This window comes from Balearica regulorum, chromosome W (assembly GCF_011004875.1).
Source record: "Balearica regulorum gibbericeps isolate bBalReg1 chromosome W, bBalReg1.pri, whole genome shotgun sequence".
NCBI lineage: Eukaryota > Metazoa > Chordata > Aves > Gruiformes > Gruidae > Balearica > Balearica regulorum.
This window is the reverse complement of record NC_046219.1, coordinates 4940921-5009783: the sequence shown is the minus strand read 5'-3', so window position 1 is coordinate 5009783 and position 68863 is coordinate 4940921. Positions and strand designations below refer to the sequence as shown.

Genomic DNA, 68863 nt, shown 5'->3' with positions numbered 1-68863 from the left:
AGTGGTTGACTCGTAGTCGGATTTTCTGCTGTGTTCATGCAGTTTTGGCCGCTTATCAGCCCAGTCTCCAGCCAAACCGGCTTGTTGGTTTTGGTGCTGGGTTCTCGGTGATAGCCTCGCACAATCGGATTAACTTTGGTTAGGCCTACTTGTCGAGCATCTGCCTGGACCAAAGTTCAGTTAGTTCAAAGAGGAGGAGTGCATCCGTCACACCAGGTTTCCCCTAGCAATGACCCCAGAGCTCTGAGGGTGGTAGTCAAGGGCATGGGGCCCCAGGTGGTGTTCTCCTCAGTCCTGCCAGTGAGGGGAAAGGGTGGGAGGAGGAGGGCACTGATAATGCAGGTCAATAAGTGGTTATGGAGCTGGTGCTGGCGACAGGGTTTTGGGTTCTATGACCATGGGACCCTGTTTGTGGATCAGCGTCTGCTTGGGAGAGAGGGGATCCACCTCACTAAGCGGGGCAAAGGTATTTTTGCCAGTAGGATAGCCGATCTCATTAGGAGGGCTTTAAACTAAGAATGGGGGGGGGGAGGGAGAGAGTAACCAGCAGCCCTGTGAGGGAGTGGCGGACAGGGTCACTGAGCAAAGGGCAGGGGGCGATGTGACAGGAAGGGATCACAAAATCAACAAAATGGGGCTTAAGCAGGGTCACCTCCAGCATTTGCATGTAAGCAAGGAAGTGCCTACAAGGCACTGTTGCGGGGAAATCCCCAAAACCCTTTCTAGGGAGTCAACATGCTGGGGTGCCTCTCTGAAGTGCCTGTACACAAACGCACGCAGTATGGGGAATAAGCATGAGGAGTGAGAGATGCGTGTGCAGTCGCAGGGCTACGATCTTGTTGGGATCATGGAGACGTGGTGGGATGGCTCCCGTGACTGGAGTGTTGCAATGGAGGGATAGGGGCTGTTTAGGAAGGACAGGCCGGGAAGATGATGAGGAGGAGTGGCCCTTTTAAGTGAGAGAACAGCTGGAATGCATGGAGCCCTGCCTGGCACAATCAGATTAACTTTGGTTAGGCCTACTTGTCAAGCATCTGCCACTACAGGATCCAGTTGAATTGAAAAATAAGCCACAGGGCAGCGATGCGGACCTAGCTTTTGAATAAGGATTCCCCTGGTTACTCATGCACAATATGCAACAACTCATTCATGTTCTAATGCGCACTAATGCTTGTAGTGGCAGGGGAAAATTCCTGTGTTAAAGTGACAGCAGCAACAGCGATTGTCATAAAAAGGAGCGGACCATTAGTTCTGGGCCACCCAACAACTGTGTATGTCTTGCATGAAGTAGAACTGATTTTTAAACAACATGCTACACAAGCATTGTCCCCACAAAGAGTACATCATTGTGAATTAATGATTTTAAATGTGGATAATATTATTTTAAAAAGACATAATGTTTTGAATCCAGCAACTTTACTGCCTATTCCCTCCAGTGGTGAGCTGCATCATGATTGTGCTAAGGTAGTGTTTCACTCTAGCTGCCTACAGGAAGATCTGCAAGATCAGCCTCTAGAGAACTCTGATCTAACCTTTTTCACCGATGGATCTTCGTACTACATGAATGGAAAATGACACACAGGCTATACAGTGGTGAGAAATTTAGACATACTTGAAACAGAACCTCTACGACTCTCAGTGAGTGCCCAAGGGGCTGAATTAACTGCATTAACAAGAACAGCCTGGTGGGGATATAATCACCAGGTAACTATACTGATTCTAAATACACTTTTGGAGTGTGTCATGCAACGGCTATGCTATGGAAAGAATGAGAGTTCCTTACCTCGGCAGAAAATAATATTTTTAATGGAACTGAAATCCAAATGCTGTTGGAAGCTATTAAGCTTCCAAGGGAAATCACTGTAATACACTGTCCAGCTCATACCAAAGGCTCCAACAAAATTGAAAGAAATAATAAAATTACTTGAACTGGTAGTCAGAGAGGTTTAAAATGGCCTGAAGTTTTAGGAATAGTACTATGGGATATTGAAATACCCTTCACCAACTTCTAGGGTTCTCATCAACCGAAATAGTGTTTGGCAGACACTTAACTATACCTGGGACCTTTGTCCCTGCTGGGACCAGCCTCTTAGATGGACATGAACAATTAACTCAATATGTTTTATATATGCAGAAAGAATTTGAAAATCAGCGAAAATATGCTCAGTGGTATCAGCCCACACCACCTGAGATACAGGTACATGATATACAGCCTGGAGATAAAGTTTTAATTAAGGTGTTTTCATGGAAATCTAAATTAGAACCTAAGTGAAAAGGACCATATACTGTCTTACCATGTTCATATTTTGCTGACAAAGTTTTAGGAAAAGAAAGTTGGATACACCATTCTCATGTCAAGCAAGTGATGAATGACCAAGGAGACAACTGAAGATGGAATGCATTATACTGATAGTCCTGACAACCGCCACGAAGAAGCTAAAACTAACAATGGATTTTAGCCCAGACTGGAGTGTGACTAGCCATAGGAAGACAGTAACTCTAGATTATACAGGATCAAATGGGACCTTTGAGGATCATATTTTTTGTTGCGAATCTGGAAAAAATCTTACCCTGACAGAAAGATTTAGTGAGAACCACAATAGTTGTTCTGGGAGGAATCAATGCTGTTTAATGTTAAATGCCAGTTGCTGTGTGAACAATAATGGCAATAGAACAGTAATCGACAATTTTCAAACAATCTAACCCCATGATAACCTCAATTCTTCCCACAACAAGTCCAGTCACGACAATACCACTTTTGATAAAGGAGGGACTGTCCCCACAAATTTCAAAGATTGGGCCATATGTAATCAAGAATAAGGGGCAGCAACGGGTGTTGCAGAACCTGTTGTGATCCCTTAAAATAGTGGAATTGGCAATGCAAACTAATATCACTGTAACCAAACCAACCTGTTCACCATTTCTGGGCACATCATATGCCAGATGGCTAGCATGGTTACATAGAACTCTAGCATCTCCAAGGCGAACTAGAAGAGATACAACAGGCATCATAGGTACAGGATTAGGGGTGTTAAATAGTATAGATGTGGAAGTACTTGTAAATAGGCTAAGCACAGCCACTAGTGATTTGAATAAACTAGAACACCTATTGAGAACATCCCTGTTAACGTTGGGTACTAACCAATGGCTTGTATCCGATATATTACCTCAATAGGAAAGAATTAATGAAAAGAATCATCAATTGATTGTAGATGCACTAGGTGTAGCCCAAAATAACGTTTCTCTAACTCTTAGTTGTATCCAAGCACAACTGTGGATGCAGTCTATAGTGTCAGCAATCATAAGGTGAAGGAGGTACCTTACCCCCTCAGGTTTGAAAAGTAATTTCAGGTAATGTAACTGAATTTGAAAGGGAATTCCAGTTGTGGTGGTATTTAGTCAATGTCAGCTATGACCCCATTAAGGACAAAGCCACAGCTTTTGTCTTAACAATATACAATGCTTGAGTGTACAACAGACCCAATTATTGTGCTAGCACTGAATCACAGTGGGACTATACCTTATCCAGTAAAGCATAGAGTATGGGCCCAACAAAATGGAAACAAATGGCAAACTGTTGATGTTAATGCATGTGTTGTATGGGAACAGCAAGGATTTATTTGTGACAGTAATACTATCAAAGCCCAAGACATTTGTCTCAATACTGAACAAAATGTTTGTCATTTTGAAGCACATCCCAATGAAACCCCAGAGACTGTACAAGAGAGACATGGAGCTGTTGGAGCGAGTCCAGAGGAGGGCCACGAATTTGATCAGAGGGCTGGAGCACCTCTCCTATGAGGACAGGCTGAGAGAATTGGGATTGTTCAGCCTGGAGAAGAGAAGGCTCCGGGGAGACCTAATTGCAGCCTTCCAGTACCTGAAGGGGGCCTACAGGAAAGATGGTGAGGAAGTGTTTATCAGGGAGTGTATTGACAGGACAAGGGGTAATGGGTTTAAGCTGAAGGAGGGTTGATTTAGATGAGATGTTAGGAAGAAATTCTTTACTGTGAGGGTGGTGAGGCACTGGAACAGGTTGCCCAGAGAGGTTGTGGATGCCCCATCCCTGGAAGTGTTTAAAGCCAGGCTGGATGGGGCTTTGGGCAACCTGGTCTAGTGGAGGGTGTCCCTGCCCATGGCAAGGGAGTGGGAACTAGATGACCTTTAAGGTCCCTTCCAACCCAAACCATTCCATGATTCTATGATTCTATTTCCTGAGGGAACTTTTTCATCCTATTTTCTCCCCCTGTATTGTTGAGGAGGGGCAGTGAGAGAGCAGCTGGCTGGGCCCCTGGCAGCCGGCCAAGGTCAACCCATCACAAAGCCTAAAAGGCAGATTCCTCCATGTAGAGGTTGAAGGGGGTTGGTGGTTTAAAGAATGATAGGGACAGGGGTAGGAACAGGACGTTTTGGAGATGGGAAAGTCAGGGAATGTCTGGGGATCCAGTCACTTTGAGGGGGGAGGAATTTCAAGAGAAAAAGCCTTCTTTCTGAGCAATAAGAGGTTCTTGTGAGAAAAAGGATCTAGACTCCATTTTTTTCCTCGCTTGGCAATAAAAGCGACAAAGAACTGGAACTCCTGCATGCAAAGGGATGAAAATGTACGGAGCCTGTTGGATGCTCTGTGTGTGTGTTGGAAAGCCAGTAACAGCTATAAAGAGGTTATGGAGTAGACGTGAGCTTGGTTAACTTGGTCTTGCTAAACTTGATTAAAACAGAGCCTTAGAGAAGGCAATGCCTTGAGGATGTGAAGGGTAAAAGGACAATAAGTAAGGCTGGAGATGTAGTTCCTGACCCTTTTGTCGGGAAGGATTAGGACTGAATGTTGATTTGACTGAAGTGCAGGTACCAGTCCGTCTTCTGTAACTGAAATTTCAGTAGCAAAGGAGACCCAAAGCTGAGAATTGGGCACCAATGATGCTTTTGATACCGTCCAGGTGTCGCAGGAGAAGAGTCAGAGATCGCTCAGACCGATCTGATCTAGTAGTGAGTTTATTGAGTTCTAATCAGTACATTTAGGTATGCAAAATATCTAATAAGTACAGATGGATTGGCGGTCAATACTCTGCTATTTACTACGCTTAAAGTTAGTATGGGATACAAAGGTTATCGCGCAAGCTTACGATACGTATCTTAAATGTTGCATGCATGCAAAAAAATGTCACTTGCCAACCCACCGATGCCTGGTGTCAGGTAAGGGATCTCGCAGCCTCAAGGGGTAACCTTGAGAGGCGTCCCTACTCAAGGGGAGATCGCCACCGCGCAGCCAGCTGCTATGGAGGGAGAGCTCAACGGACCCTGATGGCTGCAGATATTGCTAGTGTAAAGTGGTTGACTCGTAGTCGGATTTTCTGCTGTGTTCATGCAGTTTTGGCCGCTTATCAGCCCAGTCTCCAGCCAAACCGGCTTGTTGGTTTTGGTGCTGGGTTCTCGGTGATAGCCTCGCACAATCGGATTAACTTTGGTTAGGCCTACTTGTCGAGCATCTGCCTGGACCAAAGTTCAGTTAGTTCAAAGAGGAGGAGTGCATCCGTCACACCAGGTTTCCCCTAGCAATGACCCCAGAGCTCTGAGGGTGGTAGTCAAGGGCATGGGGCCCCAGGTGGTGTTCTCCTCAGTCCTGCCAGTGAGGGGAAAGGGTGGGAGGAGGAGGGCACTGATAATGCAGGTCAATAAGTGGTTATGGAGCTGGTGCTGGCGACAGGGTTTTGGGTTCTATGACCATGGGACCCTGTTTGTGGATCAGCGTCTGCTTGGGAGAGAGGGGATCCACCTCACTAAGCGGGGCAAAGGTATTTTTGCCAGTAGGATAGCCGATCTCATTAGGAGGGCTTTTAAACTAAGAATGGGGGGGGGGAGGGAGAGAGTAACCAGCAGCCCTGTGAGGGAGTGGCGGACAGGGTCACTGAGCAAAGGGCAGGGGGCGATGTGACAGGAAGGGATCACAAAATCAACAAAATGGGGCTTAAGCAGGGTCACCTCCAGCATTTGCATGTAAGCAAGGAAGTGCCTACAAGGCACTGTTGCGGGGAAATCCCCAAAACCCTTTCTAGGGAGTCAACATGCTGGGGTGCCTCTCTGAAGTGCCTGTACACAAACGCACGCAGTATGGGGAATAAGCATGAGGAGTGAGAGATGCGTGTGCAGTCGCAGGGCTACGATCTTGTTGGGATCATGGAGACGTGGTGGGATGGCTCCCGTGACTGGAGTGTTGCAATGGAGGGATAGGGGCTGTTTAGGAAGGACAGGCCGGGAAGATGATGAGGAGGAGTGGCCCTTTTAAGTGAGAGAACAGCTGGAATGCATGGAGCCCTGCCTGGCACAATCAGATTAACTTTGGTTAGGCCTACTTGTCAAGCATCTGCCACTACAGGATCCAGTTGAATTGAAAAATAAGCCACAGGGCAGCGATGCGGACCTAGCTTTTGAATAAGGATTCCCCTGGTTACTCATGCACAATATGCAACAACTCATTCATGTTCTAATGCGCACTAATGCTTGTAGTGGCAGGGGAAAATTCCTGTGTTAAAGTGACAGCAGCAACAGCGATTGTCATAAAAAGGAGCGGACCATTAGTTCTGGGCCACCCAACAACTGTGTATGTCTTGCATGAAGTAGAACTGATTTTTAAACAACATGCTACACAAGCATTGTCCCCACAAAGAGTACATCATTGTGAATTAATGATTTTAAATGTGGATAATATTATTTTAAAAAGACATAATGTTTTGAATCCAGCAACTTTACTGCCTATTCCCTCCAGTGGTGAGCTGCATCATGATTGTGCTAAGGTAGTGTTTCACTCTAGCTGCCTACAGGAAGATCTGCAAGATCAGCCTCTAGAGAACTCTGATCTAACCTTTTTCACCGATGGATCTTCGTACTACATGAATGGAAAATGACACACAGGCTATACAGTGGTGAGAAATTTAGACATACTTGAAACAGAACCTCTACGACTCTCAGTGAGTGCCCAAGGGGCTGAATTAACTGCATTAACAAGAACAGCCTGGTGGGGATATAATCACCAGGTAACTATACTGATTCTAAATACACTTTTGGAGTGTGTCATGCAATGGCTATGCTATGGAAAGAATGAGAGTTCCTTACCTCGGCAGAAAATAATATTTTTAATGGAACTGAAATCCAAATGCTGTTGGAAGCTATTAAGCTTCCAAGGGAAATCACTGTAATACACTGTCCAGCTCATACCAAAGGCTCCAACAAAATTGAAAGAAATAATAAAATTACTTGAACTGGTAGTCAGAGAGGTTTAAAATGGCCTGAAGTTTTAGGAATAGTACTATGGGATATTGAAATACCCTTCACCAACTTCTAGGGTTCTCATCAACCGAAATAGTGTTTGGCAGACACTTAACTATACCTGGGACCTTTGTCCCTGCTGGGACCAGCCTCTTAGATGGACATGAACAATTAACTCAATATGTTTTATATATGCAGAAAGAATTTGAAAATCAGCGAAAATATGCTCAGTGGTATCAGCCCACACCACCTGAGATACAGGTACATGATATACAGCCTGGAGATAAAGTTTTAATTAAGGTGTTTTCATGGAAATCTAAATTAGAACCTAAGTGAAAAGGACCATATACTGTCTTACCATGTTCATATTTTGCTGACAAAGTTTTAGGAAAAGAAAGTTGGATACACCATTCTCATGTCAAGCAAGTGATGAATGACCAAGGAGACAACTGAAGATGGAATGCATTATACTGATAGTCCTGACAACCGCCACGAAGAAGCTAAAACTAACAATGGATTTTAGCCCAGACTGGAGTGTGACTAGCCATAGGAAGACAGTAACTCTAGATTATACAGGATCAAATGGGACCTTTGAGGATCATATTTTTTGTTGCGAATCTGGAAAAAATCTTACCCTGACAGAAAGATTTAGTGAGAACCACAATAGTTGTTCTGGGAGGAATCAATGCTGTTTAATGTTAAATGCCAGTTGCTGTGTGAACAATAATGGCAATAGAACAGTAATCGACAATTTTCAAACAATCTAACCCCATGATAACCTCAATTCTTCCCACAACAAGTCCAGTCACGACAATACCACTTTTGATAAAGGAGGGACTGTCCCCACAAATTTCAAAGATTGGGCCATATGTAATCAAGAATAAGGGGCAGCAACGGGTGTTGCAGAACCTGTTGTGATCCCTTAAAATAGTGGAATTGGCAATGCAAACTAATATCACTGTAACCAAACCAACCTGTTCACCATTTCTGGGCACATCATATGCCAGATGGCTAGCATGGTTACATAGAACTCTAGCATCTCCAAGGCGAACTAGAAGAGATACAACAGGCATCATAGGTACAGGATTAGGGGTGTTAAATAGTATAGATGTGGAAGTACTTGTAAATAGGCTAAGCACAGCCACTAGTGATTTGAATAAACTAGAACACCTATTGAGAACATCCCTGTTAACGTTGGGTACTAACCAATGGCTTGTATCCGATATATTACCTCAATAGGAAAGAATTAATGAAAAGAATCATCAATTGATTGTAGATGCACTAGGTGTAGCCCAAAATAACGTTTCTCTAACTCTTAGTTGTATCCAAGCACAACTGTGGATGCAGTCTATAGTGTCAGCAATCATAAGGTGAAGGAGGTACCTTACCCCCTCAGGTTTGAAAAGTAATTTCAGGTAATGTAACTGAATTTGAAAGGGAATTCCAGTTGTGGTGGTATTTAGTCAATGTCAGCTATGACCCCATTAAGGACAAAGCCACAGCTTTTGTCTTAACAATATACAATGCTTGAGTGTACAACAGACCCAATTATTGTGCTAGCACTGAATCACAGTGGGACTATACCTTATCCAGTAAAGCATAGAGTATGGGCCCAACAAAATGGAAACAAATGGCAAACTGTTGATGTTAATGCATGTGTTGTATGGGAACAGCAAGGATTTATTTGTGACAGTAATACTATCAAAGCCCAAGACATTTGTCTCAATACTGAACAAAATGTTTGTCATTTTGAAGCACATCCCAATGAAACCCCAGAGACTGTACAAGAGAGACATGGAGCTGTTGGAGCGAGTCCAGAGGAGGGCCACGAATTTGATCAGAGGGCTGGAGCACCTCTCCTATGAGGACAGGCTGAGAGAATTGGGATTGTTCAGCCTGGAGAAGAGAAGGCTCCGGGGAGACCTAATTGCAGCCTTCCAGTACCTGAAGGGGGCCTACAGGAAAGATGGTGAGGAAGTGTTTATCAGGGAGTGTATTGACAGGACAAGGGGTAATGGGTTTAAGCTGAAGGAGGGTTGATTTAGATGAGATGTTAGGAAGAAATTCTTTACTGTGAGGGTGGTGAGGCACTGGAACAGGTTGCCCAGAGAGGTTGTGGATGCCCCATCCCTGGAAGTGTTTAAAGCCAGGCTGGATGGGGCTTTGGGCAACCTGGTCTAGTGGAGGGTGTCCCTGCCCATGGCAAGGGAGTGGGAACTAGATGACCTTTAAGGTCCCTTCCAACCCAAACCATTCCATGATTCTATGATTCTATTTCCTGAGGGAACTTTTTCATCCTATTTTCTCCCCCTGTATTGTTGAGGAGGGGCAGTGAGAGAGCAGCTGGCTGGGCCCCTGGCAGCCGGCCAAGGTCAACCCATCACAAAGCCTAAAAGGCAGATTCCTCCATGTAGAGGTTGAAGGGGGTTGGTGGTTTAAAGAATGATAGGGACAGGGGTAGGAACAGGACGTTTTGGAGATGGGAAAGTCAGGGAATGTCTGGGGATCCAGTCACTTTGAGGGGGGAGGAATTTCAAGAGAAAAAGCCTTCTTTCTGAGCAATAAGAGGTTCTTGTGAGAAAAAGGATCTAGACTCCATTTTTTTCCTCGCTTGGCAATAAAAGCGACAAAGAACTGGAACTCCTGCATGCAAAGGGATGAAAATGTACGGAGCCTGTTGGATGCTCTGTGTGTGTGTTGGAAAGCCAGTAACAGCTATAAAGAGGTTATGGAGTAGACGTGAGCTTGGTTAACTTGGTCTTGCTAAACTTGATTAAAACAGAGCCTTAGAGAAGGCAATGCCTTGAGGATGTGAAGGGTAAAAGGACAATAAGTAAGGCTGGAGATGTAGTTCCTGACCCTTTTGTCGGGAAGGATTAGGACTGAATGTTGATTTGACTGAAGTGCAGGTACCAGTCCGTCTTCTGTAACTGAAATTTCAGTAGCAAAGGAGACCCAAAGCTGAGAATTGGGCACCAATGATGCTTTTGATACCGTCCAGGTGTCGCAGGAGAAGAGTCAGAGATCGCTCAGACCGATCTGATCTAGTAGTGAGTTTATTGAGTTCTAATCAGTACATTTAGGTATGCAAAATATCTAATAAGTACAGATGGATTGGCGGTCAATACTCTGCTATTTACTACGCTTAAAGTTAGTATGGGATACAAAGGTTATCGCGCAAGCTTACGATACGTATCTTAAATGTTGCATGCATGCAAAAAAATGTCACTTGCCAACCCACCGATGCCTGGTGTCAGGTAAGGGATCTCGCAGCCTCAAGGGGTAACCTTGAGAGGCGTCCCTACTCAAGGGGAGATCGCCACCGCGCAGCCAGCTGCTATGGAGGGAGAACTCAACGGACCCTGATGGCTGCAGATATTGCTAGTGTAAAGTGGTTGACTCGTAGTCGGATTTTCTGCTGTGTTCATGCAGTTTTGGCCGCTTATCAGCCCAGTCTCCAGCCAAACCGGCTTGTTGGTTTTGGTGCTGGGTTCTCGGTGATAGCCTCGCACAATCGGATTAACTTTGGTTAGGCCTACTTGTCGAGCATCTGCCTGGACCAAAGTTCAGTTAGTTCAAAGAGGAGGAGTGCATCCGTCACACCAGGTTTCCCCTAGCAATGACCCCAGAGCTCTGAGGGTGGTAGTCAAGGGCATGGGGCCCCAGGTGGTGTTCTCCTCAGTCCTGCCAGTGAGGGGAAAGGGTGGGAGGAGGAGGGCACTGATAATGCAGGTCAATAAGTGGTTATGGAGCTGGTGCTGGCGACAGGGTTTTGGGTTCTATGACCATGGGACCCTGTTTGTGGATCAGCGTCTGCTTGGGAGAGAGGGGATCCACCTCACTAAGCGGGGCAAAGGTATTTTTGCCAGTAGGATAGCCGATCTCATTAGGAGGGCTTTAAACTAAGAATGGGGGGGGGGGGGGAGAGAGTAACCAGCAGCCCTGTGAGGGAGTGGCGGACAGGGTCACTGAGCAAAGGGCAGGGGGCGATGTGACAGGAAGGGATCACAAAATCAACAAAATGGGGCTTAAGCAGGGTCACCTCCAGCATTTGCATGTAAGCAAGGAAGTGCCTACAAGGCACTGTTGCGGGGAAATCCCCAAAACCCTTTCTAGGGAGTCAACATGCTGGGGTGCCTCTCTGAAGTGCCTGTACACAAACGCACGCAGTATGGGGAATAAGCATGAGGAGTGAGAGATGCGTGTGCAGTCGCAGGGCTACGATCTTGTTGGGATCATGGAGACGTGGTGGGATGGCTCCCGTGACTGGAGTGTTGCAATGGAGGGATAGGGGCTGTTTAGGAAGGACAGGCCGGGAAGATGATGAGGAGGAGTGGCCCTTTTAAGTGAGAGAACAGCTGGAATGCATGGAGCCCTGCCTGGCACAATCAGATTAACTTTGGTTAGGCCTACTTGTCAAGCATCTGCCACTACAGGATCCAGTTGAATTGAAAAATAAGCCACAGGGCAGCGATGCGGACCTAGCTTTTGAATAAGGATTCCCCTGGTTACTCATGCACAATATGCAACAACTCATTCATGTTCTAATGCGCACTAATGCTTGTAGTGGCAGGGGAAAATTCCTGTGTTAAAGTGACAGCAGCAACAGCGATTGTCATAAAAAGGAGCGGACCATTAGTTCTGGGCCACCCAACAACTGTGTATGTCTTGCATGAAGTAGAACTGATTTTTAAACAACATGCTACACAAGCATTGTCCCCACAAAGAGTACATCATTGTGAATTAATGATTTTAAATGTGGATAATATTATTTTAAAAAGACATAATGTTTTGAATCCAGCAACTTTACTGCCTATTCCCTCCAGTGGTGAGCTGCATCATGATTGTGCTAAGGTAGTGTTTCACTCTAGCTGCCTACAGGAAGATCTGCAAGATCAGCCTCTAGAGAACTCTGATCTAACCTTTTTCACCGATGGATCTTCGTACTACATGAATGGAAAATGACACACAGGCTATACAGTGGTGAGAAATTTAGACATACTTGAAACAGAACCTCTACGACTCTCAGTGAGTGCCCAAGGGGCTGAATTAACTGCATTAACAAGAACAGCCTGGTGGGGATATAATCACCAGGTAACTATACTGATTCTAAATACACTTTTGGAGTGTGTCATGCAACGGCTATGCTATGGAAAGAATGAGAGTTCCTTACCTCGGCAGAAAATAATATTTTTAATGGAACTGAAATCCAAATGCTGTTGGAAGCTATTAAGCTTCCAAGGGAAATCACTGTAATACACTGTCCAGCTCATACCAAAGGCTCCAACAAAATTGAAAGAAATAATAAAATTACTTGAACTGGTAGTCAGAGAGGTTTAAAATGGCCTGAAGTTTTAGGAATAGTACTATGGGATATTGAAATACCCTTCACCAACTTCTAGGGTTCTCATCAACCGAAATAGTGTTTGGCAGACACTTAACTATACCTGGGACCTTTGTCCCTGCTGGGACCAGCCTCTTAGATGGACATGAACAATTAACTCAATATGTTTTATATATGCAGAAAGAATTTGAAAATCAGCGAAAATATGCTCAGTGGTATCAGCCCACACCACCTGAGATACAGGTACATGATATACAGCCTGGAGATAAAGTTTTAATTAAGGTGTTTTCATGGAAATCTAAATTAGAACCTAAGTGAAAAGGACCATATACTGTCTTACCATGTTCATATTTTGCTGACAAAGTTTTAGGAAAAGAAAGTTGGATACACCATTCTCATGTCAAGCAAGTGATGAATGACCAAGGAGACAACTGAAGATGGAATGCATTATACTGATAGTCCTGACAACCGCCACGAAGAAGCTAAAACTAACAATGGATTTTAGCCCAGACTGGAGTGTGACTAGCCATAGGAAGACAGTAACTCTAGATTATACAGGATCAAATGGGACCTTTGAGGATCATATTTTTTGTTGCGAATCTGGAAAAAATCTTACCCTGACAGAAAGATTTAGTGAGAACCACAATAGTTGTTCTGGGAGGAATCAATGCTGTTTAATGTTAAATGCCAGTTGCTGTGTGAACAATAATGGCAATAGAACAGTAATCGACAATTTTCAAACAATCTAACCCCATGATAACCTCAATTCTTCCCACAACAAGTCCAGTCACGACAATACCACTTTTGATAAAGGAGGGACTGTCCCCACAAATTTCAAAGATTGGGCCATATGTAATCAAGAATAAGGGGCAGCAACGGGTGTTGCAGAACCTGTTGTGATCCCTTAAAATAGTGGAATTGGCAATGCAAACTAATATCACTGTAACCAAACCAACCTGTTCACCATTTCTGGGCACATCATATGCCAGATGGCTAGCATGGTTACATAGAACTCTAGCATCTCCAAGGCGAACTAGAAGAGATACAACAGGCATCATAGGTACAGGATTAGGGGTGTTAAATAGTATAGATGTGGAAGTACTTGTAAATAGGCTAAGCACAGCCACTAGTGATTTGAATAAACTAGAACACCTATTGAGAACATCCCTGTTAACGTTGGGTACTAACCAATGGCTTGTATCCGATATATTACCTCAATAGGAAAGAATTAATGAAAAGAATCATCAATTGATTGTAGATGCACTAGGTGTAGCCCAAAATAACGTTTCTCTAACTCTTAGTTGTATCCAAGCACAACTGTGGATGCAGTCTATAGTGTCAGCAATCATAAGGTGAAGGAGGTACCTTACCCCCTCAGGTTTGAAAAGTAATTTCAGGTAATGTAACTGAATTTGAAAGGGAATTCCAGTTGTGGTGGTATTTAGTCAATGTCAGCTATGACCCCATTAAGGACAAAGCCACAGCTTTTGTCTTAACAATATACAATGCTTGAGTGTACAACAGACCCAATTATTGTGCTAGCACTGAATCACAGTGGGACTATACCTTATCCAGTAAAGCATAGAGTATGGGCCCAACAAAATGGAAACAAATGGCAAACTGTTGATGTTAATGCATGTGTTGTATGGGAACAGCAAGGATTTATTTGTGACAGTAATACTATCAAAGCCCAAGACATTTGTCTCAATACTGAACAAAATGTTTGTCATTTTGAAGCACATCCCAATGAAACCCCAGAGACTGTACTGGTCTATATCGTAAAGGGATGTGCTTAGATGAGAACCCTTTGTAGATAATATTACTGTAAACCCAAGCAATCACTCAAATACTGGTGTTTGTAACTTTGCTAACATTATGGGATGTGACTTTTAATTATTCAGCTCCCGCTGTATCCCACCAATTATTACAATTTAACCATACACTATATCAGGATCTCTTGCCCACTCCTATAGAAATGAACGTTATATTAGTAAGGAAATTATTGTAGCATGACAATTTATATTGAATATTGAGATGTGCAAAATAATGGAGAAAAACAAAGGAAAAACAAACCTCACCATGATATGGAAAAGATATATCATGTCCTTGAAAAGGTAAAAAGGGATGGAGAACATGAATGGTGGGAGTCCCTCCTGGGATGGTCACCAGTAGCAACCAGAGTATATAATACTTCACCTGATTATAGTCTTGTTAACGCTAACTGTGCTTTGCTTACTGCTCATCATCATTTTATATGTAAGAATATGGAGATTAATTATACATCTTGAAAGGCTTCATGAACTTTCCCTAATGTATTAGCAGGAATGCTAAGTAAAAACAAAGGGAGGACTGTTGGGAAATATTAGTTGTCAAGCTTAGCATAAGTGTTGGCATAACTAACTTAGCATAAGTGGCTAAATTTGCCAAAACCATAGGCCACAAGCAACAAACTTTCACCTAGATATAGTGAATTTTTGCTGAACCCTTTCCTAGTTAAGTATAAGAAGGGAAGGCCTCAGAGCTGGTTTAAGCTGGAAGATAAGGAGGCTACAACCAGGAGCAGAGGCAGCAACCCTAGAGATAAGCAGCAGCCCACCTAGAGAGAAAGGACGGACCCAATGAAGAACGTGAAGACCCCAGACCCTGATATTACTATTGGCCCAAACTGCCACGTGAGGGGAACATAGATTGTAAGGGTATACTTGCCCAGGAATTTCTTTGTTCAGGGTCCCTCTGCAGAAGTACCCAGCTTGAGCTGTTACAACTGTACTACCCAAATAAGTTATCTCAGGGGATTTAGAGCCTGAAACTCTGCTGTGGGAAACCTAGAGCAAAGAAACTTCCTAAACCATAGGCACTTCCTTCCTTACATGCAAAGTGACCCTGCTTAAGCCCCATTTTCTTGATTTTGTGATCCCTCCCTGTCACATCGCCCCCTGCCCTTTGCTCAGTGACCCTGTCCGCCACTCCCTCACAGGGCTGCTGGTTACTCTCTCCCTCCCCCCCCCCATTCTTAGTTTAAAGCCCTCCTAATGAGATCGGCTATCCTACTGGCAAAAATACCTTTGCCCCGCTTAGTGGAGGTGGATCCCCTCTCTCCAAAGCAGACGCTGATCCACAAACAGGGTCCCATGGTCATAGAACCCAAAACCCTGTCGCCAGCACCAGCTCCGTAACCACTTATTGACCTGCATTATCAGTGCCCTCCTCCTCCCACCCTTTCCCCTCACTGGCAGGACTGAGGAGAGCACCACCCGTGCCCACATGCCCTTGACTACCACCCTCAGAGCTCTGGGGTCATTGCTAGGGGAAACCTGGCAAGAGGTCGGGAGGGGACAGAGCCAGGACAGCTGACCCAAATTTAACAAAAGAGATATTCCACTATGCTATGGAACCACCACAGCTGCCATTCAGACCCACTGTTTTCTCCTACCACATCCCTCCTCACCAGAAAAGGGACATCAACGGGGCCTTACCACACAGCCATTGATAAAGCGCTCCAACAGGAGTCGGATGCTTCCAACACATTGCAGGGTTCTGCCAAAACCACCCTTGTATGGCATGCCTGTCGCGTCACGTACAGTATTTTCTAAAGTTTTAGCAGCAGCCTACGCTGGCTTTACGTACACTTGCGTACCACTTCCAAAAAGCTAAGAGTTTGCTTCCTACAAGACGCAGGAGACCGCTAAGCGGTTCCAGCGTCACGCTGCAAATGACCGGGCAAATCACTATCTATCTATAGAACACCGTTAACAGACTGAAACGTTCCACATACATCCCACTCTGGGGAGACACCATTTTATCTTGCAGAACTATTTCCCTCAGTGAGACACACAAGACAGAGGTGATATCCCCATGCTAAATCTTTATTGTGCAACTGCTGCTCAAAGCTTTCATTACCTTCCACAGACACGTGTCACAAAATATTAGACATCAACAGCGGCTAGATTGACGGGCAACAGATGAAATCCATTCAGTGGCGATTTGTACACGTGCAGCAACTCTTGTGGTGCCAAAATCTTAGTCAGGCGGCCAGCCCAACCGACGGCCACCCAGAATACGTAGATGTACGTGATAAGACAGACTGCCCACCCTCGGGCCCTTCATCCACAACCATCCGGAATCCATTGGTCAGGCCCCCCAGGTGAGCAGCACGCTTCTTGCCAACAATCATTAAATGCCCAAGAAGCTGGAGAAGGAAGTACAAAACCATAAATAAATAAAATTAAAAGCCACACACAAAGAGGGGAGAGGGCGGGAAGGGAAGGGATGAGAGCAGAGAACCACCCAGAGAAACCAGTTAGCCAATTCCTAGCAATTCAACCGTTGCGCTTCAAATTACTGGCTGTCCGCCTGCCACTGACATTTTCCAAGCAAAGCTACAGAGACCGATTATGCATGCTATAAGGGGGGGGGAGGGGGAAAGCACGCTATGCAATTTTTTCCAAGCCAGACAGTAACGGACTACAAAACAGCCACGGAAGCTAAGTCTGTCTCTGGGTCAAAGCCCCCATTTATATCTTCAGGCAACATAAGCAATTCTGGTGGGAAATAAACTTTAGGCTGCATTTTGCGTGGGTTTACAAAGTCTTTGAACTTGACTTTTACAGCTAAAAGCGAAGCATCCAGCACCTCTCAACCAGCTTTGCCCTTCCTCACCCCTGACCTGCCAAAAACCCCAAGCCCTCTTCTCCGTATTAGAAGAAGTACTACTACTCTCACTCTAAAGCACGACAATTGGCATCAGGCTGCGCTCCAAAGCGACACCGCATTTTGCACCAGAAGTACGTACCCAGGGACGAGCATTGCTTTATATCGCTACTTTTAGTCAGAGAGCTCAATTCCATTACAAGCTAGAGGCAAAAGATTATAGCGCCAGAAAACCCAAACTAGCCTACAGTGCCCTGTCAAGAGGAAAAGAGGGGATGGGAAAGAGCCTAGTAAACTAGGAACTAATTACAGGTACAGTTTAGCGTACAGAAAGCTTCCACAGTACTTACAGATTCACCAGAATCTTCTGCTTCAGATAACCTGATAATTGGCTCCTTAGGCACGACTAGGAAAAGCATCGGAGCTTGGGGTGAAAGATCACGGAACGCAAGGCACTGGAGGAAGAGCAAACAGTTAAAACTTCAGAGAAAGGGAAGAGCTTAAGTAAATCAACATGCCCCACTGAACTCGTACAGAAGCAGATTACCAGACACCCCAAACACAAGCCGAAACGTTGATTTTTCTTCCGTGCTATTAATACTTTCTATACAGAAACGACAACATATTTACAGAGCCCCTTCCAGAAGCGGGATTCAGCACGCAAGACGATGGGGGCAAGGAGACGGGCCAGTACTTCAGATTAGCGACCTGCGGTACGTTTTAATTTGGGTTCATCATTTCCTAAGCAGTTTTTCCTATTTGATGCGGTCCACACAGAGGCAGGAGGCAAACGGCCTAACTGAATCAGCAAAGAATTTAGTGAAGTGGAAGATCAGTGGCCATTCATCTTCCATGGTACAGGGAACTCAAGTATTGAGCAAAAGCATAATCACAGGAAGCCTGCAAGTGCATAGTACGAGCCTGTCTTCTATATTGCACATAAACCTTACCTTCAAAAGCAGAAGACTTCCCTAACTGCTAGTCTTCAGCATTTTAATAAAAAAAAAAAAAAATAAATTATACGGGATACTAACTTAAAGTTAACATCCTGTAGGCAACGGCTGCATTTTTTCCCCCCACAGTCTAAGCTGCTCGCTCTAGTTCCTAGCACTTTGTGGTGCACCAGCATCCGTGAACCTTGCAAGCATGCTGTTATCACAGTCCCGCTTCACCACAGAAACAAGGTCTGGGAAGCTTTTACAGCCTGCAGGATGACCGGTTCCTAGATTTCGTTGCAAGAAAAATAAGAAAAGCTGTAACTCTTTGCTTTAATAATCCAAGTTTGGGGGCTCAGAAGCAAAGCCTAGCCCAGCAGAGCTGTGAAATCTCTATAAAGCTACCACGAGGCACATCAAGACCTGCGCGTCTCCTATGCGGAACTCACTCATTACGGTCACTACTCAGACGCTCGCCGTTTACACACACACACAGAGAGCCCAGAATCCCCGAGGAGACTGACTGCATGTGCTTAATCTAAGGCTTCAAGACTAGCATCCTACACGAGGTAGGACCACTCCCACCCCTCGGCAGCAAACTGTGCGCGACTTGCAGTGCCAAAGGGATATCGCGCGGCAAACGTCTGCGGTTGCCACCAAGCGCGTTACCGTCACAGGCCCTCCTCTACGCACGCACGCGCACGACACGGTGGGGCTGCGAACCGAGGCGAGCCGGAAAGCGCCAGCAACCCAGTATGCGCCGCGGCAGCCGGGGGGGAGGGGGGGGGAAGGGGGGAGGGAAGGAAGGAGGAAGCACTGAAGAAGCGCGATGCTTTAGGGATGGTGCAGTAGAGAGCGCCACAACCCAGAGAGGCCCCGTCCGTCCCCCATCCCTCCACCGACCCGCAGCAACGCCGCCACTCGCCCTGCCGCGCTCCCGGGCACCGCGCGACGGGTCCTCGGCTCAGGGTGCCTGCGAGCGCGGGAGGAGGGGGGGAAGGGAAGAGGAACCGCGCACAGAGCAAAGCCGCGGCTACCTCCTCGTCCTCGTAGATGACGTGGGCGGCGAAGCACCTTGCCGGTGACCTCTCCGAAGACAGCAGTGGCGCCACCGGCCGGGCAGCCCGCGCCCCAATAATCTCGTCAGCCACGACAACGCCCGTTGTCGCCCCCGCGCTTCCTCCACTCGGCCAGGCCCTCCGCGGCGCCCATTGGGCCGCCAGATCGCCGCCGGCCGATCCCGCGTCTCGATTGGCTGTCTCGTCTGTCGTTTTCGCTTGTCCCCGCCCCCTCGGCGGGTCCGCCCTCGTCGACCTGGTGCTTACCGGGGCTCAGGGAGTTTGCGTGGCCTCGGGGCGCGGAGGGATCCGACCTGGGGGTGGAGGGAGAAGACGTTGGGCGAGTCCGCGGAGGGATCTGCTCCGCGTAGTGCTGCGACCCTGTGGGCGGGCAACGAGGTCTCAAAAGAGGCTGTTGTAGCTACAAGTACTACTTATTGTTATTTAGCACCGAGTCAAGTCCACCCCAAACGTGCTTGTGGCTTTTTGGTGCTGCTCCCTCCAGTCAAATGACTGCTTTTGCCGGGGCAGGGCAGGCCAGAAGTTGCTCTAAACTGTTCCCTGAAAGCCCCGCTTCAGTTGCAGACGTTTCTAAGCTGCACGCCTCCGGGGAGAACATAAAACACAAAGCATGTGTTCAGCACTGGTGGCTTGAGGGCTGGAGGGCAGATCAAGATAGGATTTGCGCTAAGCTGGGTGGGAGGCTTTTAGAAAAATAGGTAGTGCCCCCAAAGCTGCCCAAGGGTGGTCTGTGGTGCCCCCTGCACCCCCGGGGATAGTGAGCAATTTGATTGGTCTACACAACTGTATTGTAGCATATATAAACCCTGCTTTCCTCTATATCGGGCTAAGGATATCCTTAGCCTTCTTTGCGGCAAGGGCACGTTGTCGGCTCGTGTTCAACTTGGGGTCCACCAGGAGCCCCCCACGTCCTTTTCTGCAAAGCTGCTTTCCAGCCGGTCGGCCTCCGGCATATACTGGTGCATGGGGTTGTTCCTCCCCAGGTGCAGGACTTTGCACTTCCCCTTGTTGAACCGCACCAGGCTCCTGCCTGCCCATTTCTCCAGCCTGTCAAGGTCCCTCTGGATGGCAGCACAACCCTCTGGTGTATCAGCCACTCCTCCCAGTTTTGTATCATCAGCAAACTCGCTGAGGGTACAGCCTGTCTACCCGTCATCCAGATCACGGGTGTGGGAACAGCGATTGCCAGTGAAAACGGAGGAAAAAAAATCGTTGAGTACCTCAGCCTTCTTCATGTCGGTTGTCACTAGATCTCCTCTCTTATTTATCGGAGGGGGGTGGGGGCGGTGTACGTTTTCTTTAGTCTACACACCTGTAGAAGCCCTTCTGATGATTCTTCACATCCCTTCCCAAATTCGGCTCCAGCCGTGCCTTAGCTTTCCTGATCCCATCCCTACACACCCGGGCAGCATCCCTATATTCTTCCCAGGAGGCATGTCCCTGCTTCCACTGCCTATGCGTTTCCTTCCTGCGCTTCAGCTCGACCAGAAGGTCCTTCCTTACTCAGCCATGCTGGTCTCCTGCCTTCCTTGCCTGGATTTCTTACGCATGGGAATCGAGAGCTCTTGTGCTCTAAGAAAAACGTCCTTAAAGAGCTGCCAGCTCCCTTCTGCTCCTTCTGCACAGTGGCTTCCAACTCTTCCTGTTTGTTACCCGTGCTGCGTGCATTGGTATAGAGGCACTTCAGTTGGGCTGTCGACCATGTCACCTTTTTGGAGGATCAAGGCCCAAAGCCTTTGCAGCATTTCTCAGGTGTTGGTTCCTGATGCATCAGCAGCCCCTGGCTCTTCTCTGTTGCTCAAAACTCCATCCCCTTCCCCCGCTGAGTCTAGTTTAAAGCCCTCCTTGTAAATCTGGCCAGCTAGTTGGCGAAGACCCTCTTGCCCCGCTTGGTCAGGTGAATCCCATCAGCTCCCAACAGACCCGGCTTCTCAAAGGTAGATCCATGATCATAGAAGCCAAAACCTTGCGTATGGCACCAGCTACGCCACCAGGCGTTCACCTGTTCAATTCGTCTCCTCCTTCCTGGACCCCTTCCTCTGACCGGGAGGATAGAGGAGACCACCACCTGTGCTCCTGATCCTTTTAACATTGCTCCGAGGGACATATAGCCTCTTTGGAGGGTTCTAAATTGCCTCGTCAGACCCTACACGGAATAGTAGGAGCATACGATGATAATCTGTAGGGTTCACCAGGCTCGGCAGCCTCTCGGTGACGCCACGAATGCAAGTTCCTGGTAGGCAGCAGGCTTCCCTAGAGCAACCGTCTGGATGGCAAATGTGTGCTTCGGTGCCTCTCAGTAGGGAATCTCCAATTGCTAATACCTGTCGGGGTTTAGCCCCAGCTGGCAACTAAGCACCACGCAGCCGCTCGCTCACTCCCCCCACACCCCCGGGATGGGGGAGAGAATCGGAAGAGTGAAAGTGAGAGAACTCCTGGGTTGAGATAAAAACAGTGTAATAGGACAAACACAAGAAGGAAAATAATAATAATAATACAAACAAAACAAGTGATGAACAGCACAATTTCTTACTACCTGAGGTCAATGCTACACAAGACCCCCAGCTGCCCAGCCTCCCAGCCCACATGCGCAAGCAAAACAAGACAAGGAATTCATTCACCACTTCCCATCGGCAGGCAGGTATTCAGCCGTCTCCAGGAAAACAGGGCTCCATCACACGTAACAGTTAATCGGGAAGATAAACGCCATCACTCCGAAGTCGATGCTGCACAAGACCCCCGGCTGCCGCGCCAGGCCCCCAGCGGACACGCCTCTCAGCCCACCCCCCAGTTATAAACGGAACATGACGTTGTATGGTATGGAATATCTCTTTGGTCAGTTTGGGTCAGCTGTCCTGGCTGTGTCCCCTCCCAGCTTCTTGGGTGCCCCCCGCCTTCTCGTTAGCAGGGCAGGATGAGAAGCTGAAAAGTCCTTGACTACTCGGCCACAACTAAAAACATTAGTGTGTTATCAACATTATTCTCATCCTAAATCCCAAACACAGCCCTAATCCAGCTGTCAGAAAGAAAATTAACTCTATCCCTGCCAAAACCAGGACAGTCCTTTGTGGCGAACGCAAGGCTGCTCCTATCTGTCTGTAGAGGGCCTCATCCGCTTGTTCTTCCTGGTCGGGCGGCCTATAGCAGACACCTGCTACAATGCCACCCTTACCCATCTTCTCCTTCAATCCTTACCCATAAGCTCTCAGTCGGCTCATCAGCCATTCCCAGGCAGGGCTCCATGCATTCCAGCTGTTCTCTCACTTAAAAGGGCCACTCCCCCTCCTCATCTTCCCGGCCTGTCCTTCCTAAAGAGCCCCTATCCCTCCATTGCAACACTCCAGTCACGGGAGCCATCCCACCACGTCTCCGTGATCCCAACAAGATCGTAGCCCTGCGACTGCACACGCATCTCTCACTCCTCATGCTTATTCCCCATACCGCGTGCATTTGTGTACAGGCACTTCAGAGAGGCACCCCAGCATGTTGACTCCCTAGAAAGGGTTTTGGGGATTTCCCCGCAACAGTGCCTTGTAGGCACTTCCTTGCTTACATGCAAATGCTGGAGGTGACCCTGCTTAAGCCCCATTTTGTTGATTTTGTGATCCCTTCCTGTCACATCGCCCCCTGCCCTTTGCTCAGTGACCCTGTCCGCCACTCCCTCACAGGGCTGCTGGTTACTCTCTCCCTCCCCCCCCCCATTCTTAGTTTAAAGCCCTCCTAATGAGATCGGCTATCCTACTGGCAAAAATACCTTTGCCCCGCTTAGTGGAGGTGGATCCCCTCTCTCCCAAGCAGACGCTGATCCACAAACAGGGTCCCATGGTCATAGAACCCAAAACCCTGTCGCCAGCACCAGCTCCATAACCACTTATTGACCTGCATTATCAGTGCCCTCCTCCTCCCACCCTTTCCCCTCACTGGCAGGACTGAGGAGAACACCACCTGGGGCCCCATGCCCTTGACTACCACCCTCAGAGCTCTGGGGTCATTGCTAGGGGAAACCTGGTGTGACGGATGCACTCCTCCTCTTTGAACTAACTGAACTTTGGTCCAGGCAGATGCTCGACAAGTAGGCCTAACCAAAGTTAATCCGATTGTGCGAGGCTATCACCGAGAACCCAGCACCAAAACCAACAAGCCGGTTTGGCTGGAGACTGGGCTGATAAGCGGCCAAAACTGCATGAACACAGCAGAAAATCCGACTACGAGTCAACCACTTTACACTAGCAATATCTGCAGCCATCAGGGTCCGTTGAGTTCTCCCTCCATAGCAGCTGGCTGCGCGGTGGCGATCTCCCCTTGAGTAGGGACGCCTCTCAAGGTTACCCCTTGAGGCTGCGAGATCCCTTACCTGACACCAGGCATCGGTGGGTTGGCAAGTGACATTTTTTTGCATGCATGCAACATTTAAGATACGTATCGTAAGCTTGCGCGATAACCTTTGTATCCCATACTAACTTTAAGCGTAGTAAATAGCAGAGTATTGACCGCCAATCCATCTGTACTTATTAGATATTTTGCATACCTAAATGTACTGATTAGAACTCAATAAACTCACTACTAGATCAGATCGGTCTGAGCGATCTCTGACTCTTCTCCTGCGACACCTGGACGGTATCAAAAGCATCATTGGTGCCCAATTCTCAGCTTTGGGTCTCCTTTGCTACTGAAATTTCAGTTACAGAAGACGGACTGGTACCTGCACTTCAGTCAAATCAACATTCAGTCCTAATCCTTCCCGACAAAAGGGTCAGGAACTACATCTCCAGCCTTACTTATTGTCCTTTTACCCTTCACATCCTCAAGGCATTGCCTTCTCTAAGGCTCTGTTTTAATCAAGTTTAGCAAGACCAAGTTAACCAAGCTCACGTCTACTCCATAACCTCTTTATAGCTGTTACTGGCTTTCCAACACACACACAGAGCATCCAACAGGCTCCGTACGTTTTCATCCCTTTGCATGCAGGAGTTCCAGTTCTTTGTCGCTTTTATTGCCAAGCGAGGAAAAAAATGGAGTCTAGATCCTTTTTCTCACAAGAACCTCTTATTGCTCAGAAAGAAGGCTTTTTCTCTTGAAATTCCTCCCCCCTCAAAGTGACTGGATCCCCAGACATTCCCTGACTTTCCCATCTCCAAAACGTCCTGTTCCTACCCCTGTCCCTATCATTCTTTAAACCACCAACCCCCTTCAACCTCTACATGGAGGAATCTGCCTTTTAGGCTTTGTGATGGGTTGACCTTGGCCGGCTGCCAGGGGCCCAGCCAGCTGCTCTCTCACTGCCCCTCCTCAACAATACAGGGGGAGAAAATAGGATGAAAAAGTTCCCTCAGGAAATAGAATCATAGAATCATGGAATGGTTTGGGTTGGAAGGGACCTTAAAGGTCATCTAGTTCCCACTCCCTTGCCATGGGCAGGGACACCCTCCACTAGACCAGGTTGCCCAAAGCCCCATCCAGCCTGGCTTTAAACACTTCCAGGGATGGGGCATCCACAACCTCTCTGGGCAACCTGTTCCAGTGCCTCACCACCCTCACAGTAAAGAATTTCTTCCTCACATCTCATCTAAATCGACCCTCCTTCAGCTTAAACCCATTACCCCTTGTCCTGTCAATACACTCCCTGATAAACACTTCCTCACCATCTTTCCTGTAGGCCCCCTTCAGGTACTGGAAGGCTGCAATTAGGTCTCCCCGGAGCCTTCTCTTCTCCAGGCTGAACAATCCCAATTCTCTCAGCCTGTCCTCATAGGAGAGGTGCTCCAGCCCTCTGATCATTTTTGTGGCCCTCCTCTGGACTCTCTCCAACAGCTCCATGTCTCTCTTGTACTGGGCACCCCAGAGCTGGATGCAGTACTCCAGGTGGGGTCTCACAAGAGGGGAGTAGAGGGGCAGCATCACCTCCCTCGACCTGCTGGTCATGCTGTTTTTGATGCAGCCCAGGACATGGTTGGCTTTCTGGGCTGCAAGAGTGCATTGCTGGCTCATGTTGAGCTTTTCATCTATCAACACCCCCAAGGCCTTCTCCTCAGGGCTGCTCTCAATCCATTCTCTGCCCAGCCTGTAGTTGTGCTTGGGATTGCCCCGACCCACGTGCAGGACCTTGCACTTGGCCTTGTTGAACTTCAGGCGGTTCGCACGGGCCCACCTCTCCAGCCTGTCAAGGTCCCTCTGGATGGCATCCCTTCCCTCCAGCGTGTCGACCACACCACACAGCTTGGTGTCGTCGGCAAACTTGCTGAGGGTGCACTCCATCCCGCTGTCCATGTCCCTGACAAAGATGTTGAACAGTGCCGGTCCCAGTACCGACCCCTGAAGAACACCACTCGTCACCGTTCTCCACTTGGACATTGAGCCATTGACCACAACTCTTTGAGTGCAACCATCCAGCCAATTCCTTATCCACCGAGTGGTCCATCTGTCAAATCCTTGCCTCTCCAATTTAGAGACAAGGATGTCATGTGGGGCAGTGTCAAATGCTTTGCTCAAGCCCAGGTAGATGACGTCTGTCACTTTTCCCTTGTCCACCAATGCTGTAACCCCATCATAGAAGGCCACCAAAGTTGTCAGGCATGATTTTCCCTTAGTGAAGCCATGTTGGCCATCACCAATCACCATGTGCCTGAACATAGTTTCCAGGACAATATGCTCCATGTTCTTGGGGGTTATGTTTCCCCTTTTCCAGTCAGTGGGAACTTCACTGGACTGCCACGACTTCTCAAATATGATGGAGAGTGGCTTAGCCAGTTCATCTGCCAGTTCCCTCTACCAGCCCCTCCTTGTTGGTGAGAACAAGGTCCAACATGGCACCTCTCCTCGTTTGCTTCTCTGTCACTTGGAGGAGGATGTTGTCATCAACACATTCCAGGAACTTCCTGGATCACTTGTGCCCTGCTGCGTTGCCCCTCCAACAGATGTCGGGGTGGTTGAAGTGCCCCATAAGGACCAGGGCTTGTGAACGTGAGATTGCTCCCATCTGTCTATAGAGGGCCTCATCCGCTCCGTCTCCCTCATCAGGTGGCCTGTAGCAGACCCCCACTATGATGTCCCCTGCCCCAGCGCTCCCTTCAGTTCTGACCCATAAGCTCTTGGTCAGCTCCTCATCCATCCCCAGGTGGAGCTCCATGCACTCCAGCTGGTCATTGACATAGAGGGCAACACTCCTTCCTCGTCTTCCCTGCCTGTCCTTCCTAAAGAGCCTGTATCCTTCCATTCCAACACTCCAGTCATAGGAGCCATCCCACCACATCTCCGTAATGCCAATAAGGTCACAGCCCTGCAGGCCTGCACACGTCTCCAACTCCAACCTAGGCATGTCATCCCACAATTTGTCACAGGCAAGCCTGATATTATGATGCTCGCCCTTCAAGCCTAGTTTAAAACTCTGTCAATGAACCCCGCTAGCTCGTGGTCAAAATAGCCACGTGCTGGATCCACGGGCAGCAGGGAAATACCTGCCTCAGACAGCCTTTTGCCCTTTCTTAAATATGTATTCACAGGGGCGCCACCAGTTTCGCTGAGCTGCTCAGCTGTGGCCTGCAGTGAGCCCGGTGCCTAGCTCACTGGAACCAGCTACATCCGGCAGAGGGCAGACCCTGGCCTCTTCTCACAGAGGCCACCCCTGCAGGTCACACACTGGAGCGAAGATGACACTCTCAGCAGGAGAGGACTGATTTCTTGGGGTGCCCCGATAGCCAATGCGCTGGCCCGTAGGGAGGAGGAGGAGGAACAGAGATTTTCCTCAAAGTTTTGGAGCCAAGGCGACACTCTCTCCACAGTTCGTGTGTCTATATCCGGGCAATACATTGCTGCGAAGCTGTTAGACTAGGACACTGGGGCACTTTGAATCACCTTCCTCCACGTGGCCCGCGTGCACAGGACATCCTCCGAATCTTTGGAGACCTCCTCATCATCTAGATCGCTATGGATGACTCCCAGCACTGCTAATTCTCTCAGGTACTGGATGCCTTTGTCTGCAGTAGTCCGCTTTCCTGGGGAGTTCACAAGATCTTCCTTCAATGGATATCTCGCCCTCACACTTGAGAGGAGCTGTCTCCAGAGACTGGAAATTGCTGCCTCTTTTCCAAGGGATCCCAGCTATTGGGCTTCCCTGCCTTCCAGTTGCTGACTGTCAGCCCCATTATCCCAGGAGCGGAGCAGCCAGGCAGCCATCCGCTCACCTGGCTGGCGGCTGTAATCTTTCTGCATATCTCGAAGTTCTGATGAGGTCAGGGACCGGGTAGTTTCTGCTTCCTGTCTGATTTCTCTCACTCCTTCCTCCCGCTTCTTTGCTGAAGGACCAGCTTCCTGATCAAACCTTTCCTCCTCTCCTTCCTCCTCCCTTACTAATCAACGATATGGACCTGTCGACCTCCTGGTCCACTGTTTCTTCTTCACTACTGGGGCAATTACCGTAGCTGCTGTTTGGGTCCCTATCTCAACCAGGGCGTGCTCAGATGCAGTTTGGGTCCCGGCCTCGACCACAGTCCTCTGAGAGTACTGCACTGTGGCTCGATAGGCCCAGGCCAGGCCCCAGCACAGTGCTAGAAGCTGTTGGTTTTCATTGGGGTAGGCAAGGCACCCTTCTATCAGGTGGCGCGTCACTTTGCCAGGGTTGCTTGCCTGTTCAGGTGTCACGTCCCAGGTTATGGGAGGTGATAGCCGTCCTAGGAACCTGCCCAAATCCTTCCACACACCCTGCCACCCAGGGACCGGCCGCCTCAGGGCATGTTTCAGTATCGCCTCACCCAAAAGTTGTCTTCTCTTAAACCAGGACGAGACCGAATTCCACAAAACACATAATACGCCAACGGTATTAATTAGTAATATTAAACAGCTCACGTAAGGGTGAACAAGGACCTTGGGAGCCTGCTATGGGGAGAAGTAACTCCATCTCAGCCAGACCCATGACAATCTCCACCCCTTATGCCATACCATTTGCGTCATGCTCAAGTCCCGCATGCTTTAATACGTGTATACATATCTTATAACCACTCCATTGTATTTAGCTCTCATTAACCACTATCCCCAGTCCTTTAACAGACAGATGTTACTCTCCCGTTCCATGGGCTTCCTCCGCTCCTCCAGATGTTCACTAACAGCCTATGACTTGGGCCCAATCCGTCAGGATGGGTGTTCAGGACAGGAGAAGCAGTATGTTCAATTGTCGGGCACCAACACCGGCTTGCTTTGGGTCATTGTTGCACTCGTCTGGCTCCTTGCAAAACTCACTCTTTGTCCGTTCAGGTCATTCCTGCTACGTTACTTCCTACAACACACAACACACATTATAGATTATTTTTCCCCGAACGTTAAATCTCCTTGAGGCACACACCGGGTCTCCCCATCCTTCCGCATCACCCACCAAGTACACCCAGGTCCTTGAGCAAAGACAATCCCAGGAATGGGTTTGCCTTTTCCCATGGGGGGAGCAATCCACACCGCCTTCCCCCGCCACTTCCCCACGTGCACTTACGGGGACCTTATCTCCTCCCACAGTACGTAGGGGTTTTGTTTGGGCAGGACCAGGACGGTTAGCAGATCCTCTGGTGTTAACCAGCCAAGTGGCTTCTGCTAAATTCATATCCCAATACTTCCATGCCCCATGGCCCAATACCCTCAACATAGTCTTTAACAGTCCATTATATCTCTCAGTCTTTCCAGAGGCTTGTGGGTGATAGGCGACGCGATACACCCACTCAATGCCGTGTTTCTTTGCCCAGGAGCTTATGAGGTTATTTCCAAAATGAGTCTCGTTGTCCAATTCAATCCTTTCTGGGGTACCGTGTCGCCATAACATTTGCCTTTCAAGGCCTAGGATGGTGTTTCGGGCAGTGGCATGGTTTACAGGAAATGTCTCTAGCCACCCAGTAGCTGCTTCTACCATGGTGAGTATGTAGCACTTGCCTTGGCGCCTTCGTGGCAGTGCCCAATATAGTCAATCTGCCAGGCCTCGCCATATCGAAAACCTAGCCACCGCCCTCTGTTCCAGGGAGATTTTACTCGTGTCGCTCGCTTGATTGCAGCACATATTTCACATTCATGAGTGACCTGTGTGATGGCCTCCGTGGTCAGGTCCACCCCTCGATCACGAGCCCATCTGTATGTTGCATCTCTCCCTAGATGTCCTGATGTTTCATGGGCCCATCGAGCTACAAATAGCTCACCCTTACGCTCCCAGTCCAGGCCCACCTGAGCTACTTCAATTTTGGCAGCCTCGTCTACCTGTTCATTGTTTTGATGTTCTTCAGCAGCACAGCTTTTGGATATGCGAGCGTCTGTGTGACGTACCTTTAGAGGCACGTTTTCCACCCGGGCAGCGATGTCCTGCCCCAATGCAGCAGCCCAGATGGGTTTACCCCTGCGCTGCCGCTTGGTCTTCTTCCACTGCTGTAGCCACCCCCATAGGGTGTTAGCCACCATCCGTGAGTCAGCATAGAGATAGAGTACCGGCCACTTTTCTCGTTCAGCAATCTTTAGGGCTAGCTGAACGGCTTTCACTTCTGCAAACTGACTTGACTCACCTTCTCCTTCAGTGGCCTCAACAACTTGTCGTGTGGGACTCCACACAGCAGCTTTCCACTTCCGATGGTTTCCTACAACATGACAGGATCCATCAGTAAACAGAGCATAACGCCTTTCATCTTCTGGTAACTCGTTACATGGCGGTGCCTCTTGGGCACAAGCCACCTCCTCAGGCAGCGCTCCAAAATCTCTACCTTCTGGCCAGTCCACGATCTCGTCCAGGATTCCTGGGTGGTTGGGTTTCCCCAGTCAAGCCCGTTGCCTAATCAATGCTACCCACTCACTCCACGTAGCGCTGGTTAAGTGATGCGTAGAGGCGAGATTTCCTTTCAACGTCCAGCGTAGCACGGGCAATCGCGGTGCCAAGAGGAGAGATGCTTCTGTACCGACAACTTCTGAAGCAGCTCAAATCCCCTTGTACGCTGCTAGTATCTCTTTTTCTGTTGGGGTGTAGTGGGCTTCTGATCCTCGATACCCCCGGCTCCAAAACCCTAATGGTCAACCTCGGGTTCCTCCTGCTCTTTTCTGCCAGAGGCTCCAGGTGAGACCATGCTCCCCCGCTGCAGTGTAGAGTACATTTTGCACAGCTGGTCCTGCCTGGACAGGCCCAAGAGCTACCACACAAGCTATCGCCTGTTTGATATGCTCAAAGGCTTGTTGTTGCCCAAGGCCCCACTCAAAATAGTTCTTCCTTCGGGTTACTCAATAGAGAGGGCTCACAAGCTGACTATAACCTGGAATACGCATTCTCCAGAACCCCACGAGGCCCAGGAAGGCTTGTGTCTCCTTCTTGGTAGCTGGTGGAGACAGAGTTGCTATCTTGTTGACCACATCCATAGGCACATGACGACGTCCATCCTGCCATTTTATTCCCAAGAACTGGATCTCCTGCGCAGGTCTGAATTACTCTTCTTCCCTTCTCAAACGCTTCTCCTGCCTTATTGCCCCACACAATGATGCCATCAATGTATTGCAGAGGTTCAGGGGCATCACCCTTTTCCAGTGCAGTTTGGATTAGTCCATGACAAATAGTACGACTATGCTTCCACCCCTGGGACAGTCGATTCCAGGTGTATTGGACACCCCTCCACGTGAAAGCAAACTGTGGCCTGCATTCGGCTGCCAAAGGAATTGAGGGGAACGCATTGGCAATGTCAGTTGTGGCATACCGCTTGGCTGCTTTTGACTCCAGTTCATATGGGAGCTCTAACCATGTCTGGTACAGCGGCACTCAGTGGTGGCATCGCTTTGTTCAGGCCACGATAGTCTACTGTTAACCTCCACCCTCCATCAGACTTTTGCACTGGCCATATGGGACTATGAAAAGGTGAGTGAGTCTTGCTGATGACTCCCTGGCTCTGCAGCTGATGAATCAGCTCATGGATGGGAGCCAGGGAGTCTCGCTTTGTGCGATATTGCCGCCGGTGCACTGTCTTGGTAGCAATTGGCACCTGTTCTCCTTCAACTCGCACCAATCCCACAACGAAGGGGTCTTCCGAGAGACCAGACAGGGTAGATAGCTGTTTGATCTTCTCTGCGTTCACGGTGGCTACACCAAAAGCCCATCGGTACCCCTTTGGGTGCTTCAAGTACCCTCTCCTGAGGTAATCTATGCCAAGGATACAAGGGGCCTCTGGGCCGGTCACAATGGGGTGCTTCTCCCACTTGTCCCCTGTTAAGCTCACCTCAGCCTCCAATACAGACAATTCTTCGCATCCCCCGTCACTCCAGAGATCCAGGTGGGTTCTGTGCCCCTATACCCTGATGCTACCAGCGTACACTGTGCACCAGTGTCTACCCAAGACTTGTACTTCTGTGGGTCTGACGTGACAGGCCATCGCATCCACACAGTCCAGTATACCTGGTCATCCCTTTCCTCCTCCTGGCCAAAGGCAGGGACCCTCTATTCCTGTTCCTGGTCAGAGTATTCACTGTCCGACCCTCACAGTGCCAGACCAGAAGTCCCCTCACCAGGATCAAGGGAGGTGATTTTAGTTCTACGTCTAGGAGAGCGCCGATTGCCACCTTGTGGCTCTGCAGCAACTACGCAGACAGCCTTCTTGGGTGACCCCTTCTTAACAGCTGTCTTCCCTCTCGGTTTGTGTACACGGGCTTCCAGCTTAAAGGTGGGTTCACCATCCCACTTCCTCATGTCCTCCCCTTGGCCACGCAGGAAGAACCAGAGCGCACCACACGGCATACGCCTGGGGCTCCCTTTCCCTCTGACCGGGGCAGGAGAGGACCGATTTCTTGGGGTGGCCCTGATAGCCAACGCGCTGGCCTGTAGGGACGAGGAGGAGGAACAGAGATTTTCTTCAAAGTTTTGGAGCCAAGGTGACACTCTCTCCACAGTTGGTGTGTCCATATCCAGGCAATACATCGCTGCCAAGCTGTTAGACTAGGACGCTGGGGCACTTTGAATCACCTTCCTCCACGTGGCGTGCGTGCACAGGACATCCTCCGGATCTTTGGAGACCTCCTCATCATCTAGATCGCTATGGATGACTCCCAGCACTGCTAATTCTCTCAGGTACTGGATGCCTTCATCTGCGGTAGTCCACTTTCCTGGGGACTTCACAAGATCTTCCTTCAATGGATATCTTGAACAAGAACCTTGGGAGCCTGCATATTAAAAACCATCCACATCCATCCCGGGTAGGGGGAGAGAGATGTATTCCCCCATCGTCTCCACAAGATAGCTCCCCCAGCACAGCAATAACAGAAATACCAGGGCAAGGCACATAACCATTGCTTGTGCTAGCATGCTCCCAAGCTCCTTCATCCTCCCCACAAAATAGCTCCCCCCGCCCACGGGAGCAAAGCAAAACCAAAAGATTATCCTCTACTTCCCATCAGCAGGCGATGTCCGGCCACTTCCTGGGAAGCAGGGCTTCAGCACACGTAGCGGTGGCTCCGCAAGACAAACGTCGTAAAAAAGAACGAACGCCCCCCCGCTTCCTCCCCCTATCTGCCAGCTTCTTATTGCTGAGCAGATGTCATAATGGTATGGAATATCCCTTTGGTCAGTTTGGGTCAGCTGTCCTGGCTGTGTCCCCTCCCAAGATCTTGCCCACCCTCAGCCTACTGCTGAGTGGGGGGAGAAATGTTGGAGAGACGGCCTCGATGTGTGCCAGCACTGCTCAGTAATAGCCAAAACACTGGTGTGTTATCAACACCTTGCTAGCTACCAAGACACAGCACAGCACTAGGAGGGCTGCTATGGGGAAAATTAACTCCATCTCAGCTGGACCCAATACAGCACCACAGACTTGTAAAACCCATGGTAATCACCCAGTCTCTCAGAATGTGTAAGTCATACCTAGCTGCTTCAAAATTCCCCCACCCCCAGAAGCGGGAGCACCTTCGCGATACCTTAGGGAGTTTACACAGACAGAACAATAGATGTTACCTAGCTCAGTCATTCAGGAAGCAAACACTGCAGCAGGGCAGTTTCAAGGAAACATCACGTGCCAGTTTCCATCTACTTCAGGTAAATCATTTCCATCTCCTCCCCGGGAAGATTAAATAAAGGTGAAGTCCTCAGGTTACTTACACGCCCGCGTCACCAAACTTCACCTGATGGCTTGGGGATATAGAAGAGATGAAGACGCCTCCCAGCGGGCGTCTCCACTGCCTCAGTAACATCACGTTCAAGGGCAACAAAGGATCGCCCTGCTTTCCCTTGCCCATCTCCCTTTTTTGGAGCATGGAGGCCATCTCTCCAACCCCCCCACCCCCCAAGTCCAGTAAGCTGGGGGTGGGCAAGACCTCCTAATGAGATCGGCTATCCTACTGGCAAAAATACCTTTGCCCCGCTTAGTGGAGGTGGATCCCCTCTCTCCAAAGCAGACGCTGATCCACAAACAGGGTCCCATGGTCATAGAACCCAAAACCCTGTCGCCAGCACCAGCTCCGTAACCACTTATTGACCTGCATTATCAGTGCCCTCCTCCTCCCACCCTTTCCCCTCACTGGCAGGACTGAGGAGAGCACCACCCGTGCCCACATGCCCTTGACTACCACCCTCAGAGCTCTGGGGTCATTGCTAGGGGAAACCTGGCAAGAGGTCGGGAGGGGACAGAGCCAGGACAGCTGACCCAAATTTAACAAAAGAGATATTCCACTATGCTATGGAACCACCACAGCTGCCATTCAGACCCACTGTTTTCTCCTACCACATCCCTCCTCACCAGAAAAGGGACATCAACGGGGCCTTACCACACAGCCATTGATAAAGCGCTCCAACAGGAGTCGGATGCTTCCAACACATTGCAGGGTTCTGCCAAAACCACCCTTGTATGGCATGCCTGTCGCGTCACGTACAGTATTTTCTAAAGTTTTAGCAGCAGCCTACGCTGGCTTTACGTACACTTGCGTACCACTTCCAAAAAGCTAAGAGTTTGCTTCCTACAAGACGCAGGAGACCGCTAAGCGGTTCCAGCGTCACGCTGCAAATGACCGGGCAAATCACTATCTATCTATAGAACACCGTTAACAGACTGAAACGTTCCACATACATCCCACTCTGGGGAGACACCATTTTATCTTGCAGAACTATTTCCCTCAGTGAGACACACAAGACAGAGGTGATATCCCCATGCTAAATCTTTATTGTGCAACTGCTGCTCAAAGCTTTCATTACCTTCCACAGACACGTGTCACAAAATATTAGACATCAACAGCGGCTAGATTGACGGGCAACAGATGAAATCCATTCAGTGGCGATTTGTACACGTGCAGCAACTCTTGTGGTGCCAAAATCTTAGTCAGGCGGCCAGCCCAACCGACGGCCACCCAGAATACGTAGATGTACGTGATAAGACAGACTGCCCACCCTCGGGCCCTTCATCCACAACCATCCGGAATCCATTGGTCAGGCCCCCCAGGTGAGCAGCACGCTTCTTGCCAACAATCATTAAATGCCCAAGAAGCTGGAGAAGGAAGTACAAAACCATAAATAAATAAAATTAAAAGCCACACACAAAGAGGGGAGAGGGCGGGAAGGGAAGGGATGAGAGCAGAGAACCACCCAGAGAAACCAGTTAGCCAATTCCTAGCAATTCAACCGTTGCGCTTCAAATTACTGGCTGTCCGCCTGCCACTGACATTTTCCAAGCAAAGCTACAGAGACCGATTATGCATGCTATAAGGGGGGGGGGAGGGGGAAAGCACGCTATGCAATTTTTTCCAAGCCAGACAGTAACGGACTACAAAACAGCCACGGAAGCTAAGTCTGTCTCTGGGTCAAAGCCCCCATTTATATCTTCAGGCAACATAAGCAATTCTGGTGGGAAATAAACTTTAGGCTGCATTTTGCGTGGGTTTACAAAGTCTTTGAACTTGACTTTTACAGCTAAAAGCGAAGCATCCAGCACCTCTCAACCAGCTTTGCCCTTCCTCACCCCTGACCTGCCAAAAACCCCAAGCCCTCTTCTCCGTATTAGAAGAAGTACTACTACTCTCACTCTAAAGCACGACAATTGGCATCAGGCTGCGCTCCAAAGCGACACCGCATTTTGCACCAGAAGTACGTACCCAGGGACGAGCATTGCTTTATATCGCTACTTTTAGTCAGAGAGCTCAATTCCATTACAAGCTAGAGGCAAAAGATTATAGCGCCAGAAAACCCAAACTAGCCTACAGTGCCCTGTCAAGAGGAAAAGAGGGGATGGGAAAGAGCCTAGTAAACTAGGAACTAATTACAGGTACAGTTTAGCGTACAGAAAGCTTCCACAGTACTTACAGATTCACCAGAATCTTCTGCTTCAGATAACCTGATAATTGGCTCCTTAGGCACGACTAGGAAAAGCATCGGAGCTTGGGGTGAAAGATCACGGAACGCAAGGCACTGGAGGAAGAGCAAACAGTTAAAACTTCAGAGAAAGGGAAGAGCTTAAGTAAATCAACATGCCCCACTGAACTCGTACAGAAGCAGATTACCAGACACCCCAAACACAAGCCGAAACGTTGATTTTTCTTCCGTGCTATTAATACTTTCTATACAGAAACGACAACATATTTACAGAGCCCCTTCCAGAAGCGGGATTCAGCACGCAAGACGATGGGGGCAAGGAGACGGGCCAGTACTTCAGATTAGCGACCTGCGGTACGTTTTAATTTGGGTTCATCATTTCCTAAGCAGTTTTTCCTATTTGATGCGGTCCACACAGAGGCAGGAGGCAAACGGCCTAACTGAATCAGCAAAGAATTTAGTGAAGCGGAAGATCAGTGGCCATTCATCTTCCATGGTACAGGGAACTCAAGTATTGAGCAAAAGCATAATCACAGGAAGCCTGCAAGTGCATAGTACGAGCCTGTCTTCTATATTGCACATAAACCCTACCTTCAAAAGCAGAAGACTTCCCTAACTGCTAGTCTTCAGCATTTTAATAAAAAAAAAAAAAATAAATTATACGGGATACTAACTTAAAGTTAACATCCTGTAGGCAACGGCTGCATTTTTTCCCCCCACAGTCTAAGCTGCTCGCTCTAGTTCCTAGCACTTTGTGGTGCACCAGCATCCGTGAACCTTGCAAGCATGCTGTTATCACAGTCCCGCTTCACCACAGAAACAAGGTCTGGGAAGCTTTTACAGCCTGCAGGATGACCGGTTCCTAGATTTCGTTGCAAGAAAAATAAGAAAAGCTGTAACTCTTTGCTTTAATAATCCAAGTTTGGGGGCTCAGAAGCAAAGCCTAGCCCAGCAGAGCTGTGAAATCTCTATAAAGCTACCACGAGGCACATCAAGACCTGCGCGTCTCCTATGCGGAACTCACTCATTACGGTCACTACTCAGACGCTCGCCGTTTACACACACACACAGAGAGCCCAGAATCCCCGAGGAGACTGACTGCATGTGCTTAATCTAAGGCTTCAAGACTAGCATCCTACACGAGGTAGGACCACTCCCACCCCTCGGCAGCAAACTGTGCGCGACTTGCAGTGCCAAAGGGATATCGCGCGGCAAACGTCTGCGGTTGCCACCAAGCGCGTTACCGTCACAGGCCCTCCTCTACGCACGCACGCGCACGACACGGTGGGGCTGCGAACCGAGGCGAGCCGGAAAGCGCCAGCAACCCAGTATGCGCCGCGGCAGCCGGGGGGGAGGGGGGGGGAAGGGGGGAGGGAAGGAAGGAGGAAGCACTGAAGAAGCGCGATGCTTTAGGGATGGTGCAGTAGAGAGCGCCACAACCCAGAGAGGCCCCGTCCGTCCCCCATCCCTCCACCGACCCGCAGCAACGCCGCCACTCGCCCTGCCGCGCTCCCGGGCACCGCGCGACGGGTCCTCGGCTCAGGGTGCCTGCGAGCGCGGGAGGAGGGGGGGAAGGGAAGAGGAACCGCGCACAGAGCAAAGCCGCGGCTACCTCCTCGTCCTCGTAGATGACGTGGGCGGCGAAGCACCTTGCCGGTGACCTCTCCGAAGACAGCAGTGGCGCCACCGGCCGGGCAGCCCGCGCCCCAATAATCTCGTCAGCCACGACAACGCCCGTTGTCGCCCCCGCGCTTCCTCCACTCGGCCAGGCCCTCCGCGGCGCCCATTGGGCCGCCAGATCGCCGCCGGCCGATCCCGCGTCTCGATTGGCTGTCTCGTCTGTCGTTTTCGCTTGTCCCCGCCCCCTCGGCGGGTCCGCCCTCGTCGACCTGGTGCTTACCGGGGCTCAGGGAGTTTGCGTGGCCTCGGGGCGCGGAGGGATCCGACCTGGGGGTGGAGGGAGAAGACGTTGGGCGAGTCCGCGGAGGGATCTGCTCCGCGTAGTGCTGCGACCCTGTGGGCGGGCAACGAGGTCTCAAAAGAGGCTGTTGTAGCTACAAGTACTACTTATTGTTATTTAGCACCGAGTCAAGTCCACCCCAAACGTGCTTGTGGCTTTTTGGTGCTGCTCCCTCCAGTCAAATGACTGCTTTTGCCGGGGCAGGGCAGGCCAGAAGTTGCTCTAAACTGTTCCCTGAAAGCCCCGCTTCAGTTGCAGACGTTTCTAAGCTGCACGCCTCCGGGGAGAACATAAAACACAAAGCGTGTGTTCAGCACTGGTGGCTTGAGGGCTGGAGGGCAGATCAAGATAGGATTTGCGCTAAGCTGGGTGGGAGGCTTTTAGAAAAATAGGTAGTGCCCCCAAAGCTGCCCAAGGGTGGTCTGTGGTGCCCCCTGCACCCCCGGGGATAGTGAGCAATTTGATTGGTCTACACAACTGTATTGTAGCATATATAAACCCTGCTTTCCTCTATATCGGGCTAAGGATATCCTTAGCCTTCTTTGCGGCAAGGGCACGTTGTCGGCTCGTGTTCAACTTGGGGTCCACCAGGAGCCCCCCACGTCCTTTTCTGCAAAGCTGCTTTCCAGCCGGTCGGCCTCCGGCATATACTGGTGCATGGGGTTGTTCCTCCCCAGGTGCAGGACTTTGCACTTCCCCTTGTTGAACCGCACCAGGCTCCTGCCTGCCCATTTCTCCAGCCTGTCAAGGTCCCTCTGGATGGCAGCACAACCCTCTGGTGTATCAGCCACTCTTCCCAGTTTTGTATCATCAGCAAACTCGCTGAGGGTACAGCCTGTCTACCCGTCATCCAGATCACGGGTGTGGGAACAGCGATTGCCAGTGAAAACGGAGGAAAAAAAATCGTTGAGTACCTCAGCCTTCTTCATGTCGGTTGTCACTAGATCTCCTCTCTTATTTATCGGAGGGGGGTGGGGGCGGTGTACGTTTTCTTTAGTCTACACACCTGTAGAAGCCCTTCTGATGATTCTTCACATCCCTTCCCAAATTCGGCTCCAGCCGTGCCTTAGCTTTCCTGATCCCATCCCTACACACCCGGGCAGCATCCCTATATTCTTCCCAGGAGGCATGTCCCTGCTTCCACTGCCTATGCGTTTCCTTCCTGCGCTTCAGCTCGACCAGAAGGTCCTTCCTTACTCAGCCATGCTGGTCTCCTGCCTTCCTTGCCTGGATTTCTTACGCATGGGAATCGAGAGCTCTTGTGCTCTAAGAAAAACGTCCTTAAAGAGCTGCCAGCTCCCTTCTGCTCCTTCTGCACAGTGGCTTCCAACTCTTCCTGTTTGTTACCCGTGCTGCGTGCATTGGTATAGAGGCACTTCAGTTGGGCTGTCGACCATGTCACCTTTTTGGAGGATCAAGGCCCAAAGCCTTTGCAGCATTTCTCAGGTGTTGGTTCCTGATGCATCAGCAGCCCCTGGCTCTTCTCTGTTGCTCAAAACTCCATCCCCTTCCCCCGCTGAGTCTAGTTTAAAGCCCTCCTTGTAAATCTGGCCAGCTAGTTGGCGAAGACCCTCTTGCCCCGCTTGGTCAGGTGAATCCCATCAGCTCCCAACAGACCCGGCTTCTCAAAGGTAGATCCATGATCATAGAAGCCAAAACCTTGCGTATGGCACCAGCTACGCCACCAGGCGTTCACCTGTTCAATTCGTCTCCTCCTTCCTGGACCCCTTCCTCTGACCGGGAGGATAGAGGAGACCACCACCTGTGCTCCTGATCCTTTTAACATTGCTCCGAGGGACATATAGCCTCTTTGGAGGGTTCTAAATTGCCTCGTCAGACCCTACACGGAATAGTAGGAGCATACGATGATAATCTGTAGGGTTCACCAGGCTCGGCAGCCTCTCGGTGACGCCACGAATGCAAGTTCCTGGTAGGCAGCAGGCTTCCCTAGAGCAACCGTCTGGATGGCAAATGTGTGCTTCGGTGCCTCTCAGTAGGGAATCTCCAATTGCTAATACCTGTCGGGGTTTAGCCCCAGCTGGCAACTAAGCACCACGCAGCCGCTCGCTCACTCCCCCCACACCCCCGGGATGGGGGAGAGAATCGGAAGAGTGAAAGTGAGAGAACTCCTGGGTTGAGATAAAAACAGTGTAATAGGACAAACACAAGAAGGAAAATAATAATAATAATACAAACAAAACAAGTGATGAACAGCACAATTTCTTACTACCTGAGGTCAATGCTACACAAGACCCCCAGCTGCCCAGCCTCCCAGCCCACATGCGCAAGCAAAACAAGACAAGGAATTCATTCACCACTTCCCATCGGCAGGCAGGTATTCAGCCGTCTCCAGGAAAACAGGGCTCCATCACACGTAACAGTTAATCGGGAAGATAAACGCCATCACTCCGAAGTCGATGCTGCACAAGACCCCCGGCTGCCGCGCCAGGCCCCCAGCGGACACGCCTCTCAGCCCACCCCCCAGTTATAAACGGAACATGACGTTGTATGGTATGGAATATCTCTTTGGTCAGTTTGGGTCAGCTGTCCTGGCTGTGTCCCCTCCCAGCTTCTTGGGTGCCCCCCGCCTTCTCGTTAGCAGGGCAGGATGAGAAGCTGAAAAGTCCTTGACTACTCGGCCACAACTAAAAACATTAGTGTGTTATCAACATTATTCTCATCCTAAATCCCAAACACAGCCCTAATCCAGCTGTCAGAAAGAAAATTAACTCTATCCCTGCCAAAACCAGGACAGTCCTTTGTGGCGAACGCAAGGCTGCTCCTATCTGTCTGTAGAGGGCCTCATCCGCTTGTTCTTCCTGGTCGGGCGGCCTATAGCAGACACCTGCTACAATGCCACCCTTACCCATCTTCTCCTTCAATCCTTACCCATAAGCTCTCAGTCGGCTCATCAGCCATTCCCAGGCAGGGCTCCATGCATTCCAGCTGTTCTCTCACTTAAAAGGGCCACTCCCCCTCCTCATCTTCCCGGCCTGTCCTTCCTAAAGAGCCCCTATCCCTCCATTGCAACACTCCAGTCACGGGAGCCATCCCACCACGTCTCCGTGATCCCAACAAGATCGTAGCCCTGCGACTGCACACGCATCTCTCACTCCTCATGCTTATTCCCCATACCGCGTGCATTTGTGTACAGGCACTTCAGAGAGGCACCCCAGCATGTTGACTCCCTAGAAAGGGTTTTGGGGATTTCCCCGCACTGGTGCCTTGTACTCCCTTCTAAAGGGAACAAAAGACTAAATATGCAGACTGGACCCACTCCTTAGCAAAGTGTGCTGTCTCCCTGTGGCTCAAGTTAAAGATGCGAAGAGAAAACTTCCTACCCTGGTATGGCTCTCAGAGTATTATCAGATGTTGATTTTTCTGGTAGGCAGCGATGATATTGCAACAAGAAGTCTGAGGGCAATCAAGAGAGACTTTAGGGCCTTGGGACATCTGGTTAATGGATCAGGGGTACAAGTAGTCTTCTCCCCTATCCCCCCAGTTGCGGGGAATTAGGGGAGAAACAGGAAGAGCCAGCAGATCAGTAACTGGCTCCAAGCCTTGTGTCACTGACAGGATTTTGGGTTTTTTGATCATGGATTGGTCTACATGACACCAGGCCTGCTGGCAACAGATGGGGTGCACCTTTCTCAAAGAGAGGAAAGGATTTTTGCACAGGAGTTAGCAGGGCTCATTGAAATAGCTTTAAACTAAATTTAAAGGGGGGAGGGCAAAAAAGCAGGCTCACTAGAGATAAGCCTGGGGTCAGCACACCAATACTTGTGGGATGGTGTGCTAGTGAGGTCCTTCGGTCTTCCATCTCAGTGGTGGTAGGGGATTGAGAGCCATGTGGCAGCAAAGACACAGGGGTTATTGATGGGTTAGAAACCATGGAAAGTCAGATAGGAATTAGGGCTTCTCCCCTCAAAAAGGTGATGGGATCAGTAGCCCAACTGAAGTGCATCTACACCAATGCATGCAGCATGGGCAACAAACAGGAGGAGCTAAAAGCCATTGTGCAGCAGGAAAACTATGATATAGTTGCCATCTGGAGTTGTCATCTGGAGAAAAGAAGGCTCTGGGGAGATCTAATTGCAGCCTTCCAGTACCTGAAGGGGGCCTACAGGAAAGATGGAAAGATGGTGAGGGACTGTTTATGAGGGAGTGTAGTGACAGGACAAGGGGTAATGGGTTTAAACTAAAAGAGTGTAGATTTAGATTAGATGTTAGGAAGAAATTCTTTACTGTGAGGGTGGTGAGGCACTGGAACAGGTTGCCCAGAGAGGTTGTGGAGGCCCCCTCCCTGGAAGTGTTTAAAGCCAGGCTGGATGAGGCTTTGGGCAACCTGGTCTAGTGGAGGGTGTCCCTGCCTGCAGCAGGGGGGTTGGAACTAGATGATCTTTGAGGTCCCTTCCAACCCAAACCATTCTATGATTCTATGATCATGGAAACATGGTGGGATGACTCACACAACTGGAGGGCTGCAATGGATGGCTACAAACTCTTCAGAAGGGACAGGCAAGGAAGGAGAGGCAGTGGGGTGGCCCTGTATGTTAGGGAGTGTTTTGATTGTTTAGAGCTTACTGATGATGATGATGATAGGGTTGAGTGTTTATGGGTAAGAATCAGGGGGAAGGCCTGTAAGGCAGATATCATGGTGTGAGTCTCATAGACCACTCAACCAGGATGAAGAGGCAGACTAAATATTCTATAAGCAGCTAGCCCTTGTTCTCGTGGGGGACTTCAACTTAGCAGATGCCTGCTGGAAACACAATACAGCAGAGAGGAAACAGTCCAGGAGATTCCTGTAGTGTGTGGAAGATAACTTCCTGACACAGCTGGTGAGTGAGCCAACTAGGGAAGGCACCCTGCTGGACCTGTTGTTTGTGAACAGAGAAGGACTTGTGGGTGATGTGATGGTTGGAGGCCATCTTGGGCATAGCAATCATGAAATGATAGGGTTTTCAGTTCTCAGAGAGGTAAAGAGGGAGGTCAGCAGAACTGCTACCTCGGACTTCTGGAGGGCAGACTTTGGCCTCTTTAGGGGCCTGGTTGAGAGAGTCCCTTGCGAGGCAGTCCTGAAGGGCAAAGGAGTCCAGGAAGGCTGGACATTCTTCAAGAAGGAAATCTTAAAGCCACAGGAGCAGGCCGTCCCCATGTGCCGAAGGACGGGCTGGCAGGGAAGAATACCAGCCTGGCTGCATAGAGAGCTTTGGCTGGAACTAAGGAAAAAAAAGGAGAGTTTATAGCCTTTGGAAGAAAGGGCAGGAAGCTCAGGAGGACTATGAGGATGTTGTTAAGCTATGCAGAGAGAAAATTAGAAGGGCCAAAGCCCAGCGAGAACTTAATCTGGCTACTGCAGTTAAAGAGAATAAAAAATGTTTCTATAAATATAATATATTCTATAATGCCTTCTTTGCCTCAGTCTTTAATAGTAAGACCAGTTATTCTCCAGGTACCCAGCCCCGTGAGCTGGAAGACAGAGATGGGGAGCAGAATTAAGCCCCCAAAATCCAAGGGGAAATGGTTGGCAACATGCTATGCCACTTAGACACACACACAAGTCTATGGGGCTGGATGGGATCCACCCAAGGGTACTGAGGGAGCTGGTAGAAGTGCTCACCAAGCCACTTTCCATCATTTATCAGCAGTCCTGGCTAACTGGGGAGATCCCAGTTGACTGGAGGTTAGCCAGTATGATACACATCCACAGGAAGGGCCAGAAGGAGGATGTGGGAAACTACAGGCCTGTCAGTCTGACCTTGGTGCCGGGGAAGGTTATGGAGCAGATCATCTTGAGTGCCATCACATGGCATGTGCAGGACAACCAGGTGATCAGGCCCAGTCAGCATGGGTTTATGAAAGGCAGGTCCTGCTTGACTGACCTGATCTCCTTCTACAACAAGGTGACCCACTTAGTGGATGTGGTGGGTTGACCCTGGCTCGAGGCCAGGTGCCCGCCAAAGCTGCTCTATCACTCCCTTCCTCAACTGGACAGGGGAGAGAAAATATAACAAAAGGCTTGTGGGTCGAGATAAGGATAGGGAGAGATCACTCACCAGTTACCATCACAGGCAAAACAGAGTCAACTTAGAAAAAATTAATCTAATTTATTACTAAGCAAAACAGAGTAGAGGAATGAGAAAAAAAATCAAATCTTAAAACCCCTGCCCCCACCCCTCCCTTCTTCCTGGGCTCAACTTTACTCCTAAATCCTCTACCTATTCCCCCCAGTGGCACAGAGGGACAGGGAATGGGGGTTGTCGTCAGTTCATCACACGTTGTCTCTTCAGCTCCATCCTCCTCAGGGGGAGGACTCCTCACACTCTTCCCCTGCTCCAGCATGGGGTCCCTCTCACGGGAGACAGTCCTCCATGAACTTCTCCAATGTTAGTCCTTCTCATGGGCTACAGTCCTTCACGACCTTCTCCAACGTGAGTCTCTCCCACGGGGTGCAGACCTTCAGGAGCAGACTGCTCCAGTGTGGGTCCCCCACAGGGTCACAAGTCCTGCCAGCAAACCTGCTCTGGCGTGGGCTCCTCTCTCCACAGGTCCACAGGTCCTGCTAGGAGCTTGCTCCAGCGCGGGCTTCCCACAGGGTCACCTTGCCACGCAAACCCAATACACTGGATGAGGGAAAGGCTGTGCATATTGTCTACCTGTACTTTAGTAAAGCCTTTGACACCATTTCCCACAGCATTCTCCTGGAGAAACCTGCTGATCATGGCTTGGATGGGTGTATGCTTTGCTGGGTAAAAAACCAGATGGCCAGGCCCAAAGAATTGTGGTGAATGGAGTGAAATCCACTTGGTGGCCAGTCACAACTAGTGTTCCCCAGGGCTCAGTATTGTGGCCAGTTCTCTTTAATACCTTTATCAATGATCTGGACGAGGGGATCGAGTGCACCCTGAGTAAGTTTGCAGGTGACACCAAGTTGTGCGGGAGTGTTGATGTACTTGAGGATAGGAAGGCTCTGCAGAGGGATCTGTACAGGCTGGATCAATGGGCCGAGGCCATCTATATGAGGTTCAACAAGGCTAAGTGTTGAGTCCTGCACTTGGGTCACAACAACTCCATGCAACGCTACAGGCTCTGGGATGAGTGTCTAGAAAGCTGCCCAATGGAAAAGAACATGGTGGTATTGGTCAATACCTGGCTGAATATGAGCCAGCAGTGTGCCCAGGTGGCCAAGGCGGCCAACAGCATCCTGGCTTGTATCAGAAACAGTGTGGCCAGCAGGACTAGGGAAGGGATTGGCCCCCTGTACTCAGCACTGGTGAGGCCGCACCTCGCGTACTGTGTTCAGGTTTGGGCCCCTCAGTACAAGAAGGACATTGAGGTGCTGGAGTGTGTCCAAAGAAGGGCAACAAAGCTGGTGAAGGGTCTAGAGAGCAAGTCTGATGAGGAGTGGCTGAGGGAACTGGGGTTGTTTAGTCTGGAGAAAAGGAGGCCAAGGGGAGACCTTATCGCTCTCTACAACTACCTGAAAGGAGGTTGTGGTGAGGTGGGTGTTGGTCTCTTCTCCCAAGTAACAAGCGATAGGACAAGAAGAAAGGGCCTCAAGTTGTGCCAGTGGAGGTTTAGATTGGATATTAGGAAAAGTTTCTTCACCGAATTGGTTGTCAATCATTGGAACAGGCCTCCCAGGGAAGTGGTTGATTCACCATCCCTGGAGGTATTTAAAAGATGCGTTGCTGTGGTGCTTAGGGACATGGTTTAGTGGTTGGACTTGGCAGTGCTAGGTTAACAGTTGGACTTGATGATCTTAAAGGTCTTTTCCAACCAAAATGATTCTATGATTCTACGATCCTGTCACCCTGACTGCCAGTGCTGGGCTGGTTGTTCAAAGGGAGGGTCCCCTCTACACATCATGCAACTGATGCTACATAAAGTGGGTTGCACTGATCACACAGCGGGCTCAAATAGGAAACCCCACTTGCCCAGGAATCTTGGAAGTGATCACAGATTGGCCAGAAGGTAAAGATTTTGGAGTATCGCCAGAGGAGGAGGTGACGCATGCTGAAGAAGCCCCACCATATAATGAACTGCCAGAAAATGAGAAGCAATATGCCCTGTTCACTGATGGGTCCTGTTGCATTGTGGGAAAACATCAAAGGTGGAAGGCTAGTATTAAAGAATACCACCCAGAGGTCAACCCCTGTGACAGGCACTGAGGCTACTCAAACTCCAGCGACAGGCACTGTGGTTACTCCAACCACCACGACAAGCATTGTGGCTACTCCAACCCTGGCGATAAGCACTGCAACTGAACCAGAGAACCAACCCATACCGGTATCAGTTGCCCCTATACATAAGAAGAAACAGACATGAAAGTCAGCTCGTTTAGTAAAGGATGAAGCAGGGCCATCACAAGAACAGGAGGAGGAAGAGACAGAACCAGAGATAATCACCCGATTCCTGTCCCTGAGTGAGATGTGAGATATGAGAAAAGATTTCAGTCATCGATTAGGACGAGAATAATGTTGATAACACACTGATGGTTTTAGTTGTTGCTAGGTAGTTGTAGTGTCTACACTAAGTCAAGGACTTTTCACCTTCTCACACCCTGCCAGGTGTACAAGAAGCTGGCAGAGCACAGCCAGGACAGCTGACCCAGACTGGCCAAAGGGATATTCCCTACCATATAACGACATGCTCCGTATATAGCTGGGGAAGTTAGCTGGGAGGCAGATTTGCTGCTCGGAAACAGACTGAGCATTGGAGGTTTTTTTCCTTCTGCATGTGGTGAGCAATTGCATTTGTGCATCACTTGTTTTGTTGTTATTATTGTTATTACTATTATTATTATTATTCTCTTCCTTTGTTAGCCTTTTAAACTGTCTTTATCTCAACCCACGAGGGTTTGTTTTCCATTCTCCTACCCATCCCCTTGAGGGGGGGAATGGGGAGCAAGCGGTTGCGTGGTGCTTAGTTACCATCTGGGGTTTAACCACGACAGTATGCTTCCAAAGTGTTTTTGTTTAGACATTGACTTTGATCTTATCTATCTATAAAAAAGATTTCTGTGTGCTAGATACAAAGTAGTCAGAGTTTAAAACCAAAAAATGTTTGATTTAAATTTCCTCTGTTATGTGAGCAGCCATAAAGGTGGCCTGGTTAGAAAAGGGAAAATTACTGAACAGGAGAAAATGTCTGCTGAAAAATACTGACAGATAAATTGCCTGTCAATGTGGGAACTGTTAGCCTGGGAACTGGGCCTTGGAACCAGAAACATCCTTGAGAAGTGCAGCTGGCCTCTTTGAAGTACAGCTGGGGTACCAGAAACATCCTGATACCATTGATAAGCGCAAACCCAAGAAACTCTAATGGCAACTTATTGTCTGAAAAGGTGGAAAACAGTCTGGAAAAATAAAATTGGTCTGAAAGAACAGAAGCGTCATCATCTATTGGCTATTACAGGTGAAAAATAGAAATTAACAGTATCTAATGGCTGCTCAAAGTGGTGGTGCCCTACACTGTCTTATATCTCTGTGATATAAAAAGGACTTATTTTTAAGTCCTTTAAGCTAACAAAGGGAACGTTGTGGTTCGTGTTTACAACAGGCTGTCCAATCAAGGCGAGCCTATTGACGAAGCCTTCTTACTCCAGCTACAGGAGGCATCGCACTTGCAGGCCCTCATCCTGCTGGGGGACTTCAACCACCCCAACGTCTGATGGAAAAGTAGCACGGTGAGCTGTAGGCAATCCAGGAGACCCCTGGAATGCATGAAGGATAACTTCTTAAGCCAGGTAATAGACAGCCCTACCTGTTAAAGAAAAATTCTACCAGACGTGAGTTACCCTAGGTTTGCTTTATTGCAGCGCTGGATGCACGGGGGAAATAGCTCCACCAAACGTGCATGCCAGGTGATCACCAACATACAGGTTATATAGAATCAAAACATACATATTCATTATTTTTCCGAGAAAAGGCAGTCCTATGATAATCATTTCTTGGAATCCATTTCCATATTCTCCTCCCCATCACGCATGCTCAGTGATTTGAGTTGGTGGTCCTCAGGGGTCTCTGGTGGTCGTCAGTGGTCTTGCACCCGTGTTCGCTGGATGACCCTCTTCTTGCAGGCATGCGCAGTATCCTTGCTGTGGATACACTTGACCATTACAACTTACTTCATAAGATTAATATTCCCGGGCCTATTGTCTGGTTGGGTACGGACTGTACAAGGAACATAGCAGCATTGTACATTGCCATGGTCAGTTAGCTTCATTACCCATTACCTTGATTACAAACCCCTTTCCCACGATTATAGTCTTTAAAACAGTTCTAGGCCTTAAGCAGCTTTCTAGTTAACATAAGTTTTCTTATAGCTAAGCTTCTATATTTTTACAATTCCCTCCTTTTGTTTTCATTGCATCCCTGCAATTATTTATATCTCCAAGCTTCTTACAATTTTGCTACTATACTAGAAAAGCAGGTTATACAACATTGAAAAAGCACTATTATACATACAATCCCTATGATCACTAAGGCTGCTACAGCAAGCGCCTTTTTGAGCCACACAGATAGATCAGGAGCCCAGGAAGTCAACCACGACACAGTATCAGTAAAACCCCAAGATGTATCGTCTTTTTGTACTTGTCGCATTTGAGAACTAATCTCCCAGATTTTATGTACGTCAGTCAATAATTCCCCTGAATGATCTACATACATGCAACAACTCACATTTAGCATTGTGCAAAGTCCACCTTGTGATGCTAACATCATATCTAAGGCCATACGATTTTGCAGGGTAATTTTTGAGAGTTCTGCAATTTCAATTTGCAAGGTTGTTAACCCATGAGCGGTATAATTTGCCAATTTTTCAATTTCTCCCGATATGTTTAAAATCGCTTTTTCCAGTTCACTCACCCCTGAAGATGGTATGAACCACCGGAGAAAAGAGTGAAATCCTGAGGGTTTTTCTATCAGTGGGTTATTAGTCCTTTTAACACGAGTTAAAAAGGTGCGATGCCAGATTGGAACATTTATAGTTTTAGGGAGAATTTGTAAATCCACAGTTACCAATCCTAGAGTGCAAATTCCTCCCCAACGTGGTGGGAGTACTTTATAAGCTTTGTCACCACATAACCAGAATAGTCCTAGTGCCTTTGGTCCCCTCCAAGCCCAGCTCAAGCGAGATTTAATATGATTAGTTGTGTTGCATTTAGTCCAATTTCCCACAAAAGTGTGGTTAAGACAAAACTGCCGAGTCCAACTTTCTGGGGGGTAACATCTCTCTACACAGAGGATGTTATGATATTCGTCTAAAGGAGGAATTTTGATGGTTAATATTTGCTCTTCATATTTAGTCGTTATAGAGGTATTTCTCCAAAACTTTTCCCAAACTGAATCCTTTGGAATTGGAATACCAGTTAAATCAAACCCTCGACCTACAGATTTTGGTAAAGATGCACAAAGCCAACATTCAGTATAATTCAGATTCTTCGCAAAGGACTTCATTAAGGAAACGTGAGTGTTATTTAACCAAAAAGTTTCCTCTTTATTTCCATCTAAACTTTGTTTACTTAATCTAGATTTGGTCATTATTTTGTCAGTATTAGAAATGCCAGTTTGAAAACCCCATGGAAATTCATAATCATGTGCTACCGGAAAATTCCTAAACCCATCTTCGATAATGTAATACATTACAAAAAAGGATGGACTCGTCAGATTCAAATTGATACAACACCAATCATTGTATTTATCCTCTGTCATTACCCATAAGTGATGGTTGACACACCAGGTTCCTGTTCCTGTTTGCGCCTCATATATATATGTGTGATATGGATACATATTCCATGTATAACTTCTTGATGGTTCCGTTCCATTCTCAGGATCTTCCATCACAAATCCAACACAAAATTCTAGAAAAACGTTAGGATTAAAAAAAGGATTCCATACAATCTCAGTATTTCTACCCGCTACAACATTTTCCCCTTTTGCATTCTTAGTTCCCCAAACTTTACAAAAGGTTTGCGCCCAGAGACTAGTATAACTATATTGTATTATGGTTCCTTTTGTAATTACATCTCGGTATCGCAGGATAAACTTTGTCCACAAGGTATCAGTCTTACTCAAGAGAAAACAAATCAGCAAATACAGCAGTGTGTTGATTTTCATTCTGTCGCAGAATCTTTAAGCATATGTGAGTGATGGATCCACGTCTCTTTTCCTTGTACCTTTACAGCATAAAAGGAGGTTAATAACACCATGTAAGGTCCTTCCCATTTGGGCTCAAATCTATTTTTCCGTTTAAAATTCTTTATATACACTTTATCCCCTGGTTGAATATTATGTACCTGAATTTCAGGTGTTATCCCTTGATACCAATAAGCATGATTTCGTAATTGCATAAAAGAATTTTGCAAATACAATAAATATTGAGTTACCTGTTCATCTCCATCCAAAAGGCTCGTTTTTTTGCTGGAATATAAGTTCCAGGTACTGCTAAAATTCTCCCAAATAAAACTTCTGCTGGAGATACACCTACTGGTTGCCTTGGTGTGTTTCTAATGTCCCAAAGTACTAAATTTAGCGCTTCTGGCCACTTCAAGCCAGTTTGTTTACAAGTCTTAACTAATTTGCCTTTGATCGTCCTATTCATTCTTTCTACTTGCCCTGATGATTGTGGGTGATAAGGTGTGTGCAATTGCATCTTGATATTTAATGAATGATAAATTTGCACTAAAATTGCGGCAGAGAAATGTGCTCCCCTGTCCGAGTCAATTATTTCAGGAACTCCATACCTAGGTATTATCTCTTTAAACAGAGCTTTAACCACTGCTTTTGAGTCATTCTTTTGAGTTGGGAAAGCCGCCACCCAGCCTGAGAGCTGATCAACGATCACAAGTAAATAAGCATATCCCATAGCCCTAGGCATCTCCGCGTAGTCAATTTGTAGTTTTTGGAAAGGGTATGTTGCTGGAGGTCGCTTTCCTGCTGGTGCCTTGATTTTCAAAGAGGCATACTGTTTGCACAGTCGACACCCTTCGCAAACTCTTTTAATAGCGGTGTAAATCCCCAGTGCTGCCCACAATCTCTGTACTCTCAAGGCTATATTTTCAGGTCCACCATGGGTTTTCTCATGGTGCCATCGCGCGATCGGTATTAAATACCTTTTTGGGAGTAATGGTTTACCCCCTAGAGTCCATTGTCCATTCTGCTGTTCAGCTCCCAGCTTCTCCCAGAGCCGTCTTTCTTCCTCGGGAAGTTCCCCATACAGTTTCTGCATGTCTGATAATTCCCGGTCGAGCTCTCCTTGATGGGTCAGTGTCATTGCAAAGATGACTTGTCGGGCTGCCGCTTTTGCAGCCTGGTCCACGAGCTCGTTCCCTTTTGCCAATTGATTCTCTTGGTTGGTGTGTGCTTTTTAATATATGTCACTGCTAGTTCAGATGGTAATTGGATCGCCTCCAAAAGTTCTTTAATCTGTTGTCCATGGGCGATCGTTTTACCTGCTGATGTGAGAAATCCCCTTTCTTTCCACAGCATACCTGTAGCATGACAAACTCCAAACGCATACTTAGAGTCAGTATACAAATTAACCCGTATGCCGATCGCATATTGTGCAGCTTTCATGAGGGCAATGATCTCTGTGCCTTGAGCACCTACAGTGGGAGGCAAAGGTCCTGCTAACAATACCTTAGTCTCCGTGATAACAGCAAACCCTGTACATTTCCATCCTTCTTCATAATAGGAGGAGCCGTCGGTAAACAAGTTCATATCTGGGTTATCCAAAGGCTGATCTCATAGGTCATCTCGTGGTTTGCTCGTCATTTTGATCACCTGTTCACAATCATGTTCATCCTTTTCTCCATCCATGTGCAGTGGCATTAAGGTGGCAGGATTCAAGGTATTACATCTTTCCAATCTTAAATTGTCAGCAAGCAGAAGTATTAATTCATATTTATGCGCTTTTTGTGGAGAAAGTGCTTTCTCGGCATATTGTTTCAATAATATTTCAACTTCATGTGGCACACAGACTACTAGGGGATGTCCCAAGACTATGTTCCGGCTTTTTTCTACTAACTCAGCAGCGGTAGCCACAGCTCTTATGCAAAACAGAGTTCCTCTTGCTACTGAATCTAATGTGCAAGAATAATAGGCTATAGGTCTTTCATGTGGCCCTGAAGTTTGAACTAAGACTCCATTTGCTGTTCCTTTGTTTTCTGTGCAATAAAGTTTAAAGGGCTTAGAATAGTCTGGAAGCCCCAAAGCTGGAGCTTGCATTAATGCTCCCTTTAATGCACGAAAGGCTTTTTCTGGTTCAGGACCCCAAGCTATTGGTTCCACTTCCTCATTTTTCGTTGCCTCATTAAGAGGTTTTGCTATTTCACTGAATCCAGGAATCCACGGCCTACAAAATCCCACTTGTCCTAAAAATCCCCTTAATTGTTTCTTTGTTACTGGTCTGGGAATTTCTTGCATAGCTCTTACCCATTCTGGATCTACTTCTCTCCTCCCTGGTTTAAGAATAAACCCCAGATACTTTACCTGTTGTTGACAGAGTTGCAGTTTGGATAGAGACGCATGGTGACCCTTTTTTGCAAGTTGGATGCACAGATATTCAGTATCCCGCATACAATCTTCAGCCGTATGGCTTGCTAGTAACAAATCATCAACATATTGAATCAAGACAGAACCCCCAGGAAATTTTAAGTCTCTTGGATCGTTTCTGAGAATTTGAGAAAAGATGGTTGGTGAACTAGTGAACCCTTGTGGCAAGCGTGTCCAAGTCAACTGTTTCCCTTGCCAAGTGAAGGCAAAAATCAATTGACTTTCTTCAGCAATAGGTATACTGAAAAATGCTCCTGTTAAATCCAAACCAGTAAAATATTGTGCCCATACAGGTATTTGGGTAAGAATTAAATTTGGGTCAGGGACAACAGGGTGTGGGGAAATCACATGCTCATTTACTGCACAGAGATCTTGAACAAATCTATATTCTGGATCCCTGTCCTTATCTAATCGATGTTTACTTACTGGCAAGATTGGAGTATTATATGGACTTTGACATTCCTTGAGTACTCCTTTTTCTAAGAAAACTGCAATCTGTTTTTGAATACTTGGGATAGCCTCATCTGCAATCGGGTACTGTTTAATTGATGGAGGTGACCCTCCTTTTGTTTTGATTATTACCGGTTCTGCAGATAACAATAATCCTATATCATCACCAGAGCTGCTCCATAGTTCCCGGGGAACTGCTTCAAGTCCTTTCGGGATTTTAAAATCCGATTCTTCTTCTTGTGGAATTTGCACAATTTCTGATCCCATGATTATTAATTTGATTCCAGCCGGAGCAAGGAGTATTTGAGTACCAAATTCCTGCAAAAGATCACGGCCTAGCAAAGACACAGGTGAATTTGGAGATATCACAAATCTTCCCCATACCATTTTCTCTGCAATGATAATTGGAAGTGGGGTTGAAACATATTTTATTTCTTGTCCAACAACCCCTCTTATAAGTACCTTCTCTTTAGAAATCAATGTTTGTGGGAGTGCGTAATTCAAAAGGGACAAAGTTGCTCCTGTGTCTACTAAAAATTCAACAAAAAGTCCGTTTACCTTTGCAGTAATTTGTCCATACTCATTTACCTTCACTCCTTCATTCGACATTTTCGCAGTCCTTCGGTAAGCATGGAATTCAGCTCATTAATTTTCTATGGTGAGTGAGGGCGCGGTGGATACGGTGGATTTGATCCTCGTCCAGCACTTACTGGGCGGAGTGGGCACTCCCGCTGGATATGTCCTATATTCCCACAATAAAAACACTCTAAAGTATTAGAATTAGATTGGTTAAGGGAAGAAAGAAAGGGAGCCCTTCCCCCACGTCCCCTTCCTCTTGGCGTTCCCCTTGAAATTCCCCTGCCCCTTCCTCTTGATTGATAATTCTGTGTAATTGCTGCAGCCAACAAACTAATTTCTCTCTCTTTTTCCTGTCGCTCTCGTTTTCTTTCCTGTTTATTTCTCTCATTCTCTCTCTCTTGTTTTTCTTCATCTCTACCATCAAAAACAAACGCAGCAATACTCAGTATTTTAGTCAGGTTTTCCCCTTGCCACCCAGGCATGTGCTTTTTAAAATACTTATTTATATCTGGAGAAGACTGCTCCACAAATACACTAATAGCCAATGGTTCTTGAAAATTTTCTCTAGTCATTCCCCCGTATTTCAACAAGGTAGTTTTCAATCTTATCCAATAATCGCTGGGGTGTTCATCAGGTTTTTGTCTGCATTCAAGGACCTTTGTCCAATTTGTAACTCTTTTGCCACATTGCCATATGGCCTCCAATAATTGTCCGATGGCTGCCCTATAAGCTTGCATTCCATCGGTTGTGGCTAAATTCCAATTAGGGTCCTCAGTGGGCCAGGGATTTAATCCTTCACCCCTCTGAGCAATTTCTCAGTCCTTTTGAAAAATTTTATCTCGCTCATCCATCTGGAATAGTTCTCTCAGCAAAGTTTTCATGTCACTCCAATTAGGTGTATAATCAGTGATTATTCCAGATAGCATTTGCGCACATTTTTCTGCATCATCTCTTAATCTTGGCATTTTGCTTTGCCACATAATCAAATCACCTTGTTTCCAAAGTTCGTGGCGCATCACAGCAGTCACTGCAGGAACTTCAGGAGGAGCTCCTGGTCCTGCTCTGGGATTTGGGATGTAATCCAATTTCATGGGAAACATCCCTGCTTGGGGAAGGTCAGTTTCCTCGGCCTCAGGGGCAGAGGGAAGTGGGCTTACCCATAGTTTAGATGGCTTATGTCTTTGACAAGACCAATCATACCAAATATACCAATAATCAATATTTTGACTTGCAGTATCTTCTAAAATAGTCCTTAAAAACTTTAACTTATGGGGCTTAAAGGTTCCTTTGGGAGGCCAAATATCCATAGGTCCTCCCCCTCGAGTTCGAGTTAGGAATGGCCATTCCTCCTGACACAACACAATCAGTCTTTTCTTTTGCAAAGTCTGCGCCCCATAAACCTTATTCCAATTTTCCAAAACCTCAGCAAGGGGCGTCCCCCTTTCAACGCTGGGTGTATTTCCCATTTCTTACTTCTTTTCCTCTTACCAAATCTTTTAGCAAGTTTAAACACAAGAGTACTCCCAGTATCGTCTGGAAACACCCGTGTCCAAGTCTCTTAGGTGAACTCACCTATTTTGCCAGCAATGAGCGTTGGTCACAGGTTTGTCCAGAGAATTAACTGGTGCTTCTTCCTCTTGCATCCTAGGGTCCCATCTGGGTCGCCATCTGTTAAAGAAAAATTCTACCAGACGTGAGTTACCCTAGGTTTGCTTTATTGCAGCGCTGGATGCACGGGGGAAATAGCTCCACCAAACGTGCATGCCAGGTGATCACCAACATACAGGTTATATAGAATCAAAATATACATATTCATTATTTTTCCGAGAAAAGGCAGTCCTATGATAATCATTTCTTGGAATCCATTTCCATATTCTCCTCCCCGTCACGCATGCTCAGTGATTTGAGTCGGTGGTCCTCAGGGGTCTCTGGTGGTCGTCAGTGGTCTCGCACCCGTGTTCGCTGGATGACCCTCTTCTTGCAGGCATGCGCAGTATCCTTGCTGTGGATACACTTGTCCATTACAACTTACTTCATAAGATTAATATTCCCGGGCCTATTGTCCAGTTGGGTACGGACTGTACAAGGAACGTAGCAGCATTGTACATTGCCATGGTCAGTTAGCTATTACCTTGATTACAAACCCCTTTCCCACGATTATAGTCTTTAAAACAGTTCTAGGCCTTAAGCAGCTTTCTAGTTAATATAAGTTTTCTTATAGCTAAGCTTCTATATTTTTACACTACCAGAGGGAATATGTTACTGGACCTGTTGGTCACCGACATGAGTGAGCTAATCGGTGATATCAAGATTGGAGGCAGCCTGGGCTGCAGTGATCACACACTGGTGGAGTTCACAGTCCTGAGGGATATAGGACAGGCGAAGAGTAAAGTCAGGACCCTGAATTTTAGGAAAGCAATCTTCCGACTGTTCAAGGAGTTAGTCAATAGGACCCCCCTACATACTAAGTATAAAGATATCTTGGAAGTTTAGGACAAATTTCAGTGTATACAAGAATGATGCTTTGCTTGAGGAAAGTAGTATATTTGTAGCAAACCTACAAGCTATTCTGCACACTTGTGGAATGACACCAGGGTAAAACTCAGCAAGTGAAACATTTTACAGAAAGAACATCATGCAGTACTTGATAATGCCATGATTTCAATGGCAGTTTAAATTCCCAGTTGATTAAGCAGTTGGTATAAATCATGTTATGTTAGAGACAATTGTGTAGCAGTAAATAAAAAAGTAAATAAACTGACCTGTTTGATGTATATCACAATAAGTTAGCCTGTATACTGACCATGTTAGATGCAAGTCAATTCCATTTTATAGCATTGACTTGCATCTACATCTTTGCTTAGAACTGAATATTGTGAACATATTGTTAAGGCCACTCTGTCAGGCAAAGCCAGTGGCTTGTCCTGGTGGAAGTAGGCCTGCTCACATTCTAATATATTCCCTGACTTTATGTTACTTTATTCATTTATTGAAATATTATATTTTAAAAAGAAATAAATACTTTAACTAATATTTACTATTTTTTTTATTATGGAAACCTCTTCCCCAACAGAATGCAAAGTAGTCATTTGTAGACAGAAAATACAATTTCTTTTATATTCTCAAAAGAGGTGAATGCATCACAGGAACTTTGTACAGAAAAAACTTTTCAAAAATACAATATATGTATGACAGACTTCCCAGTAAAAATCTATGCAAATTTTTTAACTGTAATTTTCCAGTTTAATTAAACGACTTAAGGTGACTTGAAGGATAAGGCGTTGGTAGATAAGGGAAGAGCAACTGATGTCATCTACTTTGAATTCTGTAAGGCCTTTGACACTTTCCTACTCTGAGGAGACCTTATTGTAGCCTTTCAATACTTAAAGGGGGCTTATAAGAATGACAGAGAGAGACTTTTTACCAGGGTCTGTAGTGACAGGTCAAGGAGCAACGGTTTTAAACTGAAAGAGGGTAGATTTAGACTGGACATAAGGAAGAAATTTTTTTTTTTTTTTACGATGAGGGTGATGAGAGACTGGAACAGGTTGCCCAGAGAAGTTGTGGATGCCCCATCATTGGAAGTGTTCAAGGTCAGGTTGAACAGGGCTTTGAGCAACCTAGTCTAATGATAGACATCCCTGCCCACAGCAGAGAGCTTAGACTAGATGATATCTATACGGTACCTGTTTTTTCCTCCTTTTTTTTCCAAAGGAAAACGGCAGTTCATTAACTGAACAGATACAGAAAATACTTAGAACAGTACGATGGGTTGACCCTGGCTGAAGGCCAGGTGCCCACCAGAGCCACTCTATCACTCCCCCTCCTTAACTAGACAGGGGAGAAAAAGTATAACAAAAGGCTCATGGGTCGAGATAAGGACAGGGAGAGATCGTTCACCGATTACTGTCACAGGCAAAACAGACTCAACTTAGGAAAAAAAATATTCATCTAATTTATTACCAAGCAAAACAGAGTAGAGGAATGAGAAATAAAACCAAATCTTAAAACATCTCCCCCCACCCCTTCCATCTTCCCAGGCTTAACTTTACTCCCAATTTCTACCTACTTCCCCCTCAGCGGTGCAGGGGGGTTCTGGTCAGTTGATCACATCTTGTCTCTGCTGCTCCTTCCTGCTCAGGGGGAGGACTCCTCACACTCTTCCCCTGCTCCAGTGTGGGGTCCCTCTCACAGGAGACAGTCCTCCATGAACTTCTCCAACCTGAGTCCTTCCCACAGGCTACAGTCCTTTACGAACTGCTCCAGTGTGGGTCTCTCCCATGGGGTGCAGACCTTCAGGAACAGACTGCTCCAGTGTGGGTCCCCCATGGGGTCACAAGTCCTGCCAGCAAACCTGCTCTGGCGTGGGCTCCTCTCTCCATGAGTCCACAAGTCCTGCTAGGAGCTTGCTCCAGCATGGGCTTCCCACAGGGTCACAGCCTCCTTCAGGTGCCTCCACCTGCTCTGGTGTGGGTTCCTTCACGGGCTGCAGGTGGAATCTCTACACCCCCCTCATCCTTCCTCCATGGGCTGCAAGGAGACAGCCTGCTTCACCATGGTCTTCACCACAGGCTGCAGGGGGATCTCTGCTCCGGCACCTGGAGCACCTCCTCCCCCCTCCTTCTCCACTGACCTTGGTGTCTGCAGAGTTTCTTACATCTTCTCACTCCTCTCTCTGGTTGCAAAAGCTCTCACTAGTTGGTTTTGGGTTTTTTCCCTTCTTAAATATATTATCAATGAGGCGCTACCACTGTTGCTGATTGGCTTGGCCTTGGCCAGCGGTGAGACTGTCTTAGAGTGGGCTGGTATTGGCTCTGTCGGACCTAGGGGAAGCTTCTAGCAGCCTCTCACAGAAGCCACCCCTGTAGTCCTCCCCCCACTACCAAAACCTTGCCATGCAAACTCAATACAAATAGTCTCTATTAAGTTATAACCATTTTAATAGCTATTCATTTCAAGTCCTAATATTTGACATTTTCTACTTCTAAACTATTTGGGACATGCATTGAAGACATGCACTAAAAAAAAAAAAAGATGTGAAAACATGAAAGCAAATGCTTCTAAAAGGAGAGCATTGTCAAATTCTAGGATGGCTCCTCCATTCCAGGAACTGATACTATTTTTATAAAATGTAAGTTCTGTATGTTCTTGGTTAAATTATTTACTTATAAAATAATATTTTGGGTAATAGGCATCTACCTACAAAATTAAGGATGCCTTCTTAAATATACTTTGGTTTCCAAAGAAATATCTGCAATGTACATAGCATGTGTTACATTTTTACAAATAGATATGCACATTATAATTCATTCATTATGTTAGATGTTAGTAACATAAGGCTTGATCCAGCACCACTGAAACTTATGGGAACTTTTCTATTGATTCCATAGAAGCAGAAACATATTCATATTCATATTCAGTTATTGAGTCTATGGACAGATAGGAAGTTTCAAACATGTTTTGAGCGTAATACCATATGGAAAAAAGTTAAACTGGAAGAAGTGAGGTTTATATTCAGAATGAAAAATAGACAGAAGAATAGAAGACATGGATACAAAGTAGGCTAAAGATGCGGCAAGCTGAGGATGAATATTGGCAGAAACAAATCTTATTTCCCAACGTTTCACGTTATAGGACTCCCTGATGTACGCCATTCTAGGGACATGTATAGCAGAAACAAGCAAAACACAAATTATACAAAAAGTCAAAAATAAATACTCTTCAGATGTCTCTACGGGTGTAGGTGTCAAGGTTTTGGTAAAGGGAGGACTTTCGGGGAGGCCTATGTGGGAAGATGTAAGGGGCTGCCCTGTGCTAGGGACAGCCAGTTCCAGCTAGCTTGGCAATGAACCCACAGCAGGCCAAAGCTGAGCCAATCAGCGAAGTTGGTAGTGAGTCTGTGAAAACATATTTAAGAAAGGGCAAAAAACACCACATGGGCAGAGTGAAGAATAAAAGTGAGAAACAGCAGTACAGCCATCAAGGTCAGAGAAGGAGGAGGAGGAAGTGCTCCATGGTGCTGGACCAGGTGTTCCCTGCTGCCTGTGGAGAGGACCACACTGGAGCAGATGTTCACACTTCAGCCTGTGAAGGACCTCACACCAGAGCAGTTAGATATTTTTTGAAGGAACTACAGCCCATGGAGAACCCGCGCTGGAGCAGATTTTTTCCTGACAGGACTGCAGCCTGTGGAGAGGGCTCACTCTGGAGCAGGGGAAAAATGTGAGGAGGAAGGAGTGGTAGAGAGGAACTGTTATTTATTGACCATAACCCCCCTCCCATGCTGCTCAGGGAGGGCAGGGTAGAGGAGTCAAGAATGAAGGAGTTAAGTTGAGCCTGGGAAAGGAGAGAGGAAAGATGTTGTTTTAATGTTTGTCTTTCTGTTTCTCACTGGTCAAAGCTATTTTAATTGGCAATAAATTAAACTAAGTTTCCCCAAGTCAAGTCTGCTTTGCGCGTGATGGTAAGTGGTACTCAATCTCCCTGTCTTTATCTCGACCCACGAGCCTGGCCTGTTAAGGAGGGGGAGTGAGTAAGAGGCTGGGTGGGATTTTGGCCCTTAGCCAAGGTTAACCCATCACATCATCATAAGCAATATAGGCTCATAATGTAAACCAATGTGCTTGCTAGGGATGAATCTAACCCATTGACTACAGCTTGTTATGAAATGTGAAACAATCTAAAAATTGCCTAGTTCTGTGTTTCATTACAGATGTGAATCTCAGCCCAGATTCAGGGAAAAGTGGGTTTGGTTTTTTTTTTCCTTTTTTTTCCCATAAAGCTTTTTGAGAAACCTGGGGGTGATTTTGAGGTTAAGGATTCAAAACCCAGTGAAACTCAACAATTCTGTTTTGCTTTGTGGGGATTTTTTTAACACTCCTTTTGAACTTGAAATTCAAAGCAAACCTCTGACAACAATTTCCCAAATATTAAGAGATGGTCTGTGTAAATATCTTTCAAGCCAAACCACTAATTTTGTTCAGTACGTGCTTTTGCATTGCTGTGTAATGTGCTATTCTAGCAAGGATTGTTTACCTCAGTTGCCTGTTGTGCTGGTTTCCATTAATGCAGTGCTGGACAGGGGAACCTGCTGATATGAAGTCCCTCTGGAAAGGAGTCACAGTGCAACCAAGGGTGCATTATGAGTGGCACAGCAAGGGGACCAAGGCAAAAGGGGCAAGGCAGGAAGGGCAGAGCAATCACAGGAGTGGCTGGGATGGGAAATATTTCAGAGGATGGGAAAGAGGCTACTTTTTTTTTCTGGATTTCATTTCATGTTTGCAGTTGCCTGTGCCAAATGAAGGGAACTGATCCTAAAATGTCTACCTCAAATAAAGATAGGTAGATGCAACCGTCATAATTACCTTTGAAACATATGTATTTTTCCTGCTGCACACTGCTGCTGATTCAGATTCAACTAAAAGCTCTCTACAGCTTCCTGAGGAGGGGAAGTGGAGAGGGAGGTGCTGATCTCTTGTCCCTGGTATCCAGTGGCAGGACAAGTGGGAATGGTTCAAAGCTGCACCAGGGGAGGTTTAGACTGGACATTAGGAAGTATTTCTTCACCAAGAGGGTGGTCAAACACTGGAACAGGCTTCCTAGAGAGGTGGTCAATGCCCCATGCCTGTCAGTGTTTAAAAGGCATTTGGACAATGCCCTCAATAACATGCTTTAACTTTTTGTCAGCCCTGGAGTGGTCAGGCAGTTGGACTAGATGATCGTTGTAGCTCCCTTCCAACTGAACTATTTTATTCTATTCTATTCTATTCTATTCTATTCTATTCTATTCTATTCTATTCTATTCTATTCTATTCTAAAAGGACTTGCCTGAAGCAACAACACTTTTTCATCTGCTGCTTTGTTCTCAGGAGACTTTCTGTAACTGGCAGCCTCAGCAGAATAAGATCAAGTAGCTCTGACAGTTTTCGTAGCAAAGTAGGATTTTATTTAAATAAAATGATGCATATGTAATGTTAAAGTCAGGCTCCCTGCTGAAAGGGCATAACAAAGAATTAAAAAGCAGTTTCCTCTGGGGATAAATGGATTTTGGAGAACTATTCCAGTTTATGTGTGAATCATATATGTATTACTAGGGACAAATGGTCTCGTAAAGTGAAACAGCTGAGGAAAGCCTCTGACAGCACTGTGTTACTTGGAGTTCGGCTGTGTTTGCTGATGAAGGGGAGAATTTTTAGTGGACTGCAGTCAATAAAATATGTTAAAGAAACTAAATACCCTTATTTTGTAGTTGAACAGTGTGTTAGGTATATGTGGCAAGGTTTTGGTATCTGGGAGGGCTGCAGGGGTAGCCTCTGTGGGAAGAGGTCAGGGTTACCCTGTACCGGACACAGCCAGTTCCAGCTGGCTCCACGATGGCCCCACCGTAGGCCAAAGCTGAGCCAATCAATGAAGTTGATGGTAACTCTGTGAATACGTATTTAAGAAAGGGCAAAAAAACACTGGACACAGAGAGGAGGGAGCAAAAAGAGTGAGAAATAACAGAGGAAACAACATGGTGAGAGAAGGAGGAGGAGGTACTCCATGGTGGAGCAGATATTCCCTGCAGCCCATGGAGGACCCACAGTGGAGCAGATGGATATTTCCTGAAGGAACTGCAGCCAATGGAGATACCATGCTGGATCAGAGGAAAAATGTGAGTCGGAATGAGCAGCAAACTGTTATGTACTGATCATAACCCCCCCCCACCCCAATGCTCAGAGTGGGGTAGAAGGGTCTGGAGTGAAGGAGTGAAGTTGAGCCTGGGAAAGGGGGAAGGAAAGGTGCAGTTTTTATGTTTGTCTTTCTGTTTCTCACTACCCAAATCTATTTTAATTGTCAAGAAATTAAATTAATTTTCCCCAAGTCAAGTCTGTTTTGTCTGTGGCAGTAGTTGGTAAGCAATCTCCCTGGTTTTGTACTGACCCTCCCTGAGGAGGGAGAGTGAGTGAATGCCTGTGTGGACATTTGGCCCTTAGCCAAAGCTAACCCATCACAAACAGCGAGTATAAGCTAGTACAACATAAATTCAATGAGAGAGTAAAATCATCCATTTAGTTTAAGAATGAAGACCAGAGCTAGATTACATTATGTTTACTGCTTGGCATACTGATAGTTTATGTGTATGCAGTGAAGGCATCAAAGTCGTATTTTTATAGCCCTGATATTCAAACACTGCATGTTAAGTTATTGTCACAAAATGAGATTTTGTTACAGGGCTTTGGTTTAGCAGCAATTTAGGATTTATTAATATTTGAGATTGTTCTGATTTTACCCCAGCCGGCAACTAAGCACCATGCAGCTGCTCACTCACTCCCCCCATGGCAGGATGGGGGAGAGAATCAGAAGAGTGAAAGTGAGAAAACTCATGGGTTGAGATAAAGACAGTTTAATAAGTAAAGCAAAAGCCACGTGCACAAGCAAAGCAAGACAAGGAATGCATTCACCAATTCCCATCGACAGGCAGGTGTTCAGCCAGGAAAGCAGGGCTCCATCACATGTAACGGTTACTTGGGAAGGCAAACGTCATCACTCCGAACGCCGCTGCCCTGCCCCCCCCCCCCTTCTCTTCCCCAAGCCCCTCATAAACTGAGCATGATGTCTTATGGTATGGAATATCCCTTTGGTCAGTTTGGGTCAGCTGTTCTGTCTGTGTCCCCTCCCAACTTCTTGTGCACCCCCAGCCATCCTGCTGGCAGGGCAGTGTGAGAAGCAGAAAAGGCCTTGACTCTGTGTAAGCACTGCTCAACAACAACAAAAACACGTCCATAGAACAAAAACATCTCTATATTATCAACACTGTTTCCAGCACAAATCCAAAACATAGCCCCATAGTAGCTACTATGAAGAAAATTAACTCTCTCTCAGCTGAAACCAGGACAGAGACAGATCACAATATTAGGTTGTATAATTATTACCAGCACTTAATCATCAGCCAATTTAACAGAATGATTCAATGGGGTTTGTTACAATCAAAATAGCGACTTAGTTAAAGATTCAAAAATGGCAATGTTACAGTAAAACCAAATGTAAAATGTGATATGAATCAAATTGTCACGCTGCTGCAAAAGTCCATTGTGTAGCCCTACCCCTGCTGGTCTAAGGCCAGACAAGAAATATCTAAATAATGTACCTTTATCTGATAGGTAGGTTGGGATTGTTAAAAGCTCAAGTTTAACTGATATATTACTAGTTCAGTCAGTAAACCATGAAGAACCATTTGGACTTGCCAAAAGAAATGGGAAACTAGGGGAAAGGCAATTCCGGCAGGGGGAATTGCAACCACCGACCCATGGACCCCCTACCCCAATTATACCACCTACTCAAAAGATAAAGGCGGAGAAAAGAACTGAGCATGCATTCTAGTTTGCATGCTAGGCGAAGAAATCTAAACCAATCATTTAATAGAATAACAATGCATATGTATTACAAAGATGAATATGTTAATGTTGTATGTATAAATAACCACTGATTTGGAGCTTTGGGGTGTGCTGTCTTGGGACAGGCACCCATATCTGCGCAAATATGCAATAAAATACCTCTGCTCTGTGTGTATATTGGCGTGTTGCACACTGGGTAAACAAACCCTCAGTTTTGGTAAAACGGCTTTTGGCGACCCAGATGAGACCGCACTGACAGCCTTGCCCAGATCGTCTTGTCATACCTGATGAGGAGAAGCAGACCAACTGGACTCCAGCGCGCACTGACCTCTTGATTGGGGACTCCATCGGCTCCTCTCCTGCAGCTGGGCGGTAAGCAACACAGCAGTGCAATGCTATTGGAAAAAGAGGTATTTTCTAATAGATAAAGTAAGGGAAAAGGGAAATGTCTCTTGGGGAAGTAGCACACATCTGGGGACATTTTATCCCATCCGAGCTCATAACTATACTGTTTCTACACACTGGTTTTAATGGTGGGAGATGTCCCTCATTCTGTTCTGAATTTGTGAATTGTGTAAGAAATGTCAGGTTATTCTTTACCAATATGGGCAATGCTACTGTCAGGAGACTCCTCTTTGTTCTCCCTTAGGATGCATCCTGAAAAATTGGAATAAGTTTGGAGGGGACCCCATGACAAAAGATAAATTAAAATGATATTGTAATCAATGGTGGCCACAGTAGATGATGGTGGAAAATGGTGATGGTGATTAGATGATGGTGAAAAATGGCCTGAAAATGGTTCTGTTAAGTATGTGAGATACCTTATGTGGATTTGTTCTTTGTTCTATGAAATGATTGGGAAGTTAGAAAAAATTGTGGACTTGTGGATTCTAAATATCAAAATGGCATTTATTTGATTAAGAAAAAGGATAGTAATTCTTGTTGTACAAGCTGTAAAACAAAAAGGAAGGGATGTATAGCACTATTAAAACCGTCATGATGACTCATAATCCTAATTGGGGTGACATTCAAGCTCTTTTGGAATATTTGTTTAGTACAGAGGAAAAGAGAACAATTGAAGAAAAAGTTAAAGAAGGAGTAACCCAGGAATATGGAGGAGTACCTAACATGGATATCTATCTCCCAAGGGGGGAACTCGGATGGGATCCAAATACTGGTGGAGGGTTACAAAAAATAAAAGAGTACCAAAAATTTATCCTGTATGGTAGCCAGCATGGAATCCAGAAACCGCAGAATTGGGCAAAATTGTATGAAATACAACAGTGAGATAAGGAACCTCCATCTGTCTTTCATAAAAGATTATGTGAAGGAAGTGGACTAACCTGGACTCCGAGGATGGAAATAATTCTAAACTTTTTAATGTGTTGTTTATTGGTCAAGCAGCACCCGACATTAGAAAGAAATTATAGAAAGTAGACAGTGCTGATGGCATGACAATATCTCAATTGTTATCGGTTGCTTATAAAGTCTATAATAATCGGGATGAAGTGGAAGAGAAGGAAAAACAAAAGAAATTAAAATTACAAGCTTCCTTGTTGGCCGCCTTGTCAGAAGGACAAGGAAGAGGCAAAGGGAGAGGAAGAGGAAATTTCAGAGGGGGATTTAGAGGTAGAGGAGGAGGTCGTGGAAATAAAAAAAAAAAAAAGGCCATTGTGATATATTCCTGTAGGCGTAAATCAGTGTGCCTATTGTAGAAAAGAAGGGCACTGGAAAAAAGATTGTCTGCAGAAAAAAGGAACGGAAGCAGCTACCAGGGTATTGGCAGAAATAGGGTTAGATTGAAGGGGACCAGAGGAATTTATTAAAGACTCCCCAGCCGATCCTCTGGTTCCAGTAAAGCTGGGGAATGAAACAGTAGGTTTTTTAATAGATAGTGGAGCAACTCACTCAGTACTTACTGATTGCAAGGGACCTTTAAGTAAAATTAAAACTAGTGTAATTGGTGCCACTGGGAAAAGAACTCAAAGGTCATTTGAGTCCAATATCTGGGATTTGAAATTATGCAGGGACAGAGGAGACAGAGTGCAGAGCGAAACAAAGCAATTTGCAGAATTTCTGTACCAACATCAAAGAAACAACTAAGAGGATTCTTGGATATGGCTGGATAGTGTCAGTTGTGGATTCCTAATTTTGGATCGATTGTTAAACCACTATATGCTGCCACCAAGGGTCGAGAAGGGCTATTGGAATGGACTGCTGAATGCTGAAAAGGGTTTGATGAAATCAAGAAAAGGCTTATGGAAGCTCCTGCATTAGGACTTCCAAATTTAGAAAAACCCTTTCAGTTATACGTGCATGAGAGACAACAAGTGGCCTTAGGAGCCCTAACTCAATTGTTGAGAAGCTGGAAGAGACCTGTGGGGTATTTCTCCAAACAGTTAGATGATGTCAGTAAAAGGATGGCCTGCTTGCTGGAGAGCTGTTGCTGCAACAGTGATTTTAATTGAAGAAGCCAGAAAACTGACTTTGGGACAACCTATGACTGTGTTTGTACCCCATGCTGTGATCTCTCTCCTAGAAAACAAGGGACACCACTGGATTTCTCCTAGCAGACTAGCTAAATATCAAGCTATTTTACTGAAGCAAGATGATGTCACCCTTTCAATATGTACCACTAAATCCTGCAACTCTACTGCCAATATCAGAACAAAGTGAATTACAACACGATTGTCTGACAACAATCGAGCAAGTTTATTCCAGCTGGTCAGATTTACAAGATACTCCTCTTTCTGAATTTGATTTAGAATTATGTACAGATGGAGGCAGATTTATGTCCGGAGGAAAGCGATGTGCTGGATATGCAGTAGCGATCTGAGACCATGTTCTGGAAGCTTATGATACTTCAGCCCAAAAGGCAGAGTTAATTGCTTTAATTTGAGCTTTAGAAATAAGTACTGGAAAAAGAGCTAATATCTTCACAGATTCAAAATATGCTTTTGGAGTTGCCCATGATCATGGGGCAATCTGGAAAGAAAGAGGACTTTTGAATTCACAAGGAACTCCTGTTAAATATGGAACTGAGATTATGAAATTGCTACAAGCTGTATGACAGTCGAAGAAAGTTGCAATAATTCATTGTCAGGCACACCAAAAAGGGAATAGCAATATAATCAAAGGAAATTGGAGAGCTGATACAGCTGCAAAGGAAGCAGCCCTGAAAAGACTGGATATGGAAGGAGCATTAATCCCAGGATGCCATCTAGATTTAATTCCACCACAATATACCAAAAAAAGGAAGATCAATTAGCTGAACAATTAGATTGTACCAAAATTGAACAAGGATGGTGGGTGACACCTTTAAAGCAACTCCTAATTCCTGAAAGAACAGTGGAATATGTGTTAAAGAAATTACACCAAGAAACACATATGGGCTCTGATGCATTAGTCCTGGCTCCTAAAAAATATTTTATAGGGCCGAAAATGCAAAGTATTGCTGACATAGTACTAAAAAAAATGTTCAACATGCTGTGCTAATAATTCAAAGATGGAGAAGAAAACAATAGGGGGAAATGTAAAACGAGGAATAATGCCCGGGGAATACTGGCAAATAGATTGTTCAGAGTTACCTAGATGTAACCTGTATAGATATTTGTTAATTTTAATACATACCTTTTCTGGTTGGCCTGAAGCTTTCCCCCATCGCACCAATAAGGCAAGAGAAGTAACTAAGGTAATGTTAAAAGAAATAATTCCTAGATTTGGTGTCCCAGAAGGAATATCTTCTGACAATGGACCTCACTTCATAGCGGAAGTGGTGCAAGGAATATTAAAAAAGAATTTTTGAGAATCATAGAATCATAGAATCATAGAATGGTTTGGGTTGGAAGGGACCTTAAAGATCATCTAGTTCCAACCCCCCTGCCACGGGCAGGGACACCCTCCACTAGACTAGGTTGCCCAAAGTCTCATCCAACCTGGCCTTAAACACTTCCAGGGATGGGGCCTCCACAACCTCTCTGGGCAACCTGTTCCAGTGCCTCACCACCCTCACAGTAAAGAATTTCTTCCTAACATCTAATCTAAATCGACCCTCCTTCAGCTTAAACCCATTACCCCTTGTCCTGTCACTACACTCCCTGATGAACAGTCCCTCACCATCTTTCCTGTAGGCCCCCTTCAGGTACTGGAAGGCTGCAATTAGGTCTCCCCAGAGCTTTCTCTTCTCCAGGCTGAACAATCCCAACTCTCTCAGCCTGTCCTCATAGGAGAGGTGCTCCAGCCCTCTGATCATTTTTGTGGCCCTCCTCTGGACCCACTCCAACAGGTCCATGTCTCTCTTGTACTGGGGCCCCCAGAGCTGGATGCAGTACTCCAGGTGGGGTCTCACAAGAGCGGAGTAGAGGGGCAGAATCACCTCCCTTGACCTGCTGGTCACGCCTCTTTTGATGCAGCCCAGGACACGGTTGGCTTTCTGGGATAATAAAATGGGATTTCTGGAAAATAAAATGGGATCTCCATGTTCCATGGAGACCTCAATCCAATGGGAAAGTAGAAAGAATGAATCAAACGCTTAAGAGACAAATTTCCAAATTATGTCAGGAAGCTCACCTCAAATGCGTAGAAGGCCTGCCTTTACCTCTACTGAGAATTAGAATCACCCCAAGAATTAAAGAAAAAATAAGCCCCTTTGAAATAATGTATGGAAAACCATATCCTACTAATACACTTACAATAAAAGAGGATCAAATGCACCTTAAAGGACAGGAAATGATTAAAGAATACTTAATTTCTCTTTCACAGATGTTATCTTCTTTACATAGGTGTTTAAATCAGAGAGCACCGTTGCTGTTGGACATCCCTGTTCATCCTTTTCAGCCAGGAGACCTTGTTTATATTCGGACTTGAAAGGATGAGTCACTAAAAGAAAAGTGGAAAAGACCATATACTGTGTTGTTAAAAACTTATACTGCAGTGAAAGTGGACAGAGTAAACTCTTGGATTCATTATACCAGAGGAAAGAAAGAGCCAAAGCAAGGCCAAGAAGATAACTGGACCTCTACCCTGACTGAAGAAATCTCAATACGATTAACTCGAAAACCTCTATGGATTGTACTTGGGACTCAGGGGAATCTTTTAAAAATATCAAGTGTCCTGTGAGAATTTTGTGTCTAACAATTAAAACAGGGGTTTTTTTTTAGATAAGAAAGCATCATTTCCAAAGCAGAGACAATAGATTTCAAACCCAAACATGATAAGATTGAAACTAGTAGTTTTACTGATTTGCCAATGCATGTACCTTTGTCATAGCAATTTAGTTATACAACATATACAGTCCTTTGGGAGAATATACAGTGTTAGTCAGATCACAGCATGTTTACCATTACCAAAATCTGCTACCTCCCCTTTAGACTGGGGAATTTTCACTCTGGACC

At 46.8% G+C, this 68863-nt stretch overlaps 1 protein-coding gene and 1 long non-coding RNA gene across 2 annotated transcripts; one reads left to right on the top strand and one right to left on the bottom strand.

Annotated features, from left to right (window-relative positions):
• Positions 1-11646: 11646 nt before the first annotated feature.
• On the top strand, positions 11647-14679 carry LOC142599274 (uncharacterized). The gene is made up of 2 exons (XR_012832903.1): positions 11647-12357; positions 12972-14679. It is a non-coding gene; the product is annotated as an uncharacterized LOC142599274 (long non-coding RNA).
• A 1773-nt stretch (positions 14680-16452) lies between these two features.
• On the bottom strand, positions 16453-37292 carry LOC142599128 (adenosine 5'-monophosphoramidase HINT1-like). Its single transcript, XM_075738797.1, is given in 5 exon segments — positions 16453-16684; positions 16686-16796; positions 17608-17712; positions 35539-35643; positions 37160-37292. Coding segments are annotated over 4 exon segments (342 nt in total). The 5' UTR covers positions 35608-35643; positions 37160-37292; the 3' UTR covers positions 16453-16627.
• Positions 37293-68863: the final 31571 nt, after the last annotated feature.